Genomic DNA, 67994 nt, shown 5'->3' on the forward strand with positions numbered 1-67994 from the left:
GTACGTCGTTCTCCGTAGTACGACACGCCTATATAACGTGTACGTCGTCCTCTGTAGTACGACACGCCTATATAACGTGTACGTCATTCTCAGTAGTACGACACGCCTATATAACGTGTACGTCATCCTCTGTGTACGCCTTATTTGTAAGAATTAATGGGATATGAAAATGTACATGTTATCTCCCGATAAGAACAATCCAAGTCAGACCTACGTTCGAGTTCAGCTTGTGTGTTATTCTGGTGTTCCGTTACATATGTTATCCTTCTGTGAGCTGTTCTACATATCAGATGTAGTCAGGAGGACACTGTCTCCAGGACAACGACAGATTAACGTGATGAGATATATAGGGGAAATAACCCGCCTTAATGTGATAAAAAGAAAAAAAAACAATGGGGTGAATTAATTTAAACATAATCTATCACCATAAGAAAGGTTTATGATTTAATTCATGACCTTTTTTTTCAAAAAAGAAAATGTTCAATTTTCCATATATGGGTGAAATAAAAAGGCTTCTAAAGTCAGATTCTAAGTTGTTGGTAAAGTTTCTCAAATAAAATAGGAATCTTCCTGTACACACTAAGCATTTACAGAGAATTGTGATATTATTATTTTTTCTATCCTTATTTTGAAAATCTGCTCTTTTTTATGTATAGATATCGAAAAAAATTGCATGGAAATGCATATTTGTTTCAACAAAACAAATGGTGGCGTGCAATCATGTCAATTTTCATGACTATCAATTCATAGTTGCCTGACCGTGTCGTATCCAATCTCATTGTTGAAAAACTAACTTAAAAAATAATTAATGTTTCTTCAATCTGTGCCTGACAAACTCTGTATCGGGTGCCAAGTTACTTCGGACAGGTGTTGCGCTGGGCACTGCTAGGTGTGATTATCGGGTATGTATTACAGGGTATTGTGTACAATATCCGTGTGGTCTGGTCCCCACAACAATACCTGTCTAGTTTGACAAACCATGGAATTCAGGACGCTTGCCTTCCACACTTAAAAAATAACTTCGCTTGTATGATAGTAAAACGAAAATGTACAACGAAAGAGGCAACTTTTAATTAGTGTGTGCCCTTTTATACGACTAGTTGGTCGGCTGAGGAGACTGTTGTTTGATGGTTTTAATTAGATTGAGTCGAAGTAGAATTTTTTTTTTAAACTCGTATTAATCTTCCTGAAAATATAATCAGACGGTTTTGCTTATTTGCATTAGACTAATTTTGCTATTGATCTGATCTATCAAAGCCTTGGTGGATAAGTATCATGTCGAGATCCACTTTTAATTTAAGTTAATCCGACTAAAATATAAAATAATCACAAACATCAGTAAGGTATCTTTAATAGAATCTTATCAATGCATGTTGTTCTTGTTGATATAAAAGGTGTAGGAGCTATTATTTTTTCTACAAATACTAACGAGATACAAACGCCTGTGATTTAACCAGATGACATTATCTATAATTCCGAAATAATCATTCTCCTAGACTACATAGAACAATATAATAGCATGTACATGTACTGGGTTGAGAGACATAACTGAAAATAAAAACCACCACAACATCCCCGCCGTGACAGACCGTGTGTGGTACTACATAGTAAAGCTCCGCCAAGTCCTCATGAATTATAAATGAAAGTATTTCATTTTGCAGGAGACCGTGTCGTAAAAAGACGGCATTATTAGAAATATTCATAACATTTAAACGCAAATATCGATTTTTATCAAGTCTCTTATCCACACGGACTTCCTGGAAATTACTGGGTTCCGGAACCGTGTTTGGTCTAACGTATCAAAACATCACACGTACGCTACATCGCAAGATAAAAAATTAACAAGACGGAACCTGGAAAAAATTCATATTATATGGTGATAAATTGATATCAGCAAACGAAGTATTCAAATCAGTAAAAAAAATAATTCTAAGAATTTGTTCATTCGGACACAGTAAATATTTTCCTATTTTATATGGTAATTATTTCTACAGCTCCAGGACATGCCCTTTTATTAATAGTTACAGAACATTAATTTGCCGCAATAATATCATGTGTTCATGCATGACCCGTTACTTTTCACCGTCATGATATTTGTTGTTGATTATATCCTATATACATTTATACTAAAGCGTTTTATATCATTCAATGTACATATTGAATGAAATGCTTGTTTTTAGAGTTTTCTCTATAGATATTCATTTAAATACATGTATATTTCTGCGCTAAAATGGAGTTTGATCTGATTAGTCATTTCACAAAATCTTTCAAAAAATGACAGTCCGACACTTTTCATGCACATTAATTAATACTGGTATACTGACATAAGTCAAAGTCTGCACCACGGCTTATCTAAAAAAATGACTGTCCACTAGCTGTGATTACTGTGAAGAACTGATAAAATTAACCGAATTGTCCTTTCAGATGACGGATTAACAACAACAGAGTTGTCTCCCTTATACGAATCATCGGCATTATGTTAAATACTTTGATATTCATTATTTGACGGTGATAAAAAATCTCTCTTAAATAGGATAACTATAGAATTCTCATGTTCTTGAATTTAGTGATACAATGTATAAGTGATACAATGTATTAGTGATACAATGTATTAGTGATACAATGTATTTGTGATACAATGTATAAGTGATACAGTGTATTAGTGATACAATGTTAGATGGGAGGTAACTCGTAAGTGTCGGTTGCCCTAACCAAGCCAAGGAGCACGTCAACAATGAGACGAGAGGGAACCCACACTGAAGTACAAATGCCGAGTAACACTTTAGACGAGTGGGAACCCACGCTGAAATACCACTGCCTAGTAACCCTTTAGACGAGAGGGAACCCACACTGAAGTACCACTGCCTAGTAACCCTTTAGACGAGAGGTGACCCACACTGAAGTACCACTGCCTAGTAACCCTTTAGATGAGTGGAAACCCACACTGAAGTACCACTGTCTAGTAACCCGTTAGACGAGTGGAAACCCACACTGAAGTACCACTGCCTAGTAACCCTTTAGACGAGAGGTGACCCACACTGAAGTACCACTGCCTAGTAACCCTTTAGACGAGAGGTGACCCACACTGAAGTACAACTGCCGAGTAACACTTTAGACGAGAGGGAACCCACACTGAAGTACCACTGCCTAGTAACCCTTTAGACGAGTGGGAACCCACACTGAAGTACCACTGCCGAGTAACCCGTTAGACGAGCGAGAACCCTCACTTAAGTACCACTGCCATGTAACACTTTAGACGAGCGAGAACCCACACTGAAGTACCACTGCTGAGTAACCCTTAAAGGGTTTTAGACACAAAAAGGTTAAAGTTGTCTATAGGTTGGTTTTCTGAAAAGCCAGTCAAATTACCCTCGCACTCCTGGGGTTGTGTATATACACACTGAGATACAGGGCACAGCATGGGCCCATCTGGACAACTGACCTATATGCAAAATTTCATTCTGATAACGAGGTCGGTCAGCCTCCTACGTTACAGGTTCACTGCTGCCGAGATGATAGTATAACTAACGTTATAAACACCCAAATGTGTGTCGCATTAAATCACTATTTACACACTATATACCAAAGATTTTGTGATGTGGGAATACTTTACATTAATATATTACAACAGTGAATTGGTCACATGTACTCCAGTGATGATCCCGTTCATTAAACATCTGTATTAAATTCAACTAATGGACAAAGGCATCCACTCTTACATGATTTATAATTCAATAAGCTAATTTGTCAGATTTGTTACAGGGAAACAGAGAAATAATCATTAAAAATGAATATATTCTAATTAAAATCTTATAAAAAAAATCTTTCCTTTAGTTTATTTGCTAGTGATAAATATTTTCCTAAATTGTTAAGTTCTTTTATATTTTCTACTTTGAGTAACTGAATACGTTTAAACATACTATAGTATTTAAAATATGTTTTAATCAAATCAATACGAATTTCTGCGTAACATTTTCACCACATCAAATACATTTCCTTCATAACCTTCATAAAACATTCTTTAAGGAAATTGTCAAAAAAGGACGTTGTTTGAATACATTACTGTAAAATTGACCAGAACAGTAACTGATTTCTTCAAACATTTCCCCAAGACTGACAGTTCAAAGTTACTGATTTAAATAAAGAATTCCAAGGATCTTTAGTTTCCAACATGTCATCATAACATGATTTGAGTAAAAAATTATCTGGACGCTTTAATTTCAACCAATATTTAAAAATTCTTGATTTAATATATACAAAGGAAATCCTCCAAGTTCAATGTACAAAAAACTCATGTATCGTCTTAGATGAGAAAAATCAGTTCTGTGATTACATACTATCTAATTAAATTACATCAGGATGAGACAACTGTATTTCAAACTACTGCATTTTTATCAAATCTTTATCTTGCAAAATTAAGAAATGGATATTTTTATGTTAATATTACGTCAGGAAAGGATAAAACATGTTCTTAAAAGTGTACAAAATCTTATCAAATTATGTCAAAAATAAAATGGTTAACAAGGCTAGGAAAATTAATCACCGTAAAAAGACTGCACAAGTGAGATCATTTTGTCACCTCACTGTATAGTAGACCAGAGATGTATATATCACATATGTGATATTTACATCTCTGAGTAGACCTCAGGGGTCGACATTAACTTTTTTCTGCACTTGTCCCTTCAGTGATAAGATAAATTCACTTGTCCGAATGAAATAATCACTTGTCCTACATGTGTTTCTACTTTCCATCTGTTATGTGTAAACAGCGAGATGATTTATTATAAAGCAGAGGTAAGCACTGCAAGCCATAATTTCGACTCATAATAATTACTAACAACAATAAAACAGCAAGAAAGTATTATCACAAGTTATTTAAGTTTTACTAAACCATCCTTTTTTTTTACCTAAAAGCAGATGAATGAAGTACTTTAAATTAATTAACTTTCATGAAGAACTGTTCGACTAAACTATAAACAAACTTACTACTGTGAAAACATTAAAACATGTCACCGTTTTCTAGGGCACGGCAGTCTGCTTCATCTGTAGCCTCCTTAATTATATCAAAACTGATTCATTTTTATTACGATTCCAGCAGACGGTATCTGTCGTAGTATCAATGCTCTCACATGTACAGCATTCGCATGCGTTTCAAACATACTAGTGATACCGATTACATGTTTTCGAGAGCCCTCGGAAGTCTACGATGATTTCTATGTAGTTCCGAATGAAGCTTTAATAAGCATGATCAACTCACTTCCGTTCGATGGTTAACACAATTTAAAGGAGTTTTTACTCATTTTACAGTGAGTATTGAATCAGTTTTGACTTCAGAATATAACATAAATAAAACACAATGGCAGATTTGTTACTTGTCCCGTCGGACAAGTACTTTAATGATTTCACTTGTCCGACATCAATTTCGTCTGGTACCGGACAATCGGACAAGCGTTAATGTCGACCCCTGTTGGTACATGACCCAAGTACTATCAAAGTTTTCAATACTAAATAATAAAATATTATCAATCATCAAACATGACAGTGGGTTTTTTTTTTTTTTTTTCATTTGACTTGAGACTTTTGCTATAGCATTTGTCTAATAAACAAGAAATATCTCTAAAAAAAAAAGATAAAAGGCATAGTTTTAATGCTGGTTTTTATACTGTAAAACTGCTGGTGAAATAAATCAACGAATCGCTGATCTAGTGGTGGGTGCAGATGAGCTCTATAAGGCCTATAGGTATACAAGATATATAACATTAAACAACTACAGATGTGTACAGGAGAGTGTTACATACATGTACATGAAAACTGTTCAATATAAAATTATCTACACTAATAAATTTTGTCTTTTGCAAGCCAAATATAGATATTACATGTAACCTAAATTTGACAACTCTCTAACATTATTAACAGATAATAGTTGGATTAATTTAAAAACAGAATGTCTTTTGTAGTAATATTGTTTTATACATTTTACCCTCAGACCTGTATATAATGGACATATCAAAAAAAATGAAACTCGCCCTCGATGTCACCCAAATCACAATTGTTACAGGTTCTATTCTTTGGGTAATATTATTATGTCTACCTATTTCTATATTTAATTTGTGTGAGGATGCTCCACATACATTTATATTTAGTTTCTATAGGTTTAAAACTGTACACAGTGGCTATCTATCAGATATCGATATATAATCTACCTTTCGAAGAACTAGACATCTGTTAACATGTTTTGTTTTGTAACATCGGTCAATCTCTGCTCAATGCTTTTAAAAACATAGTCTACTGGTGAATTAGAATAAAACATATACTCAATACCTAAAGAGGCTAATTCGTTCTTAATGTCGCATATCCACACGTCATTCTCATTTACCAATTCATCAAGACATGTTTTCATTACCAGATTATCCGACTGTTTCACCAATATTTGAACACTCTTAATTTTCTCATAATAGTTAATGGTAATCTACCCAATTCACAGTAAACAGTCATTGCAAGTTGATTTAGGCACCTTATTAAGTTAAGTATTTTTTTTTACAGAATTTCTAAGGTACGCTTTTGACATCTGGTGCTTTATGAAATCCCCATATTTCCGATGCATAACGTAAAATACTATTTACATACGAATCAAAAATAAAACAATAATTTTCTACATTCAAGCAATGATTTCTAAGAGAAGTTGTCAGAGAAAATAAAGCTTTTCTGCCTTGTTCTGCAAAATGTTTTTTGTGTTTTGTAAAACTTCCCATTGTAGTTGAACAGCATACCCAATAATTTAAAACTGTCAACAATTTCTATATTGTCATTATTATTCATTATTATATTTCCATGGCTCATTATTTTTTATTTGTCCACAATTTCTAAACACCATGATTTTAGTTATATCAACATTGACCTCCAGATTCCATTTTATGGTATATGCATATACAGAATCCAACATAATTTGTAAATCTTCTGGGCAGTTAACAAATATATCCAAACATAATTTGTAAATCTTCTGGGCAGTTAACAAATAAAGCCATGTCGTCGGTATGTATACATTAGCAAGAAAAGATTAAGCATCTGTAATTCAATATTTGGACAGTTGTCATTAATAAAGTGTATTTAGATACAAAGAAAATAACACAGGTGATTATATTTCCCCTTGTAAGAGTCCGGTATAATTAGGGAAGCACTGACTGAAGTCAGTATCACTATTGAAAATATAAGAATCGTCGTCAGTATATTTCTCTATAACATCTAAATTTAGATCATCGTCTAATGGCAGAAAATCGGACGACATTTTCCATGTGTTTCTATATGAATCTTTAACGGAAAAATGGTGCTTTTTTCGGTTAGACACTACTTAAATATCGTTGTTCACATCTTCCGATATACATTACAGTGCATAGGTATAACTATCGCCAGTGTGAAGTTATCTCGGCAAAACGCGGCGACACATGTGCACAGACAGTCGTCGCCATCTCTTGGCACGGCACATGTCACTAATATAAACAACTCCGATATCCACCTATTGCGCAGCCGCAGCGCTTGGTCTCGCTAGATCTCATGCTAAATATACCTCCGGTTATGAGAACAATAGGTGAGGTCGTGACTATGCGAGAAAAGCGGTTTTTGCGAGTCCCTAGTATATAGGTCTCTGATATAATATATATTTTTTTTATTGCGTGTTCAAATCTTTGGAAGTAATAAATGCATATATTGCCTAACTCGAAATTAATCATTAATATTTCGGAGGTTATATAAATATATATATCGGGTAAATGATGTGTTCATACTTCTGGAGTCAAGATATACCGTAAATAATGAACATTTCTTTGCGAACTTCTGTAGTTAACATTCATATATCACCTAACTTGATTGCATTTTTGTTTGGTATATTATACAAATATATTTATATAGATATATGTTTTTTTTTTTTTTTTTTTTTTTGCTTTTACAACTTACTAACTCTAAATTATTTTATTAACTACTATGATAGATGTTATATATAACAATCATGTTACTGATGAAATGCGTAATTCTGGAGACAAGATATACCGTAAATTATTAAATATTTCATTCATTACTTATTTAGTTAATATTTATATATCGCTTAACTTGAATTTCATAGTTAACATCTTTGGTATATTATACATAAATATATATAATATATTTTAATCTTTTCTATTACGTGTTCAAATCTTTGGAAGTAATAAATATATATATATTGCCGAACTCGAAATTAATCATTAATTACTTTGGTATCGTGTTTCTTATAACTTTCGTAGGTTAATTAAATATATATATCAGGTAAATGATGAATTACGTATTTCGGGAGTCAAGACATACCGTAAATTAGGAACATTTCTTTGCGTACTTCTGAAGTTGATATTTATATATCGCCTAACTTGATATTTCGGGCAAACTGCTTTTGTATATTATATATAAATATATATAATATATTTTAATCTTTTTTATTACGTGTTCAAATCTTTGGAAGTAATAAATATATATACACTGTATATCGCCTAACTCGAAATTAATTATTAATTACTTTGGTAGATGCTATATATATCATGTTACTTATAACTTTCGTCGGTTATATAAATATATATATATATATCAGGTAAATGATGAATTACGTATTTCGGTAGTCAAGATTAAATGATGAACATTTCTTTGCGTACTTCTGTAGTTAATATTTATATATCGCCTTATGAGCACCCACAACATCATCATTCCGACTAGATCAGACAATGAAGCCTTCAAGACAGAGACCGATTTTATTTCGGAGACTATTCTTAAGAGATTCCATCCAGTGACTTTAGGGGAACATGTTCCAGCCAAAATCGGCGCCGATGGAAACTGTTTGTATAGAGCGATATCTTTAGGGTTGACTGGGACACAAGACTATCATTTGATAATTCGACTGAAAACTGCCGTAGAACTTATACTAAATAAACACCATTATAGTGCAACTAGTCGCCATACCCCTGAACCATTGAATGACGTTAGAGTTGTAACTTCCGACTACCCAAAATTAGTTAATGACGTTTGTACAATAGGAGCTTACTCAGAGCTTACACACATGTACGCTGCTAGTGCTGCACTGAACAAGACATTCAGATCATATTACCCATCGACGATGACGAACTTCTTTCATACTCAACCTTATAATAGAACCATAGCTGGATGGAATTGTAGGGACTCTCGTTCGACAGACGTAACGATCATGTGGACACAGCTCCGTGTACCGAACAAGCACACGGACTTTAGACCTAATCATTTTGTTGCATTACTTCCATTGGCAGAGTCTGACAAAGTTGTAGACCTGAGAGATGGGGTTGACATAGATATGAGAGACGGGGATGACAAACATGAGAGAGACAGGGATGACAAACATGAGAGAGACAGGGATGACAAACATGAGAGAGATGGGGATGACAAACATGAGAGAGACAGGGATGACAAACATGAGAGAGATGGGGATGACAAACATGAGAGAGGCAGGGATGACAAACATGAGAGAGGCAGGGATGACAAACATGAGAGAGATGGGGATGACAAACATGAGAGAGGCAGGGATGACAAACATGAGAGAGGCAGGGATGACAAACATGAGAGAGACGGGGATGACAAACATGAGAGAGACAGGGATGACAAACATGAGAGAGACAGGGATGACAAACATGAGAGAGACGGGGATGACAAACATGAGAGAGGCAGGGATGACAAACATGAGAGAGGCAGGGATGACAAACATGAGAGAGACAGGGATGACAAACATGAGAGAGGCAGGGATGACAAACATGAGAGAGACAGGGATGACAAACATGAGAGAGATGGGGATGACAAACATGAGAGAGACAGGGATGACAAACATGAGAGAGGCAGGGATGACAAACATGAGAGAGACAGGGATGACAAACATGAGAGAGGCAGGGATGACAAACATGAGAGAGGCAGGGATGACAAACATGAGAGAGACAGGGATGACAAACATGAGAGAGACAGGGATGACAAACATGAGAGAGGCAGGGATGACAAACATGAGAGAGGCAGGGATGACAAACATGAGAGAGACAGGGATGACAAACATGAGAGAGGCAGGGATGACAAACATGAGAGAGACAGGGATGACAAACATGAGAGAGGCGGGGATGACAAACATGAGAGAGACAGGGATGACAAACATGAGAGAGATGGGGATGACAAACATGAGAGAGACAGGGATGACAAACATGAGAGAGGCAGGGATGACAAACATGAGAGAGACAGGGATGACAAACATGAGAGAGGCAGGGATGACAAACATGAGAGAGGCAGGGATGACAAACATGAGAGAGACAGGGATGACAAACATGAGAGAGACAGGGATGACAAACATGAGAGAGGCAGGGATGACAAACATGAGAGAGGCAGGGATGACAAACATGAGAGAGACAGGGATGACAAACATGAGAGAGGCAGGGATGACAAACATGAGAGATGGGGATGACAAACATGAGAGAGATGGGGATGACAAACATGAGAGAGACAGGGATGACAAACATGAGAGAGACAGGGATGACAAACATGAGAGAGACAGGGATGACAAACATGAGAGAGGCAGGGATGACAAACATGAGAGATGGGGATGACAAACATGAGAGAGATGGGGATGACAAACATGAGAGAGACAGGGATGACAAACATGAGAGAGACAGGGATGACAAACATGAGAGAGACAGGGATGACAAACATGAGAGAGACAGGGATGACAAACATGAGAGAGACAGGGATGACAAACATGAGAGAGATGGGGATGACAAACATGAGAGAGATGGGGATGACAAACATGAGAGAGACAGGGATGACAAACATGAGAGAGACAGGGATGACAAACATGAGAGAGACAGGGATGACAAACATGAGAGAGGCAGGGATGACAAACATGAGAGATGGGGATGACAAACATGAGAGAGATGGGGATGACAAACATGAGAGAGACAGGGATGACAAACATGAGAGAGACAGGGATGACAAACATGAGAGAGACAGGGATGACAAACATGAGAGAGACAGGGATGACAAACATGGGGATGACAAACATGAGAGAGACAGGGATGACAAACATGAGAGAGACAGGGATGACAAACATGAGAGATGGGGATGACAAACATGAGAGAGACAGGGATGACAAACATGAGAGATGGGGATGACAAACATGAGAGAGGCAGGGATGACAAACATGAGAGAGACAGGGATGACAAACATGAGAGAGGCAGGGATGACAAACATGAGAGAGGCAGGGATGACAAACATGAGAGAGGCAGGGATGACAAACACGAGAGAGGCAGGGATGACAAACATGAGAGAGATGGGGATGACAAACATGAGAGAGACAGGGATGACAAACATGAGAGAGACGGGGATGACAAACATGAGAGAGGCAGGGATGACAAACATGAGAGAGGCAGGGATGACAAACATGAGAGAGACAGGGATGACAAACATGAGAGAGATGGGGATGACAAACATGAGAGAGGCAGGGATGACAAACATGAGAGAGGCAGGGATGACAAACATGAGAGAGATGGGGATGACAAACATGAGAGAGACAGGGATGACAAACATGAGAGAGGCAGGGATGACAAACATGAGAGAGACAGGGATGACAAACATGAGAGAGACAGGGATGACAAACATGAGAGAGATGGGGATGACAAACATGAGAGAGACAGGGATGACAAACATGAGAGAGACAGGGATGACAAACATGAGAGAGACAGGGATGACAAACATGAGAGAGGCAGGGATGACAAACATGAGAGAGATGGGGATGACAAACATGAGAGAGATGGGGATGACAAACATGAGAGAGAAGGGGGAAACGAGCTTAAGAGAGAAGGGGGAGACAACCTTAAGAGAGACAGGGGAGACAAGCATAAGAGAGACGGGGGAGACAAGCTTAAGAGAAAGGGGGGAGACAAGCATAAGAGAGACGGGGGAGACAAGCATAAGAGAGACGGGGGAGACAAGCTTGAGAGAGAGGGGGGAGACAAGCTTGAGAGAGAGGGGGAAGACAAGCAAAAGAGAGAGGGGGGAGACAAGCATAAGAGAGACGGGGGAGACAAGCATAAGAGAGACGGGGGAGACAAGCTTGAGAGAGAGGGGGGAGACAAGCTTGAGAGAGAGGGGAAGACAAGCAAAAGAGAGAGGGGGGAGACAAGCATAAGAGAGACGGGGGAGACAAGCTTGGGAGAGAGGGGGGAGACAAGCATAAGAGAGACGGGGGAGACAAGCATAAGAGAGACGGGGGAGACAAGCATAAGAGAGACGGGGGAGACAAGAATAAGAGAGACGGGGGAGACAAGAATAAGAGAGACGGGGGAGACAAGCATAAGAGAGACGGGGGAGACAAGAATAAGAGAGACGGGGGAGACAAGAATAAGAGAGACGGGGGAGACAAGCATAAGAGAGACGGGGGAGACAAGAATAAAAGAGACGGGGGAGACAAGAATAAGAGAGACGGGGGAGACAAGCTTGAGAGAGAGGGGGGAGACAAGCATAAGAGAGACGGGGGAGACAAGCTTGGGAGAGAGGGGGGAGACAAGCATAAGAGAGAGGGGGGAGACAAGCATAAGAGAGACGGGGGAGACAAGCATAAGAGAGACGGGGGGAGACAAGCATAAGAGAGACGGGGGAGACCAGCATAAGAGAGACGAGGGAGACACACTCAAGGGAGACAGGGAAGACGAACTTAAGAGAGACGGGGGGGACAAACTTCAGAGAGACGGGGGAGACAAACTTCAGAGAGTCGGGGGAGAAACAGAGAGCGATGAGTGGATTGACTTAAGTGACAATAACTGTGGGTTAGATAGATTTGAACAACACAGGCGAACAGACTTATTTGACAGTGAGGAATGGGAGGACTTCGAAGATGGGAGGGACGACGAGGTCGACATAAAAGATATTGACGATGGGGAAGATGACAAAAAGGCTAGCGAAGTTGACGGTGACCACGAAGCAGACGTAGATTATAGAGCAGGAGGTCGATTAGATGACGGTACATTCCTCGACACCCCGACAGTAGTTAATTTACTGTTGACTTCGACCGATTATGTAGACACTATCCCATTAGGAACGAAAAACAATGTTTATTTCATATTGGACAACGAGAAGAAACTTAAAAAGCGGACAAAAAACATGACAATTGCATTTTCTGATGACTGCGGGGTTTGGGATTCGAAGTCTGGGTGTTCACCAAAAACGACTTATTTGATTATTGATGACGGACGTAATCTAAAGAAACTCTTTACGAGAACGATTGACGGACAGAGGACTTTCTGTAATGAACTTATAGTGAAAGGAAAACGGACATATATCACAATTGACCCCCAACCTCGCCCTGACGATTTAATCGAGGTACAGAGACAATACAGAACTTTGAAAATAGACAGTAAGTACAAGAAACGTGTGACTTGGCTAGAAACCGGGGGGAGAATGAACAGTACGCGACGACTAGCTGTTGCTGAATACTGCGGTGACTACCCGGGACTGGCACCCCATGGCAATAGTAAAACAGACGTTACTGGCTACATAAGGACGCCGACTGACGTTATGGACGACATAAATGACATGGTCCTGCACGGTGGATCAAAGCCAAAAAAGATATATGACAAATTAGTACAGACCCACGATGAATTGACTGCTCCAACATCTGTTAGGCAAATTAGAGACGCACGTAGACGACAACAGACACGAGACCGACAAGAACAGACTGGACAGTCTTACGGACGGACAAACATTGTTGACAATATTGTGCAACTACAAAACCTTGTAAAAGACAACCATCCTTTCGTACGTTCGGTAATACACACTTCTGGGAAGACGCCGAGTGTAGTATTATACACGGACGAACAATTGACGGACATAGACCTTTGTTGTACCGGTCAGACAGTTTTAGGATTTGACAAAACGTTTAATCTTTGTGACATGCACGTGACAGCTTCATGTTTCAAGCAACTGACAGTGACGAGACCAGACACCAATGACGCACCTTTATTTTTAGGACCTCTGTACATACATGACAGTAGTGACTACGACAGCTACAGCATTTTTTTCTCTCATCTGAAAACTAAACTGGCCGGAACAGACCAATCTAATTTGGTCATTGGGACCGATGACGAAAGATGAATGGTTAACGCTATCAAAGACATTTTTAACCAATCCACCCACGTGCTATGCACCAGACACTTGCGACAGAATGTCATCGACAGACTGACAAATGACAAAATAGACATACACGACAGGAAGACACTTGTAGACAAACTGTTTGGTGATAACGGCGTAATTGACAGTGACGACTCAATGTGTTTTGACGAAAACTGTGACGAATTTGAGACCCTATGTCAATCGACAGCTCCAAATTTCATGACATATTTTAACAGACGTTTGAAGGACCTTCTACGCACTAAGGTCAGCGAACCAGAGCGACTTGGAAAGATAGACAAACACTGGACTAACAACAACTGTGAAAGTGTCAACCATATTTTGAAGCAGACAGTTGACTGGCGTAGTAAGCCACTGACAGAGTTAGTACAGTTAGTACAAGACCTAGTGACAGTGCAGTACAAAGACCTCCGACGTGCATTATTACACACAGGACAATTCAGACTGGCAGACACTCATAACCATTTCAAAATGAACAGAGAGGTTTGGGTCAAGAAGACTACAGACGAACGCAATAGACATTACAACAGGTTCAGACGTTACATTCACAAAGACAAATTAGAAGTAACGTCTACTGACGGACAGACATTCATTCGTGGACCGCGGATGCACGGAAAGAAACCAGGACAGAGAAAACGCAAAGTAGCGGAAAAAACGACCACGACGAAGCGACAAAAACATGACTAAAGTTAAGAATAGATACTGAATAAAAGACATGAAAGAAGGTGGGGGTATTGGACGTGCGACAAAACCGACAAAGACTATAATATAACCGTCACCACTTCCTTAACATGGGATGCCTAGAAATAGGTCGGGACGGTTGGACTAACATGACAATAATCGTGGACATAGGATGAATGACATGAAAGAAAGTGGGGTATTGGATGTGCGACAAAACCGACAAAGACTATTATATAACCGTCACCACTTCCTTAACATGGGATGCCTAGAAATAGGTCGGGACGGTTTGACTAAAATTCAGGGGCAGGGCAAGTGATAATATATCAGGAAGTAAGAGGAAACAAGACAAACAATGACATTGTTATTATTCTCCATGGCGAATGGTGGAAACTATTTGGCCCAGTTTACATTATAAGTGAATGTTTTGAGTTTACTTTATAAAAAGATATTCAGATAAAGATAAAAATGTGTATAAATTTGCAGTGAAAATTATCAATTAATTATTGATCAATTCAAAAATTAGTAGTAATAAGAAAAAAAAAAAAACAAAAAAAACGGGTCTCCAAGAAAGCAGGGTCCACGATCCCGAGACCTGGGCAATGCGGTTTTAACAACACCAATGTATTATCGTAGCAGATGGCTTTCAGGTTAAAACATATGTGTTTTGTTCTGAAACATTAGAAAAAAAGATGATAGATTATTGTAAACATGAACTGAGAAAATTAGTAAATGATGACTGGGTTGTAATTTTGGAGTATTTTTTAATTTCAATGCATCGGTAAGCCGTCGGATTCTGCCCGATCCTGTAAATCGTCCAGCGTGACCAAGTACAATTATGTGAAAACGTGTCAGTATTTGGTATCACTTTGTTGGAATAAGTTCATAATTTTTTTTCAGTTTGACTAGTTAGTAACAAAATATAAGCATAAGGTCCGATCTTGTGTGTGAGCAGCCCGATTCTGCCCGATCCTGTAAATCGTCTTTTGGTCCAGTGCGCGCATTGCATTTATGTGAAAAATATCAATAATTCATATAATTTTGTTATAATAAGGCAATAATGTTCCAAATATGCTCGTTTGAAATCAAACTAAATACATCACGAATAATTAAAAGGTCCGATCTTGTGTGTGAGCAGCCCGATTCTGCCCGATCCTGTAAATCGTCTTTTGGTCCAGTGCGCGCATTGCATTTATGTGAAAAAATATCAATAATTCATATAATTTTGTTATAATAAGGCAATATTGTTCCAAATATGCTCGTTTGAAATCAAACTAAATACATCACGATTAATAAAAAGGTCCGATCTTGTGTGTGAGCAGCCCGATTCTGCCCGATCCTGTAAATCGTCTTTTGGTCCGGTGCGGGCAGTACGTTGATGTGAAAAAGATTCAATAATTCATAATTTTGTTATAATTATGCAATAATGTTTTAAATATGCCAGTTTAAAACCAAAATAAACATATCACTAATAACTAAAAGGTCCGACCGTGTCCGTAAGCCGCCCGATCCTGTAAATCGTCTTTTGGTCCAGTGCGCGAAGTCAGTTTAGGTGGAAAATACTCAATAATTCGTAAACTTTTGGTAAAATTAAGCCATAACGTTTAAAATTTGATCGTTTAAAATCAAAATAAATGCATTAGCAAAGCATAAACGGTCCGATTCTACTCCGATCCTGCCCGATTCTACTCCTGCCCGATTCTACTCCGATCCTGCCCGATTCTGCCCGATCCTGTAAATCGTCTAACCGGATCACTTAAACGCTTGAAAATATTTACATTGACAACAATGGCCGACACAGACCCGCCAAAGAAACCAAAACGGACAGTAAAGAAGCTTCCCCCTCTGACCGGGGAAACAGAGGAAGGGGCTGAAGTTAAGAAAGTTGTTAAAAAGAAGAAAAAGAAACCACCAGAGGAAACAGCCAATGGAACTACTCCAAAAAGCCCAGGAGGAACACCCAAAAAGAAGAAGAAACCAGCTGCAAAACCTGAAACTGAAAAAGAAGAAAATGGCGACGCGCCTCCTGCCAAACCTACACCCCGAAAGAAGAAAAAGAAACCTGTAGCTAAGACAGAGGGTGAAGAGGGAGACCCTACATCCGCCCGAAGTCAGGGAGAGGTAATCATATTTTTTTTAATCCTACAAAATTGCTGTTTGTAGTGTTTTGTCTTTGTTCAGACATGTTTGTAAACTATAAGTTTAAAGTCATTTCCGGATTTAGATCATCATGTATGCTTTGTTTATTTTATTTTATGTATAATATCAATGTATACTTTGAGTAATTATTTGATGCTATTTTAACTTTAACTTGCATTTATTTTACATTTTTCATATTCATGTAAATTAAATACACCATTGATATTCTCATTTCTGACACTTATGTTGTCAGTACAGTACTAGTGAAATCCATTTGTTCTTCTTCTTCCTAGACAAGGGTCAGACTCAAGGGATTGAGTGCAGTTGACCCTTGGAGGTGGCATATAAGAGAAGTTAAAGTCAAAAACTATTTTTTTCATAATATAAGATAAAATTAGGGTAGATGGCAACTAGCAAGGGCAGACCTGAATGATTTCAGATCTGTCTTGCTTGCTAGTGATTATGGCAGAGAGTTCCAGTTAGTTATGGTCCTAGGAAAGAAAGAATAGTTGTATATTTTTTGTTGGTGAGAATTTGATTGTATCTGTGTGTGTCCCTGAGCTCTCGAGTCATATCGCGCCTGCTGTTGATATAAATAAATTGGTTGATCAATAGCTACAACTTTATTGATAATTTTATGAAGTGTGATCGATTTGCTACACATCAGTGATAAGGACAGATTAATGCCCATTTCAATGACGATAAAATAAATATTTCAAACTCAGATGTTCTTAAAATTATGATATCACAGTGGAGAAGGTTAACCAAATTTGAAGGGAGCTGGGACTGTGTGCTCTTGTATATATAATGTGTAACAAATTAAAATAAAGAGATGAAAAAATGCAATGACAAGATTGGGACTCAAACATGGGGCCTCCAAACTATAGACAGATGCTCTAACATGTAACCATTTAGTTGTACACAGGCATTCAGACTGAGTTTCAGCCCAGTCTATATTTCTGCTACAATTGTATTATTTCAGAAATGAGTGACATTTGAAAATACCATAATGAATATACCCAAACCATAGAAATACTCATTCTGAAGATTGTTGCAATACATATGTATCTGGGTTGGTTAATTAACCCTAGAGTAGAACTGTTGCATCGTTTTATCCTCGGTACCTGCTAGTGCTGAACTGTTTGAGCTCAGACTCTTTTCATTAGTTAATTGAGAGTTGAAATACTTCTTGCAGATATCTTGTTTCTAGGTCTTTGTGCACATTTGAAAAACCTGGAAACATTTATTTTTGTCACCAGAGCATTCAATGATTTTTATCCCAATTGTTGCAACAGGGACGGATCATTACTGTTCTCTTTGGTGTTCCAATTCAAGTAAAAGGATTCAAACAAAACACTTGATCTAGTAGCACACATTAGTGACATGTTAAATGGGAGCGGGATATAGCAGGTTGATGTCCCAGAACCTGTAAGCTTATACATGTATATAGGAGTCAGATGTAACTATCTTTCACCATTTAATTCAAAACTTTCTACTGCCACTTATTAATTATAACACACAATCTTTTAATTTTGCCGGTCATATGATAGAGAAATTAGGCTTGAAGTTTTTCAAAGCAAAGAATATGGTCCTAATATTGGGATCAGGACAGGCAAATGTGTGAAAAACAGCTGATTATTGCTGAAAAGCCATATATCCTGCAAACTTCATAATATACGTATACTATTACTGTTAAAAAGTATCTAATTTGCATTGCTCTCATTTCATTTCACTTATCACCCAATAAAGCAAGAAATACAAGATATCATTGGGTAATTTCATTTACAAGGTAAAATAGATTCATATTCTACAAAATCAATATGTCCAAAAACTCACATGCACCAGCTGATCACTTGTGATGAGGTATGTAAATTTAGTTACTGTCTCTCAGGCATGCTATTAGTCCAAATTATTTTAATATCTTATTGACATTTGTTATTTGACATACAATTTTGTAAGTCTAAATCTGAGATAATTAATTGCAGACTCCAAAATTCTGACTATCAATAAACACCAGAAAGATATCACAAACTTACTGGAACTTCAGAATTATTTGGACTTTCATGCAATATAATCTGTCAATATCCAATGTATGTGTAAATCTGATGGAAGTTCATCATCAGATTTCAAGTCAGGGAAAATGAAGCAAGTTATTAACCATATATTGATTAATTTTGTTAAATAGGATGTTGCAGGAAGTAAAACCAGTCTCATATCTAAGGAACAGACAGGCACACCAAAAAAGAAAGTGAAGAAAAAGGTTAAGAAGACCACTCCTAGGAAACAAGAGGATGAATTCCTAGATTCCACCATGGCAGCTGACCTCACTACCATCCAAGAAGATATTATCTCCCCTCGTGAAAAAGCTGCCGACTCAACTCAGCAGGGAGATGAGGATGAGGATTACGAGGAGCAAGGGCGGCATCCTTACTCCACAGAATCAAACATCCTGAAGAGTCAGCCACTCGATAAGCTTTTCATTGAGACAGATTGTAAGTTATCATTGGTAATACAAGTATCAGTCAATGGTATCAAATAAAAACAACTACGATAAGTTCTGATATGATCCAGCTTTAAACAAGCATTTCTATTGGATGAAAATTTATGCTATCATCCCTGTTTTAACATCACTTTTGATTGGCTCTAGAGAAGAGCTGTGAAGAAATTTCTAAAAGGAAAGAATCCGTTAAAAAAGGCAATATCAAATTTTTGGAGAATGTTTGTCAATTGTGTATGGAACAGGTACTCTTTTTCATTGTTATGTCATAAGTATCAGTCATTAAAACTAGAAACAATAGTTATTGTTCAAAGCAAAGTCTATTAGGAAATGATTTATTAAGTCTAGTCTAATATTAAATATCTTATTTAACAGCTGGATTCAAAGGACAGAACAAGACCAAGCTTGCCAGGAAGTGGGCAGAAGCTGAAGCAATTAAAGCAGATATAGCACCACAAGTCAAACGTACCACCATTGAACTAGCTCTCAGTACCCACAATGCACTAAAGACATTTCTGTTGTTTGTTCATGGGATAACGGCAGGCATTTCAGTTTGGCACATCACCATGACATACATTCTTCTGTTCTTTAACTACATAGACTTTTTGGAACATTACCGAATCTTAGCTCTTCCAGTACAGTGTATGTTCTACATCCTACTGGTGCTGTGTACTGTATCAGCCTGTGACAGGTACAATCTCTACATATTAGGCTTTATAATGCATTACTAGTTCTATTTTATATAGAAGAAAGCGAATCATCATTCACATAAACTGTATAATCATAACAGTTATATTGTCTCACAATTCACATACCAAAGATTCACAAGCTGTTTGTCATAATTTAAAACTAGGAAAACAAGATAAAGTTTCATAGTATTTTCTAGTAAGGTTTGACATCTGTAATAAAGTTCTTAAGTAGGTAATCCTGACAAAATAATTATCTTTATTCTGAGAAGGGAAACCTGATAGAAGTTTTATCTATGTTCTAGGTTTGATGTAGGTAATCCCAACAGAAGATTTTTGCTGGAGTCCCTTACACTACAGACAGGAACCATTTCGGTGCTCATCTACTTTGCTGCCTTGGTGTTGAGCTTGTGCACTGCCAATCTAGAGGACAAAATGAATCTGTACCATACCAACACCACATTTTCCGGTCTGTGGGACGACCCAGTGGTAAGTAATCATGACGTAGGATAGCTTTGGCGGTGTGACGACCTAGTGGTTAGTTATAATGACGTAGGATAGCTTTCGCGGTGTGACAACCCAGTGGTAAGTAATCATGACGTAGGATAGCTTTGGCAGTGTGACGACCCAGTGGTAAGTTATAATGACGTAGGATAGCTTTGTCGGTGTGACGACCCAGTGGTTAGTTATAATGACGTAGGATAGCTTTGGCGGTGTGACGACCCAGTGGTTAGTTATAATGACGTAGGATAGCTTTGGCGGTGTGACGACCTAGTGGTAAGTTATAATGACGTAGGATAGCTTTGGCGGTGTGACGACCCAGTGGTTAGTTATAATGACGTAGGATAGCTGTGGCGGTGTGACGACGTATATAGTTATAATGACGTAGGATAGCTTTGTCGGTGTGACGACCCAGTGGTTAGTTATAATGACGTAGGATAGCTTTGGCGGTGTGACGACCCAGTGGTTAGTTATAATGACGTAGGATAGCTTTGGCGGTGTGACGACCCAGTGGTTAGTTATAATGACGTAGAATAGCTTTGGCGGTGTGACGACCCAGTGGTTAGTTATAATGACGTAGGATAGCTTTGTCTGTGTGACGACCCAGTGGTTAGATATAATGACGTAGGATAGCTTCGTCTGTGTGACGACCCAGTGGTTAGTTATAATGACATAGGATAGCTTTGGCGGTGTGACGACCCAGTGGTTAGTTATAATGACGTAGGATAGCTTTGGCGGTGTGACGACCTAGTGGTTAGTTGTAATGACGTGGGATAACTTCGTCTGTGTGACGACCCAGTAGTTAGTTATAATGACGTAGGATAGCTTTGGCGGTGCGACGACCCAGTGGTAAGATATAATGACGTAGGATAGCTTTGGAGGTGTGACGACCTAGTGTTTAGTTATAATGATGTAGGATAGCTTTTTCTCTTACCGTGGACAGGGATATCCGCAGTTTTACAGGGGCGAGATTTTCTTTTCTCACCCTAGGGAAAAGACAAGCTACACATGCTCTTTTTTTACGTTCTCAACAATTGCATTTAGTCATGTCAACAATACCATGACATCACTGCAACAGTACAATGACGTCACGTCGACAATTTAATCAGATCACGTCAACATTTCCTTGCATTGATGTAACGTCAATATTAGATACATAAGAGGGTCAACAGGGTAAAAGAAAAATAATCATTCACCCCCATGGAAGTGAGACCCTCGGGGTAAGATAATTAATTTGGCAACTTAAGAATCTTCCCCTCGGGTTGAGATTCCCTTGTCTCACCCCCAAGGGAATAAAAGATTCTATGAGTCTTTGTGACGACCAAGTGGTAAGTGATAATAACCTAGGACAACCCAGTCTGTGGTGACCCAGTGGTACGTAACAATAACCTAGGACAACCCAGTCTGTGGTGACCCAGTGGTATATAACAATAACCTAGGACAACCCAGTCAGTGGTGACCCAGTGGTATGTAACAATAACCTAGGACAACCCAGTCTGTGGTGACCCAGTGGTACGTAACAATAACCTAGGACAACCCAGTCTGTGGTGACCCAGTGGTATGTAACAATAACCTAGGACAATCCAGTCTGTAATGACCCAGTGGTATGTAACAATAACCTAGGACAACCCAGTCTGTGGTGACCCAGTGGTACGTAACAATAACCTAGGACAACCCAGTCTGTAGTGACCCAGTGGTATATAACAATAACCTAGGACAACCCAGTCTGTGGTGACCCAGTGGTACGTAACAATAACCTAGGACAACCCAGTCTGTGGTGACCCAGTGGTATATAGAGGATATCTAATAGTGTCTTCAGTAATACCAAATATATTTCACGAGTGGGGCTTATATTTTGATATTTTTCACGAGTGCTGCGCACTCGTGAAAAATATCAAAATATGAGCCACACGAGTGAAATATATTTGGTTTTACTGAAGACACTGTTAGATATTCTGTTTATTACATTTTTTATCAACGAAAACCCTACCCGTATGCTAAATAGGACTAGATTCTACAGCGATAATTTGTAAACAAAAAATGTAGTTTCCCCTATCCAGGTGCTGACATATATGTCGGGCTTTCTGATTGGTCAATTATTTTGGTATTTTCTAATCATTAATTTGATTGGTCAAATCAGCAAAAGTGATATTTGATATTCTTCACTAGTGAAAAATGTCACTTTTATAGAATGAATAATTTTTGATATTTCACTGGTAAAAATGTAATAAATAACAACCTAGGACAACCCAGTCTGTGGTGACCCAGTGGTACGTAACAATAACCTAGGACAACCCAGTCTGTGGTGACCCAGTGGTACGTAACAATAAGCTAGGACAACCCAGTCTGTGGTGACCCAGTGGTACGTAACAATAACCTAGGACAACCCAGTCTGTAGTGACCCAGTGGTACGTAACAATAACCTAGGACAACCCAGTCTGTGGTGACCCAGTGGTACGTAACAATAACCTAGGACAACCCAGTCTGTGGTGACCCAGTGGTACGTAACAATAACCTAGGACAACCCAGTCTGTGGTGACCCAGTGGTAAGTAACAATAACCTAGGACAACCCAGTCTGTGGTGACCCAGTGGTATGTAACAACAACCTAGGACAACCCAGTCTGTGGTGACCCAGTGGTACGTAACAATAACCTAGGACAACCCAGTCTGTGGTGACCCAGTGGTACGTAACAATTACCTGGGACAACCCAGTTTTGAGCGATGTAGTGGTGGTACATAATAATAATATAGGGTTACAACCTAAATTGGGGGGGCGACCCAGTGGATGTTAGGTCTTTAGTTTTTTGCAGCCATGTTAGACTGGGAGATCTGGAATGTTTGACAGCCCTGGTTGGTAACAAAATCAATATTTTTTTATGTGTGTGGTCAACTGGTCATGTTTAACATTCAAAGTCGGCTATAATCTGATGTAATGTATTCTCCATTGATGTATTTCTCCAGGATTGTGAAAACATTCTACATTGATGTAATCTATGTTGATCCATTCTTTGATTCATTTTCCAGGAGTCTACATCAGACATAGACCTTTGGAAGAGTTTGAACACAGCTAGGTGTGTACTAGCCATCTTAGGTTGGTTCATCATTGCTGTCGGGCCCAACACAGACAGACTCTATACTAACCTACGCAAGGCTGACGACAACATTCTCGGCGGAAATTCCATGCAGTTGAAATCAAGTGTGGCATAGTATTGTCAAAAGACACTTAAACACAGTGCCAATTTTTGTATTTCGATAGTGCATCAAATGAATGGCTAGTCCAGCTTTTAAAGAGATGTTTACAGGATACTACCATCAGTGCCTCAACACATATTTGTGTTTCGTACGTCTGTCGGTGTGACACAATCTCCGCAAATGTGAAGTGCGAACATATTCATCGTAACTTATTAAAGGATAATGATCTATCATAATCTTTTTTATACTAAAAGATGTTTTATTTTACATCATGTGATGGCAGTAAATGTAATTCATGTAATGTTGTGTATATAATGCATTTATAGAATATTTATTAATATAAAAATCTTAAATATTACAAAAACTTGTGTTATTTGATTACAGTTTACCGAGTCAAATTTTATTCCTGTTAATATTTGACTTCTATAGCTATTACTTGATTTTGATTAAAGGTAATTTCACAGGATAAATTGGTGTAAACTGCTTAAATGATTCTTCTCATTGATAAGTTGTAAAGGGTACAGGTCTAGTGGAGTACATCTGGAATACCAAGTCATTGTAGCTGGGTTAAATGTTTATCAAAGTTATTAAAATGAATTTGTCCTTGAGCTTCATTTAAGACCAAAAACATACATATAAAATCAAATTATATTCATTTGAAGCAACCTCGTTCCTTTTAATGTGTGTTGGTAAAAAATGCCCCAATTATGTTCAAATCAAAACAAACAAAATCTTTCTTACAAATGAAGCTTTTTAATACTGAAAGATGTTGGAAAAAAATCTGTTTGCAAAGTAGACATGATAAAAGGCATAGAAAACTGTTAATGAAATCTCATCATACAATCGGTCGTACTTCAGAATGACATGATCATTAGGAAGAATATCAAACTTCTTAAATGGTAATGAAGCAAGATAACCTGGACCCGTTAATATTTCATAAAAACAGATTTAAGTCACACATTCCCCTCCTAAACCCTTACAGATAACTAATGAGGAAATATGTCATTTTCATTGAGGTTGTGTAAATGAAAGTCAAAACAATACTGACATCTGACTCAGATTTCTCTCCCAGTCTGCCATCCAGTCCTCTATAGAAGGTGGAAGGCAGAGTAACCAGTAAGTATTAAGTATCAGTTTGAAATGGTTACGCTGTACATGTAAAGAAACAATATCTTAAATGTCTTCTCCTCATTACACTTTTACAAAATGTCTGGCAGTAGATATATATATCACAATTTGTCATCCGTTATTCAGCATTATACTGTTTTTATACAAGGTTTCATGATATCTTGTAGGTACATCATGCTTAGTGACATACTTCACAGGGTTATCCTGCAGTTGCCAGGGAAAAGATCAATCGATCTTACACAGTGATAAAGACAGCTAGCATGCGCTATATGATGATGCTCACAATTATGTAACGTCATCATTTTATGTTGAGTAACCGTACATTCTAAGGAGCATTGTAGATGGCGCAATGAAAAACTTTAAAAAAAAATGGCATTAGCTTGCAAGTATGGGAGAAAAATAATCAAACATGGGTCTATTCTGCAAACAAGGATATCTCAATCCTTGTGCAATAGTTTGGCTGGCCAGCACTTGGCAAGCCTTGTGCTGACTGGCCAAACTCTTACAGTCGTGGTGAGATATCCCTGTCCAGTACATTATTACATTATTTGTAGAGATAAAAAGATTGGTAACATTTTGTCCATAGAGACCCCAAAAAATGTTCAGACAATCATTAATAAAAGTAAAATTGTCCCGAGTCCAATCAAATAATCCCACTAATGGTCAGAACCCTTACTAAATGGCTGAGGATGATAAAGATATTGAGTAAATTAACCAGATGAGAGTAAATAGAGCAAAATCTGACATGAAGCATACTTTTTGAACCATCTAGACATCCCATTCCTGGAGCCAGTATTGTCTGAAACCATCTACACATCCCACTCCTGGAGCCAGCTATGTCTCAAACCATTTTCACATCCTACTCCTGGAGCCAGCTAAATCTACAATCCCACTCCTGGAGCCAGCTATGTCTCAAACCATCTACACATCCCACTCCTGGAGCCAGTTATGTCTCAAACCATCTACACATCCCACTCCTGGAGCCAGTTATGTCTCAAACCATCTACACATCCCACTCCTGGAGCCAGTTATGTCTCAAACCATCTACACATCCAACTCCTGGAGCCAGTTATGTCTCAAACCATCTACACATCCCACTCCTGGAGCCAGTTATGTCTCAAACCATCTACACATCCTACTCTTGTAGCCAGTTATGTCTCAAACCATCTACACATCCAATGTATTTGTATGTGAGGAGTTCATTCATAAAACTATTGTTTCTATTCTAACTTTTTCCCGATGTCCTTGTCAAAAGATATTTCATTATACAGTGAAATAGCATAACATTGTCAGTATGTCAGATATCGATCTTCTTCAATCCTACAGATATATATCTTTGAAAGTCTTTGGAATTTTTCTTTGGTCAAGTTTTAAATAAACTATCTGGTATACATATTCAGATAACAAGCATACTTGTTCCCTACTGTCCCCCAAATGTTCAAAGGGACCATAATTCTGACAATTTAACAGGTAATGGCAAATTGAAATTCGATTTGTAACATGTTAATACAATGATAGCAGACTAAAAGTGCAAGCATTATTAGGTTAACAAATTAAAGCAGTAGTTAGTACAGGTACATGTATAATGATAATTATAGGTGAATGGAACAAAAAAGTAGTATTAATGCATGTTACTGGTCAGGAGCAGAATATATCACATGTACAAGATTGTGGATCATAAAACATTTGTGACATATAAAAACAATTAATGTTTCAAGTAATTCCCATTTCACTTTATAAACCAATATGCAACAAAAATAAAATAGTTACAACTGTAACCAGGACATATACTAGGTCCCTGACAGGTACTCACCTTAAGTTATATAGGACATGTCTGCAGCGCGATCACCATTACAAAATAGTTCCTATCCCCCTTTCATTTGAAAATATTGAATTAGTTTTAGAAAACATCGAAGCTAAAAAACAGACAACCCCAACCAAATGAGGTGAACTTAAAAAGTTGGATACTTTTTATTAAACAAATCTGAAAAATTGAATGTAAAATGAAATGTATAATTTAAAAAAAAAAAGTATTGCTTACCGTCTACCTATGTCATAACTGTTGTAACTAAACACTTTTTTAATATTCGTAAACATCTGTATACCATACTGCTATATGTAAAACCTGTGGATCTTCCCTCCTTAACACTGCAACCTGTTACTGAATACTCATGTAAACTTGCATCTCAATAACACTGTAACAAGCTATACCTATTAAATTTACCAACTTCACAGCACTTTCTACAACAATTTTGTAAATTACTAGTTCAGTAATTAACAGACTATAATACTTAGTATTCTATGAAAAAAAAATTATATACCGGTATACATGTATACATATATGTAAACAAAACAGAATATAAATAAAAATCAAATGCATGATATGATGTAAACTAAAAATAACATTTCTATGATAAGCAGCATTTGTTATCTCTGGTGAATCAGTTCTCACACAATTAAATTGACATGTTCATACAATAAACTAGTCCTTTAGATTATGTACTCTTAAGTACAGCACTTTATATATTGTGAACGTGGAAATTTACACAAGGGGAAAATTTACTCCGAGTCCTTTTGATGGCGAAAATTCCCCCAGCGCATATTATTTTGATATCAATTTGCGTAATTTCGAAGTAGAAACAAAGGCGGATTGATCATGAAAATTACCCCCATGTGTATAGTTTACATATCAAAATCATGAAATCAACCCAACCCCGAAAACAATGTATGACAAATGATGATATGCAAGCAAACAATTGTACTTGAATTGCTATGTCGTCTATCATAATAGAGATATGGAATTCTGTTCAACTGTAAATGCCTCCACATGGTCATTCAACAGTAAAAAACGAAAATTACCAGTTTACAAAAAAAAAAATCATATAAATTTTACAGGAATAAGTGGTATCGTTCATGGGTCATGAAGTAAAAAAACAAAAACAAACCTAGTCACCATGACAATTGAATGTTGAAGTCAAACATATGGTTTGATAAACAAGGATCCCTGCAACTATATATTACAACCACTAGAACTTGTACAACATGGCCAACCTTATAGGCATATGATACTACATATCTATATCATCAATATAAATAAATGCTTTATAATATAATCGGCCAGTTATCCAATAAGTTCTCCATGTAATGTTTCCATATTTCATGAGTGTAATATACCCTGAAGTGTTTTTGATTGGCAGAGCCAGTCAGAAATTGATTGTGATGTCACAATATGGACATGGCATGACATCATGAATTGAAAATGGCACAACAAAATGGCGGTCTTCATTTGATTTTGTCCTTCACAATATGACTTTGAAATTTTTCTGAGCTATGTGATAAAATGTATCTTAAATTTGCTTTCATTTCTGATGAGAATTATTTTGTTCACCAAAGCTCACAAAAGAAAACTTATCAAGAATAACTTCATAAAATTTCTAAAAATATGAAATGAACACTCATTTAAGAACCTAGTATGCATATGTAATACATAATCTAAACATGTAATGTTAAACTGTATGACATGAAAATGATCATTGTTTTAAAAACAATTCACAGTTTTGCTGTCTGTTAGGAACAGAGAGAATAAATTCACCAGAATAGGTTGAGATTCTATAGTATTATTTCTTGATTTGGTCTACCCACAAAAGTTTGATGAACATTACATTTAATAATCATTCAATTTAAAATTTCGGTACAAACAGTACTAAACAGTACCGTACATAACATTTTATAAAGGCGCTCACCATAAAAAAACTCTTTAAAAGGGCATTCCTTCACTTGAGTAAAGTTTAGGTCGTCAAAATTTAACTTATCGGAAAATATGTATTTTTTCCATGTTGTAAAAGTTGTAACTTTTACATTATTACAACTTTTACATTAATATAGCAGTTTTACTCTCAAGATAAACCAAAGATCTTCTAGAAGTAAGCCCTGAAAATCCTTAATTTGACCCAAAGTATCACTAATTACTGCAAAGACGTGCCCTATTTGTCTACAATACGTACGCCTTCATGTACATTTCAGCATAAATATCATTACTTGTACAGGGTTCATACAGATTATGTCAAACCAAATTCAAGGCCTTTTCAAGGCTTTTTCACTGTCTTAATTAAATATCCAAGGCCCATTTTACCTGTCAGCTTGAGAGGAAACAAGAGAACAAAAAAGCAACTGATAACTATCCACTTGATCAAAGTACAAATTGACATGGTTATTTTTCATATCAAACATTTTTATAACAGTAACATCTGTAGGGGAGGCGGTAAAGACAAGTTGAATCCAAATGATCATTGGCCCGGGTTTCACCTACCCTAATGAAACCTTTATATTCAAGGATTTTTCAAGGCTGTAGACCAATTTTCAAGGCTTTTCAAGGCCCAGATATAATCATCGTTCGGACATAGATTTCATCAATAGATATTGTTAATGTTTCTGATGTCCAAACGAAGGAATGCCCCTGTAATTATAATACAATGTAATTGGTTCTTTTTAAGATTGATCTTTACTCTTCCTTGCTCTTTTCTTGACGTCCATGTTGTTTTGACAAAAAATTACTGTACTTTAGATCTTCAGTCTCAATCGAACACATACATGTAGCAACAAAGAAGAAACTACAGATGACACTGAAAAGATTGTTTATGGACAGACAGAATGACGGACCACGGACGTAGGGCAATTTGTCTGAAGATAATGGACTAAAACACCTTACATTATATACATTACAGGTATACGTAAAAGTCCCTCACATTTCTCATATACACTGTATAAGTAAAATCCCACACATGTAATACCATATTTTTAACTTAATTCCCATACATATTATACAATATGTAAATTAAATCCAATACATTCTAATATACTAATAAAAAAGGCCATTTATATCCTATACATATAATACTATATGTAATGTAAATATTTTACATATACATATGTAATACTATATGTACTGTAGCTTGTTCGCATATATAATGCTATATATAATGTAAATAACACACATATAATGTTATATGTAATGTAAATAACACACATATAATGTTATATGTAATGTAAATAACACATATAATACTATATGTAATGTATATAACACACATATAATGTTATATGTAATGTAAATAGCACACATATAATGTTATATGTAATGTAAATAGCACACATATAATACTATATGTAATGTAAATAGCACACATATAATGTTTTATGTAATGTAAATAGCACACATATAATGTTATATGTAATGTATATAACACACATATAATGTTATATGTAATGTAAATAGCACACATATAATGTTATATGTAATGTAAATAGCACACATATAATACTATACATGTATGTAATGTATATAACACACATATAATGTTATATATGTAATGTAAATATTATACATATGCTATATATGTAATGTAAATATTATACATATAATACTATATGTAATGTAAACAGTTCGCATATAATACTATAATATGTAATGTTTATATTACTGACACATTTTAATACTATATGTATTATAAATATTACACACATATAATACTACATGCTATGATAATATTACACATGTAGTACTATATGTGTTATACTCCTGTTAAAAATGATAAGTTTAATCCTCATTGAAATGCATGATTCAATGTTGATGTAAACGTTTATTGTGTAACAATTGTGAAAAGTAATATTAAACCATATCAATTTCATTTGTTGTCTAGAATAGAAGCATGTTACTGGCAGGTGTGTTATCACTGTACCTATAGAGAGGTGTGTTATCACTGTACCTATAGAGAGGTGTGTTACCACTGTACCTATAGAGAGGTGTGTTACCACTGTACCTATAGAGAGGTGTGTTACCACTGTACCTATAGAGAGGTGTGTTATCACTGTACCTATAGAGAGGTGTGTTACCACTGTACCTATAGAGAGGTGTGTTATCACTGTACCTATAGAGAGGTGTGTTATCACTGTACCTATAGAGAGGTGTGTTATCACTGTACCTATAGAGAGGTGTGTTACCACTGTACCTATAGAGAGGTGTGTTATCACTGTACCTATAGAGAGGCCCTGTCGCCTTGGTGAACGGCAGGTGTGTTATCACTGTACCTATAGAGAGGTGTGTTACCACTGTACCTATAGAGAGGTGTGTTACCACTGTACCTATAGAGAGGCCCTGTCGCCTTGGTGAATGGCAGGTGTGTTATCACTGTACCTATAAAGAGGCCCTGTCACCTTGGTGAACGGCAGGTGTGTTACCACTGTACCTATATAGAGAGGCCCTGTCGCCTTGGTGAACGGCAGGTGTGTTATCACTGTACCTATAGAGAGGTGTGTTACCACTGTACCTATAGAGAGGTGTGTTACCACTGTACCTATAGAGAGGTGTGTTATCACTGTACCTATAGAGAGGCCCTGTCGCCTTGGTGAACGGCAGGTGTGTTATCACTGTACATATAGAGAGGTGTGTTACCACTGTACCTATAGAGAGGTGTGTTATCACTGTACCTATAGAGAGGTGTGTTATCACTGTACATATAGAGAGGTGTGTTACCACTGTACATATAGAGAGGCCCTGTCGCCTTGGTGAACGACAGGTGTGTTACCACTGTACCTATAGAGAGGTGTGTTATCACTGTACCTATAGAGAGGTGTGTTACCACTGTACCTATAGAGAGGCCCTGTCGCCTTGGTGAACGACAGGTGTGTTACCACTGTACCTATAGAGAGGTGTGTTATCACTGTACCTATAGAGAGGTGTGTTACCACTGTACCTATAGAGAGGTGTGTTACCACTGTACCTATAGAGAGGTGTGTTACCACTGTACCTATAGAGAGGTGTGTTACCACTTAACCTATAGAGAGGCCCTGTCGCCTTGGTGAACGGCAGGTGTGTTACCACTATGTCATCTGACCACCCTATGATCCAACGTACTATTAAATCATAATCCTTTGAAAGAGATAAATTAACTGGTCCATAGTGTGGCCGGATATCTCTGCACTGATTGTCAAGTGACAGTGTCATAAACCATGTCTGTGTGAGCATGATGATAGTGATGATGATGGTTTGATCTTTGTCAATTTACACTGAAAACCATGTACAAAACTGAGATTTAAAAAACATCCAGCTTAGGAATATTATGTCTTTGGAGGCTCTTGCAAGCTTTTCCTCTCCTTAATGTATGAATGATATATTTTCACACCCCCTCCCCCCTCCATCCTACCTCCCAACACACACATCCCAACTCCCAATGTTATGTACAATTTAGGTACTGTTTTTTCTGGAACCAGACTGTAATGACATCAGATGAATCCATAAACACATTAGAACAACTAATGCTAATGTCATATCACTAAACTACAGACTCGAATCATGCAGACAAATGTAAGTGTTATGACAAATTTTCATTCACTGTAAATTATTTTGTTTACATATCAGGTTTAACAGGAGTTAATAATAAACAAATTATAATTGCAAATAAATTTTAAAAAGATCTGGATTGCAAATATATTCAGTTGATAGCAAGGAAATGCATGAAATCCTGTTTGTTCTGGACGGGAGTCCGAGTGGGACGTCCAAGGTTCTTGCGGCCACCCTTGGATACTTTTATTTCCATGAGAATGGGACCAGGCATTTGATGAAGACGAGCTAGCCCATTTGTTATCTCATCTTCATTGACTGCAACAAAAGCCTGGAAGGGAACATTCAATATCTATTACTGTTAGCCCCAACCATGTACAAATCTATAATTACATTCTGGCCCCAACCATGTACAAATCTATAATTACATTCTGGCCCCAACCATGTACAAATCTATAATTACATTCTGGCCCCAACCCTATACAAATCTATAATTACATTCTGGCCCCAACCATGTACAAATCTATAATTACATTCTGGCCCCAACCATGTACAAATCTATAATTACATTCTGACCCCAACCATGTACAAATCTATAATTACATTCTGGCCCCAACCATGTACAAATCTATAATTACATTCCAGCCCCAACCATGTACAAATCTATAATTACATTCTGGCCCCAACCATGTACAAATCTATAATTACATTCTGGCCCCAACCATGTACAATTTCTATAACTGGCCCTAGTCATATTACTGTTATCTCTATCATAACTACTCACCCACCCGTTAAATCTCCTTTTGTCCAAACCAAGTACATTGTACTACATATATCTTTTCTATTATAATCATTTATATAAACTAACCTCCCTGTAGCCACAACCCTTTGCTACACTGGAGTAGCAGAAGGAACTGTGATTAGCGGCGACGGTTGGTTGACCCCCCACAGAGTCGTGTGCACCGTTGTTAATGATAATATGTTTGAAATTTGCAAGGTCACTCTGTCCTATTGTTGCCATGGTACCCATGTGCATCAGTGCTGCTCCATCTCCATCCAAACAAAACACCTGAAACCAGATCAAAACATTGTACTGATAAACATGTGTGTATTACTAATGGACTTACTGAACAACAAAATCATCACACCAACTTGTTTACATATGAAACTGCCATAAATAACTTATCATTGAACAAGGCATTTAGTAGACCAGTCAGTTTTAACATTTTCAGAAGTCAAATCAATGTATACATTTATATATATATATTTTTCAAATATAAATCTGAAGGTTAAATCTTTATTAAAAAGACTTTTTATTAAAAACCCAAGAATAAAATATGATTTTGGAGTCCAAGACAAAACATAACTCAAAATGGTCAAATGGATACAAAAGTAATTTTGTTTTTTCTGTTCTGAAATATTACTAAATGTATGAATCAAATTATCTCCAATTCTTTCTTAAATTAGAAAAAAAATAATACAATAAATGATTATTGAATTATGTTTGTGCTACAACTAATTATTTTGTGACATAAATCTTGTTGACAGATATGACAAGTGTTTGTTACTGAAGTGATGTATCCTAGTTGTAATCACAAAATAAGCTGATCGTGTCAAATGAAGCCATCTATGCACAGTTGTAATGTAACACCAACACGCATGGTGACCCAACCCCTCTCTCACCGAGCGCCAGGCACGAACAAAGGACCACCACAACCCTGGCATGATTATATATAATTAATCAGGCCAGGGTCGATGTGTCTAAATTTTCCCGGGATTTTATGAGGGATGACTGCCCAGAGCAGAAGATGGCTGACAGAAATTGGTCGCTATGGAAAAGAAATGAGCGACAGCCGTTCCAAATCACATTAGACAGGTAATCGCTATACAGAGGTTTGTTATATAGTAAAATCTCACGGGGAATCTTAAAATCGGTCATTATAAACAGGCGGTTGTTATATACAGGCAATATGGATGCCAACTGAAAGCCGTTCAATGCTTAAATGTATAACTGAAAACCACTTATTTGGCAGATGATAGAATTAACGTTTAAAAGTACCTGTCTTTTAGGTTTCTGCTGGGCTATTCCAAGGGCTATAGCAGAGGCATGTCCCATAGACCCCACTGTGAGGAAGTCTCGTTCGTGTCCCATGTCCTTCTCCACCCTACAAACAAGCAACATTATGAGTACACTGCCAACAGCAACACTGAAGTCCTCCCTTACTTTGGACATATCACAAAAAAATCAACCCTAGGGTAGTCCAACTGTAAAGTTGCTTCAAACTATTGGATGTTGTGAATTTTGGCATACCCTTACTTTTCTATCCTTGGAACAAAAGGTTCCAAAAGAAGTTAAGGACATGATCAATTAGCTCTTTTGGTATTATACACATTCTAAAACATTGAAATCTTATTATAATGATAAATATAACTTTCCCACAATATCATCTTTAGTGTTCTTTATGCATTATGTCATGTTATTTTGTGATACCAGCCAAGACAGAAAATCTGTATCAAATTACAATATAAACGTTAATTTGTACTAAAGAATTAATAGGAAACAAGAGGTATATATGGTATGTATCGTTCATAATGATTTTTAATATTAGCCCTTTTGTGAGCTACACAACAGTATGACTATATGGTTACAAAGTAGGAATCACAATCTTTTTCTAATTTACAACCCAACAAATGTCCCTGGAGCGGTCATTGTAGCATAATTGTATTTGTTTCCTAATGACTAGTAATTGGATAAATGAATTGGTTCCATGTAATTACAGACTTACCTGTACTCAAATAGTTCCCGTGACAACATACCAGTGGTACTAATCACAACATCCTTGTTATTGAGGTTATCAACAATCACTTTCATCGCCTCCTCGCGGTCAAGAGGGAAACTAAGGGAGGTAATTAAAGCAATATATTTTACATTAAATACCTGGTATCATAAAAAGTTTTTTATTAAGAGGAGATAATTACAAAGGATATTATAATACCACATCCGGATTAGAAAAAAAATATTTCATGGTTATAAGACTTTTCACATATTACATCAAATCAATAATGGATTTTATTTGGGAGGTTTCATCAATTACACTATCATCTGGATGAGACTAGTGACCCGTGAAACACATGAATACTAAGATGCCAAAGTGCATGAAATTGAAAGAAAATTGACAGATTTTTCAGCAATAACCTCTAGATCTTACTCTGGTGTTTCTTCCTGAGGTAGTTTGCAGGGAAGGAATGTTTGTCTCTTTACCAGGAAGGCGTAAGGACCTCTGGTCTTTTCCATGTAATGCTGAGCTGTCTGCAGAGCCTGTATTGTTAAACCATACAATCAAAATACCCTGTTTCTTAGTATCAGATGATGGAGGTATAAATCAATTGGAAAAATTATATATATATACATATATACATGTATATAAGGTGATGTGCCATGACAAAAATTCTTTGTAAATTTGACCTTTCATACTGAAGATAAGCTAGAATCATCAAATATGACCTATCAAACTCAAGATAGCTATAACCATCAAATTTGACCTTTACACTAAAGATGGCTATAACCATCAAATTTGACCTTTAGACTAAAGATAGCTATAACCATCAAATTTGACCTTTACACTAAAGATGGCTATAACCATCAAATTTGACCTTTAGACTAAAGATAGCTATAACCATCAAATTTGACCTTTAGACTAAAGATAGCTATAACCATCAAATTTGACCTTTACACTAAAGATGGCTATAACCATCAAATTTGACCTTTAGACTAAAGATAGCTATAACCATCAAATTTGACCTTTAGACTAAAGATAGCTATAACCATCAAATTTTCAAGTAATATTTAATGTTTTTATATCAATTACCAATATTATGTTAAATTGTGTCAGAATAAGCTGTGAATTATAATGCATAACAAACTATAAACCTACAATAAGGTGACACAACTTTTAGTGCATTTCTGAATTTTAACAGATTAGCTCAATAATGGATTAGCAGCCCAAAATTATTTTCTAAATCATAGTTTCGTGCAATGCTTCAAGTGCAAAAAAACATTAAAAGATTAGTGCCGAACCATGACCATTGTATGTCTACAGAAGCCAACAGATGTGAATAGTACAGAGCTCATAGAAGCAAACATTCAAATTCAACCCCTGCTACATATGTTAAATTTTATTAGACCCCAGATGTACCACTGTTACATAAATGTCAGCCATGCTCTGACAGTTACTTTATGAATATATGAACAAATCCATTCTTCTACACCCCATGTATGCCAAAAGGATATTTCTTCTGAATCACAATGTCCTCGCTAGCTGGCTTTATCAATGTTCCTTCATTTTAAAAAATGCATTAACTTAAAATTTTCCATAGGAAAACATTTTTGCAGGGTTCACGCTGGACCCAAAAATCATGGGCCATTTTGACAAGATTTCAGAAATCGTATGGGCCAAAACATAGAAAATTGAAGTAATTTCTGAGTTTTGGTGGGCCATTTTGGAAAATATGGGGCAAATGGCCCCATGGCCCCCTCCAGAGTAATGCTTCCTTATGGCAATTTTTAAATCAAGTAATTTCTAGAAGTTATAATAGAATATTGATGAAACTCGGGCCTGTATATTTAGACGAACAAACCCCGATTCTATATCCCTTCTACCTAGTATGTTAAACAAGGGATGAAACAAACACTCACCTGTTCAGCCCCCTCCTGGTAGTCTGGCAATGGCTGGAATGGTATACCCATGGCAGCTGTCAACAATAAAATCATTTTCACTACTGACTTAACTTAGATATTATCATTTTAACACATATCAGCAAAATGCTTGTATTAATGCTCGACCTCCAGAAACGCTACAAAAGTTATTGTAAACTTTATGTTAAAAAAAAGTTATATTATCACGCTTGTTGGCTCAGTTGGAAGCACACAATGGCTCTAAGTATGAGATGAAAACTGGAGTATCAAGAGAAAACCAATGTGGTCAGGCAGGTGACCTCATAGCTTTACCGTCTGATCAGAAAATTCAACGATGGCCTGTAGCCTTGGTGAAAGGTAAGGATGTTACCACTGTGCCACCCAACCACCCACATGGCCTGTCGCCTTGGTGAAAGGTAAGGATGTTACCACTGTGCCACCCAACCACCCACATGGCCTGTCGCCTTGGTGAAAGGTAAGGATGTTACCACTGTGCCACCCAACCACCCACATGACCTGTCGCCTTGGTGAAAGGTAAGGATGTTACCACTGCACCATCCAACCACCCACATGGCCTGTAGCCTTGGTGAAAGGTAAGGATGTTACCACTGTGCCACCCAACCACTCACATGGCCTGTCGCCTTGGTGAAAGGCAAGGATGTTACCACTGTGCCACCCTGGAACCACCCAAAGGTTATAGAAGACAGCTAGAGGTCCTGCCTAGACAGACTTTGTACATTTAAATTACCATCAAAACCATACAGAACCCTATATAGAAGATTAATAGTAGATATGATTGACATATATGACCTAGTGGGCAGTATATAAAATAATACTGGTACTTTGTAAATTAGGATAATTTGGCACCCGGTTTGAAAGTGACAACAATTTAAACACAAATTTACAATATTTGCACTACACATAAATATCTTCTTACCAGACAGAGTACATCCGAGATCGATGATTAGATGTATTACAGCTGTTGTTATTTCTGTGAAACTACTTGATTATTTTTCTTTAGACATTTCAGTCAGCCACACTAACATTAGCACTTCAGTCTGGCTCAGAAATCAATCTCACATTTTCCTTAACTTAATATCTTCCAAAGGAAAGCAATGCATTAAGGAAAAATTCATTTTAAGGAACTTTCCTTTAAATTGAAAATTTTAAGTTAACAAAACCTGGCTTGGAAATCACTTGCTTGTTTTATTATATTTAAAGGAACTTTCCATAAATTCAGCAATGCTTTCATATGGAAAATTTTAAGTTTAGGAACATTAATGAAACCTGGACCAGTTTTTCAAAATGTCTGTGGAGAGATATGTAACAAAATATGGTTATGACATTAGAAATAGAATTTTGGTATAGTGATTTATAATACTGTATAACCATTCTGATCCGTATGCTTGAACTGGTAAATGTCTTTTAATACAAACAATGAGTCTACACATGATGTAATGTATCACTGTTTATTGTACCTAGAAGACCTGGAGTGGCTTGTCCCTGGACCATGTGCTGTGGTTCGTCCCGTTTGCCTGGCTCACCTCTCCAGCCCACCAGCAGCAACATAGGGATACTGTAGACTGGGGGAACTGATAGAGACATGATAGGATTCACAATATTCCCCAGGCCAGAGTTCTACAGGCAAAGAATATATATATATTTTAGAGCAAATAAATTTAAGTTCTCTGTTAAATAAAACTCAGCCATTGTTCATGGACAAAGTCATAGAAATGAAATATACAGTCAAATTTGTTATCTCAAACGCTTTTAAGTTGATCAATACCCTTCTCAACTCAAAAGTAAATATTTTGTCCAGACTCAAAAAATTCTATATAAAGTACAAGAGGGCCAGAGGACCTTTATCACTCACCTAGTTGGATTTGACAAAAGACCCAGAGGGCCTGTATTACTCACCTGGTTGGATTTGACCAACATCAAAATAATGTTCATGTATCATTGATAGCTTTATTTGTTGAACAATTCAATATATGGTTATGGGGTGGGGATCTCAACTGCTTCAAAGACATAACCCAGAAACGAAGCCCACGCAGACTCCTTAGGGGTGTGAAAAGACCACAGGGATTGTTTTTATAACATGGTTCTGTTTATGGAAACCTAGTAATATAACTTGGGATGGAGAAAGACCCCTGGGCCTGTTTTTACATCAGGACTGTTTTATCACTTGAAGTCCAGCATGGCCAGCATTGCTATATATGGTTATGGGGTCAAGGTCTCAACAGTTTCAAAGATATCACAAAGGAACTACAGGAAGGCCCTAGAGATGGAGAAAGACCCCAGGGCCTGCCTATTTTTACAGCATGAATGTGCTTAACTTTTGATGCCCAACAATGCTTTATACAGTTATGGGGTTTGGATCTCAACAGTTTAAAAAAAAAAACAATAAAAAATCATTTATAGCATTACAGCCAAATTGCTCCCTTTTGGCCTCACTCATCAGCCCCCTGGGGGTCAGCCACACAATTTGTAGCTTTTTGAATCATCACTACCTATGGATGCAACCAGTCAAATATGAACAATATCCATTGTGGTTTAAAGCATTACAGTCAAATTGCTCCCTTTTGGCCCTACCCCCATCCATATGGGGGCCAGCCCCACCATCTGTAGCTTTTTGAATCCACACAACCTTGCTACAGGAATACTACCGGTCAAATATGAGCGATATCCATCGCTTCATTCCAGATAAGTCGATTATAGCAATACAGCACCAAACTGCTCCCTTTTGGACCAGGTGAGCTAATAATCGTTTTTCCTGGCTTACTTTTTTCATGACCCCCACTGACATTAAGATAAAAAGGTTTGACTGTTCCTATAATACATCAAGATATAACTTATCCATACATACACTAAATGATCTTTAAATCCCATAGGTATTTTTGATTTTTAATCTTTTGCGATCATATGTATGGCAAAATTCTAATGGCAATATATAATTCCTGAGGAAATGCAAACAGACGCCAACGGTGCCATTACAACTTCAACTTGTTATCTTTGATCAGGGGGGATAATCTGAGAGGAATTTGTAGACAACAGAATCTTTATATATATATAACCTACATGAAAAACTCAAATATTCATGCTATCCAAGTGGGCTAGCCATATAAGTATTTAATATTGTAATACTTAAGGATTGATTGTCAATTTTGTTGCTTGCATGGACTGATGAAGGGAAGTGAACCTCGTGCAAATGAAGTGAACTGCGAAAGTGCATTCAAGTCTGAGGCGGTACAGAACTCGATCGCCATTGTAAACTCAGTGAATGTATTCACACGCCGGCAAGAAAGTGATTCGTCTCTCAAAACAGAAGCACGCGACCCAAAATCTTCAATGGGAAATGAAGTGATCTGTGTTTACTATGTTCATTGAGGCGGAGCGAAGTGAAAATGTAAATATTAAATGATGAATTTTCAGATATAAATGACTTATAGATATATAGAGATGGGCCACATGGTTGCCATACCTGAAGGTACACCATAGCATTTTTGCCGGTTGCTAGGTGATATCCTGCAGCTAAGGCCACCGCACTGCCTTCATTGGCTGTGATGATATGTTGATGTGATGGGCAGTTCTCGGTCACATAGGCACAGAAGTCTGTAAAACAAAAACTTCTATTGAGCTATTATTCAACTGGCTTTGTCAGCCATTTTGGATTCCACATCCACCACCAATGTTATGACTGGCCATCTTAGATTTCTTACTGTAATTTGTCTAACAAAATGTAGGTTTCAGGAAATTTTCTATAAAAAAAAATAATCTCTGGAATATAATACTAACAGTGTCATGAAATGTATTATACACAGTTTTGTTAATTTGGACAAACAGATGCAAACAGTTTCTCTGACAACGCAATTAGTAGAAATTCACTGACCAAATCAGAATTACAAAATAAATTAGAAATAAATACTTCATTTTCATTATTTGTTTATTTTTATCTCAAAATGAAAGATTTAATTTGTACTGTTTAAGCTTTAAAAATCCAAAATGAGATATAAAAAAAACCTTAGTCCATGACTGTCTAAAGATATGATTTAGGGGAATATACCCTTTTTACTACCTAGGGGGAAACCCCAGGTTCCAAATGGGCCATCTCAGCAGAATATGTTTTTTATTTTTTAGTTTTTCAACCTGATTTTACTACTTCATTAGCATAGGTGATCAATTAGGTATGTAAAATATTCAAAGATTTGAATTGACATTTATCTAATATGGATACCTAAATATTTAAAGCAAAAATGTCGGGTCTAATTATTGAAGATTATTGGCAAAATAATTGCTTGAAAAAAGACAAATTGAATGCTTTTGAGGGAGAAAATGAACAAGTCATTTGAGGAACTGTTACCAGATTATAAGGAAAATTTTAGGACCAGAGGAAATTGTACCTTGTACCTCTGTATTCTACCCCAGTATTACAATTGTGAAATTGTGAAATTTTCTATTTATATCACCCTCCACTGGACTTTTACAAAGGGGCTACAGCTCAGTCGGTAAGAGCGCCAGCCACATAACCACAGGTGAAGGACCGAGGTGCTGGTTTTATTTGTGATTTGATTCTCAAGAAGCTGAGAAAAGAGCCGTTTGTGCTATCCTGGTTGTGTCCTTGGGCAAGACACTTTACCCTTAATGTTCTGGATAGCATGAAACGGGCCCTCTGTATGTTGTTCAGTGAGGTAGTCACCAACTACTACAAGGTGACCCCGCCTCAAAATGATCCTAGCTGTTTTACAGAACTTCTGGAAATACTTATATTTAACATTAAATGACTCCTTGTTTTTACCAATACATCTGTTAGTTAACGGGAGAAGACCATATTACAGGGTCAGTCATGCAGTCACATGATTTACATTTCTGGAAGTCAGAAACATCCCATCTTTACCTATCAATCAGATTGTGATGTCAAAGATAGGTCATTCATCTATACTTGTTTACATTCATCTATACTTGTTTACATTAAGCAGGAATAAATTACAAATAAAACTAGGTCAATCTCTTTATAGGAACATACTATCTTCTGAAATTGTCTTTGCATGCCATGAAAAGTTCCAGTTCATTATTTTGTAAAACTGACTTTACAAGGTGAACATAAAAAAGACAGGAATAAAAAGCAGATTTAGACAGATTTGTCTAAAAGATAGTACTGTTTGTAATTATGTTAAAAATTGTGGCATTTTTATCTAAACAGAGTATTTTTTCATGTTTCTGATCTTTCCGATTCACTAATCTCGGCCTGTAATTTACTGCACGTACTAGGTACTAGCCTAAGGGAAACTTACAATACCAGAGACAGACAAAAACATATTGTAATAATAATGATCCTAATTATACTGTGGATGTATTTCAAGTAAGTTTTAATTCTTCAAAAAATTATTTTTATTTAAAGAATCATGTTTCTGTAAGATTAGAAAAAATCTCACCAATTTTCAAAGCAAAGTAATTTTGATGCTGGATCAATCCATAACATTAGCTTTTTTTTTTTACATTTTAACAACTGTTGCTACTCCTTCCCTTAGCTTTTGTCCTCAACATGTGATCGCTTTTGCTGAAATTTATCTATATGACCTTCTAATGACAACTCTGAGTGCTTACCTTTGAGCAGAGAGTCAGGTACCCCACAGAAGTAGTCAATGCCGATTCCATTCAAAGCATTATAGAATTGAGCAGGATCCAGAAAGTCTCTTACAAGTTCAGTAAGTTCTCCAACATCCTTGTTCCGATTCTTCTGCTCCTCAACTTGCTAAAGATATAGAAAGGGTATTTACAAGCTACTACATGTCTACCAACCCACAGGCTACGTACAATATATACAAAACATCTAACCTCCACCCCACCAATACACCTAACCTGTATACAGACCTTCCTCTATAAAACACCTACACCCCCACCAATACATCTAACCTGTCTACAGACCTTCCCCTATAAAACACCTACACTCCACCAATACACCTAACCTGTCTACAGACCTTCCCCTATATCACACCTCCACCCCACCAATACACCTAACCTGTCTACAGACCTTCCCCTATATCACACCTCCACCCCACCAATACACCTAACCTGTCTACAGACCTTCCCCTATATCACACCTACACCTCACCAATACACCTAACCTGTCTACAGACCCTCCCCTATATCACACCTCCACCCCACCAATACACCTAACCTGTCTACAGACCTTCCCCTATATCACACCTACACCCCACCAATACACCTAACCTGTCTACAGACCTTCCCCTATATCACACCTACACCTCACCAATACACCTAACCTGTCTACAGACCTTCCCCTATATCACACCTACACCCCACCAATACACCTAACCTGTCTACAGACCTTCCCCTATATCACACCTACACCTCACCAATACACCTTACCTGTCTACAGACCCTCCCCTATATCACACCTCCACCCCACCAATACACCTAACCTGTCTACAGACCTTCCCCTATATCACACCTACACCTCACCAATACATCTAACCTGTCTACAGACCTTCCCCTATAAAACACCTACACCCCACCAATACACCTAACCTGTCTACAGACCCTCCCCTATAAACATATACACCCCACTAATACACTTATCTGTCTACAGACCTTCCTCTATAAAACACCTACACCTCACCAATACACCTAACCTGTCTACAGACCTTCCCCTATATAACACCTACACCCCACCAATACACCTAACCTGTCTACAGACCCTCCCCTATAAACACCGACACCCCACCAATACACCTAACCTGTCTACAGACCCTCCCCTATAAAACACCTACACCCCACCAATACACCTAACCTGTCTACAGACCCTCCCCTATAAACACCGACACCCCACCAATACACCTAACCTGTCTACAGACCTTCCCCTATATAACACCTACACCTCACCAATACCCCTAACCTGTCTACAGACCTTCCCCTATAAAAACACCTTCACCCCACCAATACACCTAACCTGTCTACAGACCTTCCCCTATAAAACACCTACACCCCACCAATACATCTAACCTGTCTACAGACCTTCCCCTATATAACACCTACACCCCACCAATACACCTAACCTGTCTACAGACCGTCCCCTATAAAACACCTACACCCCACCAATACACCTAACCTGTCTACAGACCTTCCCCTATAAAACACCTACACCTCACCAATACACCTAACCTGTCTACAGACCTTCCCCTATAAAACACCTACACCTCACCAATACACCTAACCTGTCTACAGACCTTCCTCTATAAAACACCTACACCTCACCAATACACCTAACCTGTCTACAGACCTTCCCCTATCAAACACCTACACCCCACCAATACACCTATCTGTCTACAGACCTTCCCCTATATAACACCTACACCCTACCAATACACCTATCTGTCTACAGACCTTCCCCTATAAAACACCTACACCCCACCAATACACCTAACCTGTCTACAGACCTTCCCCTATAAAACACATACACCCCACCAATACACCTAGCCTGTCTACAGACCTTCCCCTATAAAACACCTACACCCCACCAATACACCTAACCTGTCTACAGACCTTCCCCTATATAACACCTACACCTCACCAATACACCTAATCTGTCTACAGACAGTCCCCTATATCACACCTACACCACACCAATACACCTAACCTGTCTACAGACCTTCCTCAATAAACACCTACACCTCACCAATACACCTGTCTACAGACCTTCCCCTATAAAACACCTACACCCCACCAATACACCTAACCTGTCTACAGACCTTCCCCTATAAAACACCTACACCCCACCAATACACCTAACCTGTATACAGACCTTCCCCTATATCACACCTACACCACATCAATACACCTAACCTGTCTACAGACCTTCCCCTATATAACACCTACACCTCACCAATACACCTGTCTGTCTACAGACCTTCCCCTATATCACACCTACACCTCACCAATACACCTAACCTGTCTACAGACCTTCCCCTATAAAACACCTACACCCCACCAATACACCTAACCTGTCTACAGACCCTCCCCTATATAACACATACACCCCACCAATACACCTGTCTACAGACCTTCCCCTATAAAACACCTACACCTCACCAATACACCTAACCTGTCTACAGACCTTCCCCTATAAAACACCTACACCTCACCAATACACCTAACCTGTCTACAGACCTTCCCCTATAAAACACATACACCCCACCAATACACCTAACCTGTCTACAGACCTTCCCCTATAAAACACCTACACCTCACCAATACACCTAACCTGTCTACAGACCTTCCCCTATATAACACCTACACCTCACCAATACCCCTAACCTGTCTACAGACCTTCCCCTATAAAAACACCTTCACCCCACCAATACACCTAACCTGTCTACAGACCTTCCCCTATAAAACACCTACACCCCACCAATACATCTAACCTGTCTACAGACCTTCCCCTATATAACACCTACACCCCACCAATACACCTAACCTGTCTACAGACCGTCCCCTATAAAACACCTACACCCCACCAATACACCTAACCTGTCTACAGACCTTCCCCTATAAAACACCTACACCTCACCAATACACCTAACCTGTCTACAGACCTTCCCCTATAAAACACCTACACCTCACCAATACACCTAACCTGTCTACAGACCTTCCTCTATAAAACACCTACACCTCACCATGCACCTAACCTGTCTACAGACCTTCCCCTATCAAACACCTACACCCCACCAATACACCTATCTGTCTACAGACCTTCCTCTATATAACACCTACACCCTACCAATACACCTATCTGTCTACAGACCTTCCCCTATATAACACCTACACCTCACCAATACATCTAACCTGTCTACAGACCTTCCCCTATAAAACACCTACATCTCACCAATACACCTAACCTGTCTACAGACCTTCCCCTATATAACACCTACACCTCACCAATACACCTAACCTGTTTACAGACCCTCCTCTATATAACACCTACACCTCACCAATACACCTAATCTGTCTACAGACCTTCCCCTATATCACACCTACACCCCACCAATACACCTAACCTGTCTACAGACCTTCCCCTATATAACACCTACACCTCACCAATACACCTAACCTGTCTACAGACCCTCCCCTATATAACACCTACACCTCACCAATACACCTAATCTGTCTACAGACCTTCCCCTATATCACACCTACACCCCACCAATACACCTAACCTGTCTACAGACCTTCCCCTATATAACACCTACACCTCACCAATACACCTAATCTGTCTACAGACCTTCCCCTATATCACACCTACACCTCACCAATACACCTAATCTGTCTACAGACCTTCCCCTATATCACACCTACACCCCACCAATACACCTAACCTGTCTACAGACCTTCCCCTATATAACACCTACACCTCACCAATACACCTAACCTGTCTACAGACCCTCCCCTATATAACACCTACACCTCACCAATACACCTAATCTGTCTACAGACCCTCCCCTATATCACACCTACACCTCACCAATACACCTAATCTGTCTACAGACCTTCCCCTATATCACACCTACACCTCACCAATACACCTAACCTGTCTACAGACCTTCCCCTATAAACACCTACACCTCACCAATACACCTGTCTACAGACCTTTCCCTATAAAACACCTACACCTCACCAATACACCTAACCTGTCTACAGACCTCCCCCTATATCACACCTACACCCCACCAATACACCTATTTGACAAGGTTTTCCCCATTCCACATTAAACAATGATCATAAAGCTCACTAAAAACACAATATCAACATCACCATATCACTGTTACAGATTTTAACTTATTTATGTTTTTTACTAACATATATTTCAACCCGGAAGATCTTATCAAAGATTTTACAAAATATAATTAAGAACAAGTTCTGATCAAAAAAAAGAAAAAGAGCATGAAATGATGGTAATTTCTTCATTTTCTACAGACCTATGTCTCTTTTGATGTATGATTTTTTTTATACACCACACTGAACAATGGACACCTAAAGTCAAGGACAGGATACTTTAGGAACATGAATACATATGTAGTAATGCAATCTCTGTTCGTCAATGGTAACTTAATTACGTGTACCTTTGGTAAGTGGATATTGGAAATTAATCCTTTACAATTCTATTGTTAGATATTGTCAGGTGAATGGTTCTAATGCACAACGATACAAATTTAGATCAAATTCAGCCCACACCTGGATCAGGATGGTAACTTAATATTACGAGTAACCAACCAGAACTATAACCAAGCTGAAAAGAGAATCTAGCCTACACATAGGTAACACCTATACCTTACCACACAACAAGAGGCCCAGACGGCCTGTATCGCTCACCTGACTACTACAGTAATCATGAAAAAATACTCTCATGATCATTTAAGTTACGTTGCAAATATTTTCCTACTTTTGAGCTGCCTCTCCAAACAATGGTTCAAACCAAATGTATACCAAATCCTGTCCTTCAATTAGTTTCAAACAATCAGCCTAGTCCAGTACAATCTGACAGAAGTCAAAGATGCATCAAGTCAATTTAATGCCTGTGGCGATTCATCTAAGCAATGGCATGGTTAATTAATAAAGTTTTTGGTAAAAATGAAGGTGCATCACTTCCAAAATAAACACTAGTAATAGTAATGAGTGACAATGATTTACTCACATAAAAATGATATAAAAGTGGAAACATCATACAGAACAGTCACAAAGTGTTTGTACAGATCATGGGAAATAGTAAGAGAAGATTCTGAAACCATAAAATAACAAGAGGCCCATGGGCCTTAACGGTCACCTGAGATTTGAAATATTTCAGTTAATTTAATTGACCATTTTTGGCCCCGCTCATAAGCCCCAAGGGGTCAGTCAGGGCCAACATGTGCATATTATCAAACTTTCATCCCGTGCTGAAAATGTTAACCAAGTTGGAATGAATTCCAATAGAAATAAAACAAATCAGTCAAAAATGTGATTTCCCTATATAAACTATAGTAAAATTTACCCTTCCCCAGGGGTAAATGTGTGACCCCAGGGTCATAAAATTCACAATTTTAGTAAAGCACCTTAAGATCCCTCCATCTATAAACAGTATTTGATTCTATCTTATTTCAGTCTGAAAAGAAGATTTTTAAAATTTCAGTCAATTTGACCCTTTTTAGCCCCGCCCATAAGCCCCTAGGGGTCAGTCAGGGCCAACATGTGCATACCCTCAAACTGTCATCCCAAGCTGATAATGTTAACCAAAATAGAATGAATTCCAATAGAAATCAAACATATTATAGTAAAAAATGTGATTTCCCTATATAAACTATAGTAAAGTATACCCCCTCCCCAGGGGCAAACTTGAGACCCCAGGGTCATGAAATTCAAAATTTTAGTAAAGCACTTTAAGATGCTTCCAACTATAAAGAGTATTTGATTCCACCTTATTTCCGTCTTGAGAAGAAGATTTTTTAAATTTCAGTCAATTTGGCCCTTTTTAACCCCGCCCATTAGCCACTGGGGGTCAGTCAGGGCAAACATGTGTATACAATCAAACTGCCTTCACAAGGTGATAATGTTAACTAAGTTAGAATGAATTCCAATAGAATTCAAACAAATCATAGTAAAAAATGTGATTTCCCTATATAAACTATAGTAAAGTTTACCCCCTCCCAAGGGGCAAACTTGAGACCCCAGGGTCATGAAATTCACAATTTTAATAAAGCACCTTAAGACCCTTCTAACTATAAAGAGTATTTGATTCCACCTTATTTCCGTCTTGAGAAGAAGATTTTTTAAATTTCAGTCAATTTGGCCCTTTTTAGCCCCGCCCATCAGCCCCTGGGGGTCAGTCAGGGCCAACATGTGCATGCCATCAAACTGTCATCTCATGCTGACAATGTTTACCAAATAGAATGAATTCCAATAGAAATAAAACAAATAAAAGTCAAAAATGTTATTTCCCTATATAAACTATTGTAAAGTTTACCCCCTCCCCAGGGGCAAACGTGAGACCCCAGGGTCATGAAATTTACAATTTTGGTAAAGCACCTTAAGACCCTTCCATCTACGAAGAGTGTTTGATTCCACCATATCTGAGAGTAGAGAAGAAGATTTTTGAAGTTTAAGTCAATTTGACCCTTTTTAGCCCCACCCCTCAGGCCCCTGGGGGGTGGGGACCATATAATTTACAATTTTGGTTGACCTTTAGCCATAGAAGCTTCCTGCCAAATTTCATGGAATTTGGTTTAGGGGTTTTGGAGAAGAAGTCGAAAATGTAAATTGTTTACGGACGGACGACGGACGACGCACGACGGACGACGCACGACGCACGACGACGGACAAAAGGGGATTAGAATAGGTCACTTGAGACTTTGTCTCAGGTGACCTAAAAAGTTCTCGTATTCTACCATACAACTAGTCTACAACACAACTACCCTACCATACAACTAGTCTACCATACAACTACCCTACCATAAAACTAGTTTACAACACAGCTACCCTACAACGCGGTGGCCGAGTGGTAAGGTGTACCGACACTTTATCACTAGCCCTCCACCACTGGGCTGCGAGTTCGAAACCTACGTGGGGCAGTTGCCAGGTACTGACCGTAGGCCGGTGGTTTTTCTCCGGGTACTCCGGCTTTCCTCCACCTCCAAAACCTGGCACGTCCTTAAATGACCCTGGCTGTTAATAGGACGTTAAACAAAAACAAACCAAACCCTACCATACAGCTAGTCTACAACACAACTACTCTACCATACAACTAGTCTACCATACGCCTTCCTACCATACAACTAGTCTACCACACAACTACCCTACAATACAACTAATCTACAACACAGCTACCCTACCATACAACCAGTCTACCACACAACTACCCTACCATACAACCAGTCTACCACACAACTACCCTACCATACGCCTTCCTACCATACAACTAGTCTACAACACAACTACCCTACAATACAACTAATCTACAACACAGCTACCCTACCATACAACCAGTCTACCACACAACTACCCTACCATACAACTAGTCTACCATACAACTAATCTACAACATAAACTACCCTACCATACAACTAATCTACAACACATCTACCCTACCATACAACCAGTCTACAACACAACTACCCTACCATACAACTAGTCTACAACACAACTACCCTACCATACAACTAGTCTACAACACAACTACCCTACCATGCAACTAGTCTACCATCCAACTACCCTACCATACAACTAGTCTACAACACAACTACCCTACCATGCAACTAGTCTACCATCCAACTACCCTTCCATACAAGTAGTCTACAACACAACTACTCTACCATACAGCTAGTCTACAACACAACTACCCTACCATACAACTAATCTACAACACAGCTACCCTACCATACAACCAGTCTACAACACAACTACCCTACCATACAACTACCCTACCATACAACTAGTCTACAACACAACTACCCTACCATACAACTAGTCTACCATACAATTAGTCTACCATACAACTAGTCTACCATACAACTAGTCTACCACATAACTATCCTACCAAACAACTAGTCTACAACTCAGCTACCCTACCATACAACCAGTCTACAACACAACTACCCTACCATACAACTACCCTACCATACAACTAGTCTACAACACAACTACCCTACCATACAACTAGTCTACCATACAACTAGTCTACCATCCAACTACCCTACCATACAACCAGTCTACCATACAACTACCAGAGTACCATACAAGTAGTCTACAACACAACTACCCTACCATACAACTAGTCTACCATACAAGTAGTCTACAACACAACTACCCTACCATACAACTAGTCTACCATACAACTACCCTACCATACAACCAGTCTACAACACAACTTCCCTACCACACAACTAGTCTACAACACAACTAGTCTACAACACAACTACCCTACCATACAACTAGTCTACCATACAACTAGTCTACAACACAACTACCCTACCATACAACTAATCTACAACACAAACTACCCTACCATACAACTAATCTACAACACAGCTACCCTACCATACAACCAGTCTACAACACAACTACCCTACCATACAACTACCCTACCATACAACTAGTCTACAACACAACTACCCTACCATACAACTAGTCTACCATACAATTAGTCTACCATACAACTAGTCTACCATACAACTAGTCTACCACATAACTACCCTACCAAACAACTAGTCTACAACTCAGCTACCCTACCATACAACCAGTCTACAACACAACTACCCTACCATACAACTACCCTACAACACAACTACCCTACCATACAACTAGTCTACAACACAACTACCCTACCATACAACTAGTCTACAACACAACTACCCTACCATACAACTAGTCTACAACACAACTACTCTACTAACAACTATTCTACCACTCACCTTCCTACCATAAAACTAGTCTACAACACACAACTACCCTACAATACAACTAGTCTACAACACAACTACCCTACCATACAACTAGTCTACCATACAATTAGTCTACCATACAACTAGTCTACCATACAACTAGTCTACCACTCACCTTCCTACCATAAAACTAGTCTACAACACAACTACCCTACCATACAACTAATCTACAACACAAACTACCCTACCATACAACTAATCTACAACACAGCTACCCTACCATACAACCAGTCTACAACACAACTACCCTACCATACAACTACCCTACCATACAACTAGTCTACAACACAACTTCCCTACCATACAACTAGTCTACAACACAACTACTCTACCATACAACTATTCTACCACTCACCTTCCTACCATAAAACTAGTCTACAACACAACTTCCCTACCATACAACTAGTCTACAACACAACTACTCTACCATACACCTTCCTACCATACAACTAGTCTACAACACAACTACCCTACAATACAACTAGTCTACAACACAACTTCCCTACCATACAACTAGTCTACAACACAACTACCCTACCGTTCAACTAGTCTACAACACAACTTCCCTACCATACAACTACCCTACCATACAACTAGTCTACAACACAACTACCCTACCATACAACTAGTCTACAACACAGCTACCCTACCATACAACTAGTTTACAACACAGCTACCCTACCATACAACGTTTCTCAACTACCCTACCACACACCTTTCCTTCCACACAAGGAGTCTACCATGCACCTACACTACCACACAATTAGTCTACCGTTCACCTAATCCTGCCACCCACATAGTCTACCATTCACCTAGCCTACTACACTTGTCATATATAGTAGCAGCCTTCCAAACATTTTCCACTGAGAATGTCCTTGCCAGCAACACTTTCTGGAGATTTCAACACAAATGTAATTTGCTGCATGCTGCTGGCAACATTTTACTCCAGTAAAACCTAGGTTTTCAGCTTCACCATCACCACGAAAGAAACCATACAGCTAATGTACTTGTAACTATCTATTTTAATATTTCTATGCAATTTAAAAAGTGAATTAATTTTTTCTCAATATTTGTGCAGGTTGTTAATTACTTAATGAAGACAGACATGTGGATAAGATGTCGCAGAACAAGAAACCAAGCAGCCAAGCTGTATAGGAATTTTCTAAAAATGCCACACTCAAATAAGCAATCAGAATTTTGAACCAAAGAAGGGCAGAAGCCTGAACTGTATAAGCAAGTGAAAAGAGTACTAGTATTTTTCTGATTGGATAAATGTATATTTCTAAATAGAGGTGTCTTAAGTCATATCAAAGCCAGCTTTGTGTTAAAATGTTTCAGGGTCAGTGTGATGTATACAGATAGAACTTCCATCCTCATGTTTTTGTTTGGGAGCTGTCCTAGCCAATCAGGACACACAACAGATATAGAACTTCCATCCTCATGTTGTTGATTGGGAGCTGTCCTAGCCAATCAGGACACACAACAGATAAAGAAACAGTGGCAACATTTCATGTAGAAAAGCAATTTAGATATTTCTTTATAATGGATACACCAAAATTAAAGAGGTTTATGAGGATATCATAATTCTTATATATCTGATTCTATGGGAGAGAGTGTTGGTAAAAACAGTTCAAGTCTCAAAAAGTGCATTTATAGACTTCCTTTAAACAAAGTTATAGAGACCAACCAACTAATTGTTTTCCCATAGACTTTAGTGTTAACGTTTTGGAGTATTTCATTCAAATTCTTGAATTCAATATGACAATTATGGTTAATAACAAAAGTTTAGGGTCTGATATAACACCTAATAAAAAAAAAAAGTTGGGTCCTTCAGCTCAAATTTTCTCCAGGGTAGCCATTTTGAAAATAGGTGAATTTCGCAGTAAAAATTCTCAAAAATCTTAAATGTTTACCTGTTTATTATTATTACGTGAGCTTTTGGGAAAAAAATCAATCAGACTTACGAAATTTATATCAACATTTCTTATTGATAGTTACCTATCAGGCTACATATCTATTTTATCACTTCATAACATACTGGCCAATCAGTGGCTGCCAGACATTTATCCTTGGCTCAACTTTCTATACACAGGGGCTGTTTCAAAAATATGTTTTTTCAATTGGTTGGTTGTTCCCTTTAGACTTCCTTTAAACAATGTTATAGACTTCCTTTAAACAAAGTAATATGTTCAACTATAATAAGGTACTCTTTCTGCTGAGCTAATTTGATTTTTAAATTATGAATAGTAAATTTTGATTTTTAAATTTATGAATGAGAAATAAGTTTTACTGAAAATTATTATTTTAATTTTTATGAAGAAAATGGGAATTTCCTCATGATTATCTTGACCATTAGCTAATGTTGTAGCAGAAAAAAGTAGTCAAAAGTGTCAAATACTTTTCCGCTACTACTTGTACACTACTGCAAAATTGTTCAATAATATTAGCTACATGTATAGTTATAAAAGTGTACAAGATTCTGTTTATCGTATTGTAGCCAGGTGTAACACATACAGTGCAATTAGATACCTGCCCGCACACAGTGCATACCGCACAAGCTATTTGCTCCCTGCTTGTGCATACAGGATTATCGTGGCCTCACTCCATCCACAGCCCTGCAATCAGGACAAATATGTTCTCCTGACCTGTCGTCCCTGGCCTCCTTTGGCAATTCACCGAATGAATACTGAGAATTACTATTTTGTCAATTCATTTTTTGAGCAAGTGACCCAAGACTAATAACTGCTGATAAAAGCTGATGTGAATGACATACCTGTTCTTGTGTGGTCTGTACAAAGTTGTGGTTTCCCATTCATTGTTGTTGACAAGAGTCAGAGTAGATATGAAACAAAAAAGATATATATGTAAGTTAACTACATCCCATTAAGTATATTCTTATTTTTATTAGTGCAGCTACATGCGGATTATAGTTAGATAATAACTGTGATGTCCAGCACCAATAGGATTAACAACTCCCATCTTCAAATCCTGTGCATTCAAATTTTACACTGTATATTTACCCTTCCCTCAGCTCTCCATATCTCCCCCCCCCCCCCCCCCACACCCCACAACAACCACCAACAAACCCAACAACACACAACCCAAAAACAACAAACCCAAACAAAAAACAAAAAAAAACAGCAAACAAAAAATAGAATCACCCCAAAACAAAAACAAAAAAAAAAACAAAAAAAACAACAAACCCACTTCCCCAAAAAACTACAAAAAATCCACCAAAAAACCCTCAAACCTTCCCCCCCCCCAAAACAACAACCCACCAACCCACCACCCCCCCCCAAAAACACCCCCACACACAAAAAACAAACGCCAAACCCCCAACCCAAAAACCACTGACCAAAAAACTCAAACCAACACCCCCCCCACAAAAAACAAAACACACAACCGACATGAAAACAAGCCAAAAAGAAATCAAGATTTCCCAACAAACCCAAAAAAAACAAACCCAAAAAAAAGCAGCAAGATAAAGCAAAAAAAACCCAAATCGAACCCAGCTATAATCCAAACCCAAGGAAAACCGTTTTCCAAAAAAAAAGTAAACTTTTCCAAATCAAATTTGAAAAACAAATTCACTTTTCCGTCTGAAAAACTTAAAGGAAAGATTTTTAGCTAAGGATCTTTCACAAATTCTGTAATGCTTTTAAATCGAAGAATATTGATGAAACTGATGTCTGATTACGTCGCATAGTACAGCTTGTTCACACTTATAGATTTGAACAAACTTCGTCACATATGTCTGATAATCAATATATCCGAAAGGATGAGACCTTTGTTGGGACTGATTTTATCAGACTCATAAGGCAAGTCTATAGATAAATACCCTAGTCTGTTCTAGGACAGAACTTTTTTAATTTCTTCATTTCATATTGCCTTCATGGAAACTGAAGCGTGTCCATTAAAATGAAATATCAGAATGAAGTTTTCCAAACTATATGGCTGTGGTGTACATGATACACATATCTACTGAAACTAAATGTTTGAGCCACGTGCACAGCAGAGTGATAGAAAATGTTTATTGATTAATTTATGTTTTTCTATGTAATGTTTCTATGATAAGTGATCAACATTTATTCCAATTCATTAGGAAAACTGAATTTGTTTTTACACAAAAAGAAATGTTCACTAGGCCAGACAATGGATGCCCATCACATGAAATATGATTGCAAAAAACACCATATGCTACATTATTTTTTTCTTGCCAAATGTTACCCATTGAAAATCATTGAACTTCTATGGTCAATGAAAAGTATGCATCTGATTTACATGTTCTTAGAATTTGAATTGTAAAGGTAAATATATCCTACATAGTCAGTCATAAATTACGTATTCAGCTGTTTAGTCTCACCTTCACATTTTTCTGCTGACAAAGGACACTTGTTGAACTGACACTCCGCTGGCACACGGCACCATATGGCAGCACTGGAACACAGCGTTTCCCAGCTCTCCGAAGCAATGCTGACCCCAGCTACCAACAAACAGTGAAAAGTTACAGTTTTAAACCAGTAAAATACTTAAACATCCGAAATATAATTTTATTATTTGATAATGAATCAATAGTCTGGAGGCTAGAGTGACAGACAAATCCTGTTATAATAATATTATAATATTCCTAATTTTGTATGACGTTTATTTTCCCAATGAAGTCATCAAAATTCCCAAAATCTTAAAATCTTGGTTTCCTATGGGACAACATGAAAAACCAGCAACCAATGAATCACATATTCCTGTTAAGTTTACACTTTCGCTGCACATACAAAAATTCCCAATTTTCATCAGGTGGCATCTTATCAAAATGGACAGGAAAAGCACTGTTAAGTTACATGAATTAATCTATGTATTTAATCTTTATTCGATTGCAGGGCTTTTTCTGGGGGCTTTTTGGGGCCATTGATTGGCCCCATTCTCAATTGAAATTATTTCATATTTAAGCAAATTTACCTTTTACCTCCCTTCCCATTTAATCATTTGAGAACATAGGGAACCTACATATGAAGTCTGTTAACAACTATCAAAATCCAAGATGGCCATCTACTGGCGATAACAAACTCCAACTGTCAAAATAAAAGATGGCCTCCTGCTGACCATTTTGTTATCCTGATCACTCAAAAATAAATGGGCACAACTAGGGACCAAGGAAAAACCTACATGTGAAGTTTGAGAAATAATAACCTTCCAGTACTGCTTCTCAAGAAATAAAAGTGATAACAAGGATTGTTTACAGACTGACTACAGATATAGGGCCATTGGAACACCCCACCACCTGATAATGGTAGCCATGGGCTTTAAAAGGTTATAAAAAATTATTTGAAATCCTTCCCTCAAAGAATGACAAGCTAGTCAACTATACATTACATCTCCTCTAGATAGACACACCAATGAGAGGAAGAACAGGTATCTGTTCACCAGAGATCTATATTTATTATTATCACCCCAGACCTGCTCCAGATCACTAATGTATTATCCAGTAATAAGCTTAGGCGACAATCACTGATTTAAAGCAGGGTGTTGGCCATTACAGGACAATGAAATAATGATGTTTGCATTTTTACTTAGTTGCAATAGATATGGTTGGACATACTACCAGACAGGGCTTCCAGTTGGTTATTTCACAAGTCAAAAGTGTTAATTCTCAGAGATCTGGTGGGTAAAAATGTCCAATTGACATGTGCTGTCCAACACAAGAGTCAAGACATGATTTTGGGGAATGAAAAAACATATTCTAAGGAGTATGGGGCCTATATACTGAATGACCTACCAGACATACCTGGCAGTCAAACTTGTTGTGGTAGAATGGCACAGTGGTAACACACTTGTCTTTTACCTAGAGGCCCGGGGTTTGATTCCCCAATCAGACGTGAAAAGGTAAGGGGTCACATGCCCAACAACGTGTGTTTTCCCTATGTTCTCCAGTTTACTATGAGTATGACAGTTAAAGTTGAATATACTTTTTTCGCAATTTTGTAAAACAAACAAAGGACATACTTTTAAGTTATCAAGATCCCCGCCCATGCAAATATCGTATTACATGAAATTAAAGTGGGCAATGCAACATGCATAAAAACATGACACTGCATTTAAAATCATTACATGTTGTAATAATCAAACTTGAGCTAGGGACTTAGGTAATTATGAGCCTACCAAGCAATTAAGTTTCTTCAAAATCTGATCATTCTGTCACAAGATATTGTGGGGAAAGCTATCAGCCAATCAGGTCACAGCAGCCTCATTAAATATGCACGGATTATGGCGATATTCAAACTTGAGCGAGGAGTTTATCTCTGCTAGGGATCAAATCCTGGACCTCTGGCTTTCTAGTCTTATACTCAACTGAAATGTTCTATAGCCGATGGGTATATTACAGCTAGCATTTGCTTCCTAAAAAGAAACCCCAAAACAATGCCCATCCTTATGTAAATAAAACAGCATATCTATGATACATTCCTCCCTAGAGTACAGTGCCATGTTTTGCCGGGACCTACACACCAAAAAAGAAATTAAAGAGTTCAACAACTGGCAGCCAGATTGATCACCTAACAATAATAGGACCAGGAAGGAAGGTACACTGTATATTAGCCCCAGCTTCCTGTGGCCCAGACACCATATCAGATATGATATAGTGTCAGGGTTCGAGGAAACTCGGCCTAGGAGGAGGGATGTGTCATACAGATGCTAGAGAACCTGAAACCATCAACAATTCAGACTAGCTAGACATGCACGAAGGAATGACCAAAGAAGTATTAAAGCCATGTATTTTGAAAACTACATCACAATGTGAAAAACATGTCACATAATATGATATTCACAACCTCTTGCAGTACCAATACACAACTGTGACCAATACAAAAAAGATATTCTGTGCACTTACACATTATAGACTGAAATCATCAGGGTGATATAAAATAGTGTTAATTAATTCCCCAAATTGAGGCTTTCAAAAGAGCAATTAAATGCCACTAGTCCACGCTCTCTTTCTCTACCGTTGTATTAAAACATGAAACAGGTAAAACTGTGCGCACGATGATTCTAATAAATACGGTGAAAACCTATGGTTACTTACTTTCATTATCGAATGTTGTAGCCTACTGCAGTAGTTGTTCAATATGCGTATTCATGACGCGTCAAATATGATTGTACCACAGGTGCCCGACTCGTTTTATAAAATAATAACATATAAGAGTACATATAAATGATTATATATATAATATAATCTCATTTATATGTACTCTTATATGTTATTATTTTATAAAACGAGTCAGGCACCTGTGATTGTACATTATGTAATATCGCCTCTATATGAAACGTTTAAAGGCCTATGTATATGAACGCAGTGCTAGCCATACGTAGGCATAGGTCTATAAATATGTGCACTAGAAACCACTGCGCCTTGACGTTAAAAAAATGTTTATTGTAAATTCTCTAGGCTCATGTAAAGACAAACCCCGACTGTCACTTCAGGCCGGTCGCTTCACGTCAGAAATCGCACGCGGGCAACAAGACGTAGAGGCATATCCAGTTCACGAACAACGCCAACCAATATATAACACAGACAATATCGGTTATTGATACAAAATAGAAATAATATGTTTAGTAAAGGTGTGGTCAATAGTTACCTTTCCTGTTACAAACGAGCTCCTTACAAACGCCATAGTGCTGTTACTTATGAAGTGGCGTGAGAAAACATCGTGAGAAATGTCAGCGGAGTGATATTATTAGTGGGAAGACCAATCAAATTCTGTGGTGTAGAAAACTGATTATAATTATATATTTTCTGAATTATCTATACTTTTATATTTTAATGAAAAACTATTCCAAAATATCATTTTTATCTCAATAGTGTATCGACTTTCATACAAGCTAAGGTAACTGTGACTCAAAGTTTTAAAGATTTAATGGACTATTTCTTCAAACAAACCGAAACCAGAAAAATCTAAATTTAGACTTGTAAATGAGCACATGGATACAGGCTAATAACGTAGGTGGGTGAATAGCTTTAAACAGTTGCGGGTTGTAATTTTTGACCTATTTGTTCAGGTATGTGTAAAATTGAAGATAATTGACTAGCGGCAAACTCCCATTTAGCAATATGATACCTGTAGTATACATGTATGTGCATGGTATTTATTGGTAGAGGTAGATACATGTTTGATCTTAGAACTACCAAAACACCAATAAAAATTAATCGTCCTGGAATATTACGGTCCATGTGTAATTTGGACCTTCAACTTTTTTTTTACTTTCACGTCCGCGTGCTGATGGGTTTTGGGATAAATACAGGCTGATTTCTATAATTTAGTTGAAATTTTATAAAACAGCAGACCATATTTAACCATTTAAAGTCAGTTTTTGTAGGTGCTTAAGTTAATTCTTATGTTTTCATCCGAAATTCAATTACAAATATATTTAAAAATATCCCAGACAAATATCTCTTGTTTTTATTTAAATGTGTTTTTTAACATGGCTTGCTGGCTTGTTGGGTTTTTAAATCTCAACGGATGCAAAGCAGAAGAAAAAATGGCCTAATGCAAAAACCCGTCACTACGTATCATATGGAATAATAAAGTGTTATAGAAATAAAAGAAACTGAAATAATCATTATATAACATATGCAATGTGTGCATCACCCCTCTGTACGTGATGCATCATTCTACGAAAGATAATTTTAGCATCTTTTGGCACAGTTTTCTCAGTCTGAGCTGCCTGTTCAATGAGATTGAACTATACACTTACCATGGATAGGGCAACATTGTAAATAACTTCTTCAAAAATGTTCGAAAATTTGGAATTTATAGATAATCAAACAGTTGGTCAAGAGGCATATTATGCTTTATAAAAGACCGACTACAGCTATTGTTGCGACTAATGACACTAGAACATCCTTTGTACTTCCTTCCGCTTCCGCCGTCTATCCTTGCCGTTTACATGTATGTTTAGATAAGAGTCATCAATTGTCCTATATAAATATACATATTGTATATAGTTTTTATAAAATGCATTCCCATTCCGATTGTTTGTTTGCTTATTTTTTCTGTATGTTGTAACGTGATGATAACAGAAAGATGAAAACCAGCAGCTAAGTTCAAAACACAATTTATTGATATATACAAAACTAAACAAGTTACAGAGATAATTCACAATTATAATTAAGTGGTGTACAAGGTGGTGTATTAAATCAACACTGTTAATTACTTATCTTATAACACCTGTCATTGAGTAATCCTTTCCTATTCGTTTCCCTACTGAATTAAGAATGTTTATAAATCCCACAGTTCACAGTTCCAGGCAATTAATAAGCCGACATACTTCATATAGCTCTCCTTGACAATTGTAAACCAGTTCTCCATATCAGGTAATTAATAATTCAACAATAAGTACTTGTATACGAAATATTATGACACAGCTCTCTTCCAGAACAAGGTTGCAAGAGTTATATATTTCTGTAAGGGTTGTCTCCCTTTATTATAGCAATGTTTGTTGTACAATGAGATAATGAAGACATTAGGAAGAATCTTGTGTAGCTTTCTGTGTTATAAATTTTATCATCATGTTATGGAAAGAAAGAATGTATTTCTATCTCAAAGATAACACTAACAGCCTTGAAAAGAAATTGAAGAATGAGCCCAGGTGTTCTTGAAGGTATAAGCATCGCTTGCTTCATCGACGACACTCGCCCTGTAAATTTCTAGCTTAAATCCAGGTAATACCACGTTCGCAAACTGAGAGCCAGAGCTAGTATAAGCGATAACAGAGCCAGTATTAGCGAACATTGAGCATGTTTGACTGTATATACCACACAAGGAAATGTTTCCCATTCAATGAGAGTATGATATGTCTATGGGGTGCCGTTTAAGTAATTTATCTACAAAATGTGATATACATGTAATTAATTCGAAACATAGATATCAAGTAATTTGAGTTCTTGATATCAATAACTGAATGAATCATATCAATAATTCGAATTAATGATATCAATAAATAGTTGATGATATCAAAAAGTATTTTATGTTATCAATAATTCGAATATTTATTGATATCATTAATTCGAATATTTATTGATATCATTAATTCGAATATTTATTGATATCATTAATTCTCCAGTTTGGGAAAATAATTGCTCCCTTTATGTCCAAAATGGCGATTCTCGTTCGCGTTGAATAGCATGTGGCATATTTTTTATATATCGTATATTTATAGGTAAAACAATATTTTATCTCATTAACATTCAATGATAACATTGATATGGATCAGTTCTTGATCTAATTTTAAAGAGTGTAAATAATTGATATTAAGTGTGGTACGTACTGCATTCGGAACGGCGGGAAGATAGGCATGGCACCAGCTTAAATGGAGGTGATGGTCTCTACGGCACTTGGTGCAATTGACAGAGAACTTTGAAAATTTGATTGCAGTCCTCATCATAGTTGTCAAAATAACGTTGTCCCTGAATGATTTTTTGTCTGACATCGAGCAGCAATTGCTGTCTATCGTTCATCTTGGTTTTAAGTGTAATCCCGCACAAAATGGGGAGAATAATTATTTATTGGCTCCATACACGAATTAGTTGTATCAATAATTCGAGTTAGTGATATCATTAATTCCGTATATTTAATGATATATTGATATCGATAATTCGAATAAGTGATATCACTAAATTAATTAATGATATCACTAATTCGAGTTAGCAATATCATTCTTTCCAGGAATAAGTGATATCATTAATTCGAATAAGTGATACCATTAATGCATTAATTGATATCATTAAATCGAATTGGTGATATCATATTTTGCAGATGAATACTAAAACGGCGCCCCATAGATGTCGGACATACCATTTTCTAAATTTGCTTTAACAACCTGTTGTCTGCCCTGCAGGTAGGGCGTAAGAATTGTACCTGCTGCCCCCATTGCATGATCGTAAGAGGCGACTAAATTTGGGATCTTATCTTTTCTCTTCTTTCTTAACAACTTTCTTCTTCCTAACGTCTCCCTTGACACTGCCTCACTTTTGGCCTTTAGTTGAGCGTTCGCCCCTGTGAGGAAGGCTTTGGGTTCTGTCCCCTGGTCGAGACATACCAGAGTCTTTAAAAGTGGTAGTTGCTGCTCCTGCTTAGCGCTCAGCATACAAGGAGTGGGACAACTGGTTCGCCCGTTGTCAGTATAATGTGACCGGGTGGGATGTCCTGCTAGATGTCTTCGGAAGTATGCTTCAGTGAGGTAGCACTATAAATCGGCAAAAGTTCCGGCCTATCACAAGGAGACTTAACACGAACATACCGCAGTCTCCCAAAACACACATACGCACTCACCACACGCATGTATGTTGCACGCACGGGAGGCCGTCCTTAAATGACCTTAGCTGTTAATAGAACGTTAAACAAAATCAACCAAACCAAACCAAACCAAACCATGCGTTGTATTTTTTTCTCGGTCGTGTACATCGAGTGCCATTGAGTACGTACATCAAACAGTAAACATGTCAGTAGGTGGGAATGCGTATCATACAGCTAAACTTAGTGACCTTCAGGAAAGAATCTCCAGTGTCCTTGAATCTGGAGTTGGCATGGTTACATCACATCACCAGTACATCTAAAGGCGAAATTGAGGGACTTAATGGTTGTTCTTGTAACTGATTAAGAGCTTAAATAATTTCAGCCAAGAACGAAAGAACAATCTAGACAGAGCATCGGGCTAAAGATCCGGGGTTTGCAGTTTCATACCGATATATTTCGCGTCAGTCCTTTCTGAAATCATGGACGGCAATGTGCAACCGTGATCGTGTCATTTGACAGGATAACCAAGGCAGACATTACCGTGATAGGACACCTTACCGTGATAGGACACCTTACCATGATAGGACACCTTACCGTGGTAGGACATCTTACCGTGATAGGACACCTTACCGTGATAGGACACCTTACCATGATAGGACACCTTACCGTGATAGGACACCTTACCGTGGTAGGACATCTTACCGTGGTAGGACATCTTACCGTGATAGGACACCTTACCGTGATAGGACACCTTACTGTGGTAGGACACCTTACCGTGATAGGACACCTTACCGTGATAGGACACCTTACTGTGGTAGGATACCTTACCGTGATAGGACACCTTACTGTGATAGGACACCTTTCTGTGGTAGGACACCTTACCGTGATAGGACACCTTACCGTGATAGGACACCTTACTGTGGTAGGATACCTTACCGTGATAGGACACCTTACTGTGATAGGACACCTTTCTGTGGTAGGACACCTTACCGTGATAGGACACCTTACCGTGATAGAACACCTTACCGTGATAGGACACCTTACTGTGGTAGGACATCTTACCGTGATAGGACACCTTACCGTGATAGGACACCTTTCTGTGGTAGGACACCTTACCGTGGTAGGACACCTTACCGTGATAGGACACCTTACCGTGATAGGACACCTTACCGTGATAGGACACCTTACTGTGGTAGGATACCTTACCGTGATAGGACACCTTACTGTGATAGGACACCTTTCTGTGGTAGGACATCTTACCGTGGTAGGACACCTTACCGTGATAGGACACCTCACCGTGATAGGACACCTTACCGTGATAGGACACCTTACCGTGGTAGGATACTTACCATGGTAGGACACCTTACCATGATAGGATACCTTACCGTGATAGGACACCTTACCGTGATAGGACACCTCACCGTGATAGGACACCTTACTGTGATAGGATACCTTACCGTGGTAGGATACTTACCATGGTAGGACACCTTACCATGATAGGACACCTTACCGTGATAGGACACCTTACTGTGATAGGATACCTTACCGTGGTAGGATACTTACCATGGTAGGACACCTTACCATGATAGGACACCTTACTGTGATAGGATACCTTACCGTGGTAGGATACTTACCATGGTAGGACACCTTACCGTGATAGGATACCTTACCGTTATAGGACACCTTACTGTGGTAGGACACCTTACCGTGATAGGACACCTTACCGTGATAGGACACCTTTCTGTGATAGGATACCTTACCGTGATAGGATACCTTACCGTGGTAGGACACCTTACCGAGGTAGGACACCTTACTGTGATAGGACACCTTACCGTGGTAGGACACCTTACCGTGATAGGACACCTTACCATGATAGGACACCTTACTGTGGTAGGACACCTTACCATGATAGGACACCTTACCGTGGTAGGACATCTTACCGTGATAGGACACCTTACCGTGATAGGACACCTTACCATGATAGGACACCTTACCGTGATAGGACACCTTACCGTGGTAGGACACCTTACCGTGGTAGGACATCTTACCGTGGTAGGACATCTTACCGTGATAGGACACCTTACCGTGATAGGACACCTTACTGTGGTAGGACACCTTACCGTGATAGGACACCTTACCGTGATAGGACACCTTACTGTGGTAGGATACCTTACCGTGATAGGACACCTTACTGTGATAGGACACCTTTCTGTGGTAGGACACCTTACCGTGATAGGACACCTTACCGTGATAGGACACCTTACTGTGGTAGGATACCTTACCGTGATAGGACACCTTACTGTGATAGGACACCTTTCTGTGGTAGGACACCTTACCGTGATAGGACACCTTACCGTGATAGAACACCTTACCGTGATAGGACACCTTACTGTGGTAGGACATCTTACCGTGATAGGACACCTTACCGTGATAGGACACCTTTCTGTGGTAGGACACCTTACCGTGATAGGACACCTTACCGTGATAGGACACCTTACTGTGGTAGGATACCTTACCGTGATAGGACACCTTACCGTGATAGGACACCTTACCGTGATAGGACACCTTACCATGATAGGACACCTTACTGTGATAGGATACCTTACCGTGGTAGGATACTTACCATGGTAGGACACCTTACCGTGATAGGATACCTTACCGTTATAGGACACCTTACTGTGGTAGGACACCTTACCGTGATAGGACACCTTACCGTGATAGGACACCTTTCTGTGATAGGATACCTTACCGTGATAGGATACCTTACCGTGGTAGGACACCTTACCGAGGTAGGACACCTTACTGTGATAGGACACCTTACCGTGGTAGGACACCTTACCGTGATAGGACACCTTACCATGATAGGACACCTTACTGTGGTAGGACACCTTACCATGATAGGACACCTTACCGTGGTAGGACACCTTACCGTGATAGGACACCTTACCGTGATAGGACACCTTACCGTGATAGGACACCTTACCGTGATAGGACACCTTACCGTGGTAGGACACCTTACCGTGGTAGGACACCTTACCGTGGTAGGACATCTTACCGTGATAGGACACCTTACCGTGATAGGACACCTTACTGTGGTAGGACACCTTACCGTGATAGGACACCTTACCGTGATAGGACACCTTACTGTGGTAGGATACCTTACCGTGATAGGACACCTTACTGTGATAGGACACCTTTCTGTGGTAGGACACCTTACCGTGATAGGACACCTTACCGTGATAGGACACCTTACTGTGGTAGGATACCTTACCGTGATAGGACACCTTACTGTGATAGGACACCTTTCTGTGGTAGGACACCTTACCGTGATAGGACACCTTACCGTGATAGAACACCTTACCGTGATAGGACACCTTACTGTGGTAGGACATCTTACCGTGATAGGACACCTTACCGTGATAGGACACCTTTCTGTGGTAGGACACCTTACCGTGATAGGACACCTTACCGTGATAGGACACCTTACTGTGGTAGGATACCTTACCGTGATAGGACACCTTACTGTGATAGGACACCTTTCTGTGGTAGGACATCTTACCGTGGTAGGATACCTTACCGTGATAGGACACCTCACCGTGATAGGACACCTTACTGTGATAGGATACCTTACCGTGGTAGGATACTTACCATGGTAGGACACCTTACCATGATAGGACACCTTACCGTGATAGGACACCTTACTGTGATAGGATACCTTACCGTGGTAGGATACTTACCATGGTAGGACACCTTACCATGATAGGATACCTTACCGTTATAGGACACCTTACCGTGATAGGATACCTTACCGTTATAGGACACCTTACCGTGATAGGACACCTTACTGTGATAGGACACCTTACCGTGGTAGGACACCTCACCGTGGTAGGATACTTACCATGGTAGGACACCTTACCGTGATAGGATACCTTACCGTTATAGGACACCTTACTGTGGTAGGACACCTTACCGTGATAGGACACCTTACCGTGATAGGACACCTTTCTGTGATAGGATACCTTACCGTGATAGGATACCTTACCGTGGTAGGACACCTTACCGAGGTAGGACACCTTACTGTGATAGGACACCTTACCGTGGTAGGACACCTTACCGTGATAGGACACCTTACCATGATAGGACACCTTACTGTGGTAGGACACCTTACTGTGGTAGGACACCTTTCTGTGATAGGACACCTTACCGTGATAGAACACCTTACCATGATAGGACACCTTACTGTGGTAGGACACCTTACTGTGGTAGGACACCTTTCTGTGATAGGACACCTTACCGTGGTAGGACACCTTACCGTGGTAGGACACCTTACCGTGATAGGACACCTTACCGTGATAGGACACCTTACCGTGATAGGACACCTTACCGTGGTAGGACACCTTACCGTGGTAGGACACCTTACCTTACCGTGGTATGATACCTAACCGTGCTTGGACATTGTGGTAGGACACCCTGGTAGGACACCCTGGTAGGACACCGTGGTTGAACACATTACCTTCACATCCCTGTCGCTGTATTCTGACATTTGTTCTATGTCATTTTGACTTACTGCTGAGTACTAGAAGGATGAAACAGTGTGATGGTTTGTTTTACACCCATTGTTCAGCATACTCTGGATACTGCTTGTTATCTTAATCATGTAACAGAACGCATGATTAATTAAATTCAAAGCACTGCCTCCGCTAGGAATCGAACCCGGGACCTCTGGCTTTCAAGTCTTATGATCAACCGATCGAGGTAAAGAGAAGATCTCTCTAGCCGAGCGTTATATTGCGGCTAGTATTAAAACATGCTTTAACAAACATTACACGTATTTGAAATGATCTGATATGCTGAATGATATCAAGTCCAAGGTAGGGTAGGGTAAAGGAAGGCGAATACTTAAACATCAGTGTCGTTAAGAGGTGGATTTCAAATGTGCAAGGGAACAGATTATCGCTGTTTTGTGGTTTTATATGAAAAGAACCTTTCACAGAACGTCTTACAACTGCAAGCTTTCAAAAAGTATTTGGTTTGTCCATCGTTAGAAGCCCACGAGTCCCTGCTCTGCCGTTTTTATCTAACAACAGAAGATTCTTGTCGATGTATGTAGAATCTCATCAAGAACTTTGTGTGTGCCTCGATCCCTGCTAAATTCGAAATGATGTCT

At 38.2% G+C, this 67994-nt stretch overlaps 3 protein-coding genes and 1 long non-coding RNA gene across 5 annotated transcripts; 3 read left to right on the plus strand and 1 right to left on the minus strand.

Annotated features, from left to right (window-relative positions):
- Window positions 1-9217: 9217 nt before the first annotated feature.
- On the plus strand, window positions 9218-10483 carry LOC117336647 (S-antigen protein-like). The gene has a single exon (XM_033897258.1). It carries the CDS (start codon window positions 9218-9220, stop codon window positions 10481-10483), a length of 1266 nt encoding a protein of 421 aa, XP_033753149.1.
- A 6147-nt stretch (window positions 10484-16630) lies between these two features.
- Window positions 16631-24252, plus strand: LOC117335404 (transmembrane protein 237-like). The gene is made up of 5 exons (XM_033895368.1): window positions 16631-16998; window positions 19202-19508; window positions 19889-20204; window positions 20505-20688; window positions 23726-24252. Exons 1-5 carry the CDS (start codon window positions 16666-16668, stop codon window positions 23906-23908), a joined length of 1323 nt encoding a protein of 440 aa, XP_033751259.1. The 5' UTR covers window positions 16631-16665; the 3' UTR covers window positions 23909-24252.
- A 6707-nt stretch (window positions 24253-30959) lies between these two features.
- On the plus strand, window positions 30960-31676 carry LOC117336380. 2 transcript variants are annotated; one of them, XR_004534592.1, is made up of 4 exons: window positions 30960-31039; window positions 31092-31145; window positions 31304-31384; window positions 31597-31676. It is a non-coding gene; the product is annotated as an uncharacterized LOC117336380 (long non-coding RNA). The 2 variants fall into 2 exon arrangements; XR_004534593.1 differs by lacking the exon at window positions 31597-31676 and adding an exon at window positions 31464-31537.
- LOC117336379 (phosphonopyruvate decarboxylase-like) lies at window positions 31355-59245 on the minus strand. Its single transcript, XM_033896885.1, has 13 exons — window positions 59171-59245; window positions 55906-56025; window positions 54316-54330; window positions 42661-42808; window positions 40538-40668; window positions 38535-38694; window positions 37057-37112; window positions 35570-35679; window positions 35147-35257; window positions 34420-34525; window positions 33229-33429; window positions 31747-32691; window positions 31355-31667 (listed from the first exon to the last, which is right to left on the minus strand). Exons 1-12 carry the CDS (start codon window positions 59204-59206, stop codon window positions 32512-32514), a joined length of 1374 nt encoding a protein of 457 aa, XP_033752776.1. The 5' UTR covers window positions 59207-59245; the 3' UTR covers window positions 31355-31667; window positions 31747-32511.
- Between the last annotated feature and the right edge of the window lie 8749 nt (window positions 59246-67994).

This window comes from Pecten maximus, chromosome 10 (genome assembly GCF_902652985.1).
Source record: "Pecten maximus chromosome 10, xPecMax1.1, whole genome shotgun sequence".
Lineage (NCBI taxonomy): Eukaryota > Metazoa > Mollusca > Bivalvia > Pectinida > Pectinidae > Pecten > Pecten maximus.

Bases quoted from the DNA above. Each gene is read 5' to 3' on its own strand.
- LOC117335404 (XM_033895368.1), top strand. From the start codon at position 16,666: ATGGCCGACACAGACCCGCCAAAGAAACCAAAACGGACAGTAAAGAAG. The intron at 16,999-19,201 runs GTAATCATATTT...TTTGTTAAATAG, and splicing joins CCGCCCGAAGTCAGGGAGAG to GATGTTGCAGGAAGTAAAAC. The intron at 20,689-23,725 runs GTAAGTAATCAT...TTCATTTTCCAG, and splicing joins GTCTGTGGGACGACCCAGTG to GAGTCTACATCAGACATAGA.
- LOC117336647 (XM_033897258.1), top strand. From the start codon at position 9,218: ATGTGGACACAGCTCCGTGTACCGAACAAGCACACGGACTTTAGACCT.
- LOC117336379 (XM_033896885.1), bottom strand. From the start codon at position 59,206: ATGGCGTTTGTAAGGAGCTCGTTTGTAACAGGAAAG. The intron at 40,669-42,660 runs GTAAGCACTCAG...TTTGTTTTACAG, and splicing joins ACCTGACTCTCTGCTCAAAG to ACTTCTGTGCCTATGTGACC. The intron at 33,430-34,419 runs GTACTTTTAAAC...ATCTGGTTTCAG, and splicing joins AGCAGAAACCTAAAAGACAG to GTGTTTTGTTTGGATGGAGA.